Source organism: Lycium barbarum, chromosome 9, assembly GCF_019175385.1.
Source record: "Lycium barbarum isolate Lr01 chromosome 9, ASM1917538v2, whole genome shotgun sequence".
In the NCBI taxonomy this organism is placed as follows: domain Eukaryota; kingdom Viridiplantae; phylum Streptophyta; class Magnoliopsida; order Solanales; family Solanaceae; genus Lycium; species Lycium barbarum.
Genome location: NC_083345.1, coordinates 39652627 through 39724715, shown reverse-complemented (window position 1 = coordinate 39724715; position 72089 = coordinate 39652627). Strand labels below are relative to the sequence as shown.

General features: G+C 39.4%; 1 non-coding gene across 1 annotated transcript; it reads right to left on the bottom strand.

Annotated features, from left to right (window-relative positions):
- Window positions 1–26172: 26172 nt before the first annotated feature.
- LOC132612519 (5.8S ribosomal RNA) lies at window positions 26173–26327 on the bottom strand. The gene has a single exon (XR_009571863.1). It is a non-coding gene; the product is annotated as a 5.8S ribosomal RNA (ribosomal RNA).
- Window positions 26328–72089: the final 45762 nt, after the last annotated feature.

Here is a 72089-nt window from a genome sequence, read left to right as displayed (position 1 = left end):
TGAACTCATAAACTGAAATGACTGACTGCATGTACTTGTATGAATTAGTATCTGCCTAAATCTGTATAACTGACAATGCCTCTATGGGCACATAATATGCATGCTCGTGCCTATCAATGAAGGTCATACATCTATATGTGTGTGCGTATATAACGCCTGATATATGTGTGTATATAACGCCTGATGTGTGTGCGTATATAGCGCCTGTAAAGCCTCTATGGCATCTCATCATATCATACCGGCTCCTCTGGCCATAATCAATATCATCAATATCATCATCGTAGTGGTAATGCGTATATAACGCTTATATCTCTTCGTACACTTTACATATATCTATTGTTCGTGTATATAACGCCTTCTGGTCACGGGTCAATGGACATAGATATATAATGAATGTAATGCATGAATAAACTGTATGCATAGAACTGACTACATAAAACTGGACCCATGAACAGAAGGGTCATTCATAAACTAGATACAAGAACATCAAAAAAAACTGAAGGACTTCTAATGCTTCTAAGAGTAGAGTAATATGGAAGCTCACTTACTCGCTTGTTGACTCCTATCATAGGACCATGCCAAAAGAAAGAAGGGATAACCTTAACATACCTTGACGTATATCAAATCGTCCAACTTCTACCTCTCGAACTTGCAAGTCTACAATAAAGATAATGTAGGCCTTAATTAGACCATTTACTTCGCTTACTAATCTTTTAAACACGGATAGAGCTTAACATATTATGGGCAATATTTCCCTCATAAGCGTAACAACCCTTCAACTTCCCATTCACTCCAACATCAACCAGAACAAAAATAACAACACTTATATATCAAAAACATACTCAAATCTATCCCCTATCATCTCTTAAAATAGCCTTAATTATTTATCTTACCCTTTATCAACTTACCACTTCCATAAGTATCTCCTCTTCACTTAAAACCACTAAGACTCTTGATAATTAACTCAAATACAAGGATAGAAATCATTTACATATCTTGAGGGATCTAAGATTCCAAGAATCACTTCAACTCCAACTTCCCTAGCTTCACAACCTTGAAGAAACCCTAGGATCAACCTTCTTCTTTACAAGCACGGGTTCACGGGCTCAGATTTTATCAAATCTCCACTAATAATGATGGAAACTATTGGGAGAGAATAATATATGGTTTTTCTGATTTGGAAAGAAGGAAATTATGAAATAAGGTCGTGAACCACCTATTTATACTCGAAATTAAAAAGGTTACATCGGTCCGGTTCGACGAGTGGGTCGACGGCCCGTCGATGTGTCAACGATCCGTCGACTTGCTCCGTTGACCTGTGCCTGCAGAAGTAAGGCTGTGGGACTCTGTCGAAGCTGCACATCGACGGTCCGTCGACATGCGACGACCTATCGATGATGACTGGTGTTCTGTAGATTTTTCTGATTCAGTTCAGATCGCGACGATTTGATTCGTTCAACTTCTAACTCTATAAATTGCCAGGAATATCTGCTGGTACCCTCGTACACGGGGTAAGGAACTTTCTACCTCTAAAATAGGGCTCGAGTCTTTGTTCCAAGGGCATACCCGAGTAGGAAACCATAGGTTCTACCACTTCGAACACGAAGGGTGTAACAGGATCGGGGCAAAACGTGACCCGATTAAACCTTTCAGAGTGCTTCACCAGTGAGGCGTGAAGATGATTAGATAGGAGTTGTAATTTCTTCTCAAGGTAAGAAGTGGAAGGGATAAGTATATGTTTAAATACGACCCTTGAGTATGAATATGCTAATGATTTAAGAGTACAAAGGGGTAACCGAGGTAAGAGAACAATGTACGTTACTAAAAGAGCAAGATGTTGACAAAGGCCTTTTAGCACATGAAATATGTTGGTAAGGATGTGGTACGGAGATAGGTACATAAGGACTCATGAATAAAAGACAAAGGTAGAATCAAGGTAAAAGAAAGAGGAACCAGGAACCACTTCAAAAAGGATAAGGTTAGAAGATTTCAAGGAAAGCCTTACTCGAAGTTCTAAGACAAGGATGTCACGAATGGCTGAGTGATGGAGAAACGAAGCGGAATTAGGGATCGAAACAAGAAAGCTAAAGCTTATGGATAACTGTGACTGAGATGTTTTGGCCCCTACTAGGAATCTTAAATTTACGAATGGAAGACAGTCGTGTGTCGATCGATGGTTATTATTGAGAGTTTCGAAGGCTAAACTAGCATTTGCTCGGTCAGGGAAGTATGGGATCTTCCCAATCCGGAGGGAGATGCATTACAGGAATTTTATTGGGATCTGTTAGAACTTCAACTTGCTCTAGGTCATGCGATAAAGGTCACGCTGCAGGGTGGATGAAATTGTACCTGCATTAACGTATTGGATCCTATCAGGACTCCAAAGTTAAGCGTGCTGGGGTGAGAGTAATATTAGGATGGGTGACCCCCTAGGAAGTGTACTAAGAGTCCTAAAAATTCGGACATAAGAGAAGGATGAGGGACTAGAATAGCTTGAGGGAAATTAGAAGCGTGTGAAACTCACAGTTAGTAACTCCAGACAATTGTGAGAGATAAGACAGACCGGGTTAGCAAAGAGAGAGAAGACATATTACAGCTATAGAACTAGGACTAGTTTAAAATAGTATTGGGGATATTTTGTAAGTAAGGCGTTAGGAGAGGTATATATGATATTTTATGTGTGGTCAATCAGTTTGCGTGCCCCGATAATCGATGTTGCGATGTGCTAAAGGTACTGATTGAACAAGGTATTAAAGTTGGAGTGGTAAGTGTTACAGGGCGAGGAGACATTAGTCTCCATAAAATTAAAGTTGGATAATCCTGATGCAATCACATCAGGGAAAAGGGAGAAAGTGAGTATACAAGTGTAGGAAGATTAGGATGCCCTGAGAAAATGAGAGGTGTAAGCAATGGAGGTATATTGCTAATGTCACGACCCAGCTAGGGGCCGCGTCGGGTACCCGATGCTAGCCACCAAGTACCACTCACTCTACCAGTCATCTTACTCACTTAAGGCCCTTTTTATCAACTTCATACACGAATTATAGGGAAAACATATTTTAGATAGAAATATAAATGATTTATATACCTTTGCCTCTCGGCCATCAAAATAATATACACATATAATAACATCTTGTGAGACCATCTAACCCACACTGCGTATCTACGAGCCTCTATTGACAGACTGTATATATATAGACGGAACAAGACTTCGTCGTGCCCAAAATATGCATATGTACCAAAAGAATAATCATAAGCACCTCCGAACAATGGAGTGCTTTCAATCAGCTGACAGCTCCTAAGAATCGGATCGAGCTCGCCTCCCTGTCTACCTGTGGGTATGAACACAGCGTCCAAAGAAAAAGAACGTCAGTACGAATATTGTACTGAGTACGAGAGGCATAAACAATAAAGAAAGTCAACAATAATATAATGAGAACATCAATATGGAACATCTGGATCTGAATGACAATCATAAGAGAAGTAATGCATGCTATCTTACTCATACTCATCATCATATCGTACATGCATAATATGTAAACTACCCATCCATGTCGGAACGGTGTAATAATCAATAACATTAGCCCGTGTCCAGGCCTCCTGCGTCCGGGGTACCATCTCATGTCGCCCACTAGTCGTGTCTGCCCATGCCAACTGGCCATAGTGTATCGTATAGCTGCCCGCTTTCGCGGTGACTGCTCGGCCATCTAGGCCCGGTGTGATGCAATCATGACATGCTCCTCATAAAATACTTATAATAATATGCTTATGAAAATATACTTGTCATCGTACATGCATAAAGACTATAGAACAACTGCATTCTATCGAGGTGACGTAAGGTCATGAACCCTCGATTCCATTCTGAACATATATGAACATTCAACCTCACCTTGAAAGGATTTGTATATAAGGTGAGTATATACAAGGAACAACATCATTTACTTTATAAGAACATCATATCATATCTCTTGACTCATATAGCTATTCATGATCTTAGGCTCTTGGCTTTCCGGAATATAGGAGAATCATGGAAAAGGAGAAGAATCATATTATGGGATTCATGCCATATAAAGAAAAGGACTAGCCTCACATACCTTTGTCGCTTAGTTAAGCTATTGTTCACTTGATCCCCTTCAATATCACGTTGCTACCTTCACGAGAGAATGCACATTACGTTAGTTAACCGACTATAGAAACGCATCGTTATTTCTAGGAAAAATTGAGCAGCATTTCCTTTGTTTGTACTACTTTTCCCGTGTCCAATATCAATTCCCAAACTCTCACAACAACACTCACAATATTGTAATCAACAATCGTCGTATATAAACATTGAGCAAAATCCACCATTTTTCTCCAAATATTCACATTCATGGGTTCTAGCTTATTATCATGTTTTCTCATACCACACACCCATTTCATGGTCTACCCGCCATTTATAAGAGCTTTATACTCACAACACATCAACATTCATGATTCAATCCCACTACCATTCAATTATAACACTATTCACATTTTATGACCCATTTATTACACCCTCTCATAATCCAAGTGTATCATCATATAAATACTTTATTCATCATGGAAAAGTCATCAAACTTACCTTAGAGGTTGGTGAAACAAGCCTTGAGTGAAGCCTCTCCTCTTTCACCAAAACCCTACTTCACCTCCTTTGGGGTCTCTTGGTTTGGATGAACTTCACTTGAGTTTCATAGACTTTGATTCATGAATTTGATGTTGTTGATATTAATTTCCCTTGGTCCTTCTTGTAGATGAAGTGTTTGGAGAATTCTCTAGAAAGCTCTTGAGGTGTGTAGATGAGAAAATGAAATAAAATGAGGCTTAGGTCCCTTTTAATAACTCAAAGTCTGATTTTTAATGATCAACAGTCGGGGTGTACAGTGGTCGTGAACCACAGTTTACGGGCCGTATATTGGTTTACGCTCCGTCCTTCATGGCCGTATTTAAGAATATAAAAAACAGAAGGGTTGGCTGTCATCATGGTGATTTACGATCGAGGTTTACGGGCCGTATTTCGATTTACGGTCCGTATTCTGGGTTGTGTTTTACCCTTTCAACATTTAACAGAAAGTTGAATTTCTTGGAGTGTTTGAGGACGATCGCACTTTATGGTCCGTAAATCACTTTACTGGCCGTATTGTGCTTTACGACCACTGGACTGAAATGAATTTCTGCAACTTTCTTATTTCCAAAAATTCATGAATCGTCATTCCCTCCTTAGTAAACCACCGCACTCTCATACCCTTCGTTGATCTATTCATTGTAGACTCACGAAACATTTTCCGAGGTGTAACACTCTTCCCCCCTTTCGGAACATTCGTCCTTGAATGTTAAAACACTCGGGATTCTACAAAAATTTCGCCGGAGTTTCCCCTGTAATATGGCATTACCATCCAGTCACAACAACCCATAATATCATCGCCTCACAGGGCTACATCATACTATCAACATATCTATGGCCACACACGACCAAAAGCATAAAAATAAAGCATACATACCTTATCTCGTCACCGTCTCAGCTTGAATCTCCTCCGGGGGTTGGAATAAATGCGGATATTTGGCTTGCATATTCTCCTCTGCTTCCCAAGTCATTTCTTCCCGACTATTATTTCGCCATAGAACCTTGATTGAAGCAACCTCTTTGTTCCGAAGTCTTCGCACCTGTTTATCTAAAATAGAAACCGACCCTTCTTCATATGTCAATTTTTCTGTCACTTGAACGTCATCAACCGGAACTATTCTTGTTGGGTCTCCAGCACTTGCAGAGCATCGATACGTGAAAAACTGGGTGTACTGCTTCATGCTCCGAAGGCAAATCCAATTCATAGGCTACCTGACCCACCTTGCGGATGATTTTGTAGGGTCCAATGTATCTGGGACTTAGCTTCCCTTTCTTACCAAATCTCATCACTCCTTTCATAGGCGAGACTTTCAAAAATACCCAATCATTAACTTGAAATTCCAAGTCTCGTCGGTGATTGTCTGCATAGGACTTTTGACGACTTTGGGCCATTAACAATCGGTCTCGGATGATTTTAACTTTTTCGACCGCTTGTTGAATCAAATCGGGGCCTATTAATGCCGCTTCTCCAGTTTCAAACCATCCAATTGAAGATATACATTTTCTTCCATATAAAGCTTCATATGGAGCCATTTGAATACCGGAATGGTAGCTATTGTTGTAGGCAAATTCAATAAGGGGTAAATGCTCATCCCAACTACCGCCAAAATCCAACACACACGCTCGTAGCATATCCTCCAAGGTCTGAATAGTATGTTCGGCTTGCCCATCAGTCTGGGGATGAAACGCCGTACTGAGCTTGACTTGGGTACCTAGACCTTCTTGAAAAGACTTCCAAAACTTGGCTGTAAACTGTGCCCCTCTGTCTGTAATAATGGCTAATGGAATTCCACGAAGTCACACAATTTCCTTTAGATACAACCTGGCATAATCTTCCGCTGAATACGTGGTTCTAACTGGGATGAAATGGGCTGCTTTTGTGAGTTTGTCCACGATCACCCATATAGAATCATACTTCCCCCGTGAACGGGGTAATCCCACAATAAAATCCATATTAATGATTTCCCATTTCCACATAGGAATTTCCATTGCTTGCAATAAGCCCCCTGGCTTTTGATATTCAGCCTTCACTTGTTGGCAATTTGGACATTGTGCCACAAAATCTACTATATCCCTCTTCGTGCCATCCCACCAGTATATCAATTTGAGGTCATGATACATTTTAGTTGCACCGGGATGAATAGAATACCGAGAATAGTGTGCTTCCTCTAAAATCGGTTGGCGCAATTCCGCCACATCCGGTACACATAGCCTGCCTCGATATCTAAAGATCCCATCCATGGAAACTTCAAATGGAGACTTTTCCTTCTCACAAAATAGGTCTCGGTATCGGCTTAATTGAGAATATTCATATTGCCGTTCCTTCACTTCTATATTCAAGGATAAAACTGTGGGGTCATTAATGCTAATGCATGTACTACCCGAATCAATTGCACGTATTCCAAGACTTGTTAATCGATGGAGCTCCCAAACCATCTCCTTCGTTTCTGAAGGAACTTCACATAAGCTACCCATTGATCGACGGCTAAGCGCATCGGCTACTACGTTAGCTTTTCCGGGGTGGTACAAAATGTCCACATCATAGTCTTTCAACAATTCTAACCACCGCCTCTGCTGCAGGTTCAACTCCTTCTGTTTGAAGATATGCTGGAGACTCTTGTGATCTATATAGATATCGACATGCACACCATACAAATAATGCCTCCATATCTTTAAGGCACGAATAACCGCGGCCAATTCGAGATCATGAGTTGGATAATTCTTCTCATGTTTCCGTAACTGTCTCGAAGCCTATCCAATCACCTTCCTATGCTGCATCAATACACATCCTAGTCCCACACCAGAAGCATCACAATACACAACATAGCCATCTTGCCCTTCTGGAAGTGTTAGTACTGGAGCTGAGATCAACCTGTCTTTCAACTCTTGGAAACTACGCTCGCATGCATCGTTCCACTAAAATTTCGTCGACTTCTGGGTTAGCTTCGTCAATGGAGCTGAAATAGATGAAAAGCCCTCTACAAACCTTCTATAATAACCTGCCAAACCCAGAAAACTATGAATTTCCGTAGGCGTTGTAGGCCTTGGCCAAGTCTTTATAGCTTCTATTTTCTGAGTGTCAACTCGGATGCCATCATCTGAAATAACATGACCTAGGAATGCCACAGAATTTTGCCAAAACTCGCACTTTGAGAATTTTGCATATAATTCCCGAGCTCGAAGAATGCCAAGAACAATTCTTAGATGATCTGCATGTTCTGTTTCTGTGCGAGAATACACTAGAATATCATCAATAAATACTATCACAAATAAAATGTCCTGAACACATTATTCATTAAATTCATGAACACCGTCGGGGCATTTGTCAACCCAAACGACATCACTCAGAACTCATAGTGGCCATACCTCGTTCTGAAGGCTGTTTTGGGAATATCTCTCTCTCTAATTCTCACTTGATGATAACAAAATCTCAAATCTATCTTGGAGAACCACTTAGCGCCTTGTAATTGATCAAACAAATCGTCAATTCTGGGGAGGGGATTCTTGTTCTTTATTGTTACCTTGTTCAACTGTCTATAATCGATGCACATCCGTAGAGATCCGTCTTTCTTTCTCACGAACAAGACTGGTGCTCCCCACGGCGATGAACTGGGCCTTACAAACCCCTTTTCAAGCAAGTCCCTCAACTGTGCCTTCAGCTCTTTCAAGTCTGCTAGAGCCATTCGATAAGGACGAATAGAAATAGGCTCCGTGTCTAGCAATACATCAATAGTGAAGTTAATTTCCCTCTCAGGCGGAAGACCTGGTAGTTCATTCGGAAATACATTCGGAAATTCATTCACTACTAGAACAGACTGGAAAGTCGGCGGCTCTGCCTCTGTGTCATGAACCCGAACTAGATGATAAATATAACCTTTAGCTATCATCTTTCCTGCCCTAAGGTAGGAAATAAACCTGCCCTTTAGAGATGCCGTATTACCCTTCCATTCAAGTACGGGCTCTCCCGGGAATTAAAATCGAACCATTTTCGTTCGGCAATCAACATTAGCATAACATGAGGCCAACTAATCCATACCCATAATTACATCGAAATCTATCATTTCCAGCTCGATCAATTCGGCTTTGGTCGGGCGATCACATATCACAATAACACAATTTTTGTACACTTTCCTCGCTATTACCGGATCACCAACCGGAGTAAATACCTCAAAGGGTTTAATTGGCTCGGGTTTCACCCCAATACAGTCAGCAACATACGGAGTAACATAAGATAAGGTAGAACCCAGATCGATCAAAGCATATACAGCACGGGAAAATATAGTTAATGTACCTGTGACGACATATGGGGAAAACTCAAGATCTTGTCGCCCGGCTAAAGCATATACGCGGGGTTGAACGGAACCTGAAGTAGATGCTCCCTCTCTGCCTCTACCTCTACCTGCTGAAGTCTGAGGAATCTGTGCTGTCAGGCGTACCGAAGAAGAACCCACTGCTGAACCTGTGGGCTGAGTCCCGACTCTATCTCTTATCGAGGGACAATCTCTGATCATATGGCCAACTTGACCGCAGGCATAGCAGGCGTCCGAACCTCGACGACACTGTCCGGAATGTAGTCTACCGTACTGGCTGCACCGCGGTACTGGGGGTACCAACTGACTGAAATCCCCTCTGGATTGAAAATCCGAGGCCCTCGAACTCTGGCCCTGTCCTGACCAGAAAGAATGATCAAACCTCCTATTTGGAAACTTGGAAGGCGCATTAGTTGCTGACTGGCCTGAATGCCTAGAATACGTCTGTCTCGGTCCCCCTCTATACTCACTGCTGGCTCCCATAGATCTAGCCCTCTTGCCTTGTCTCCTGTCAATATCACGTTCACTCCTTTGCGGTGGCTGTCGTCCCTCTAAATTCTGAGCATGGGCTAGTATACGGGAAATGTCCATCCCATCCTACAATGAGGCTATCAAGCAATCTTTGAATAAATGTGGTCCGAGACCACTCACAAACCTGTGCACTCGATCCCCCATGTCGGCCACCATAGCCGGGGCATACCTGGCCAAAGAATTAAATTACAAGCTATATTCCTGAGCGCTCATGCTTTCTTGCTTTAGATTCAAGAATCTGTCCGCTCTAGCTCAGCGGACCTCGGGTGGCAAATAATGACGAATAAAAGCATCCACAAATTCTTGCCAAACCGGAGGAGGCGCGTTCTCTCCCTTTGATGTTACCCAGTTGTTGTACCATAATACCGCCACATCGCGGAGTCTATAAGAAGCCAACTCCACGGATTCAGTCTCGGAGGCATGAATAATCCTTAAGGTCCTCAACATTTCATCAATGAAGTTTTGTGGATCTTCATCCGGTTTCGACCCAAAGAACTCCGGAGGATTTAAAGTCATAAAATCACGAGCTCTCGTACTAGCTGAACGATCACTCGGGCCCGTATTCTGTCGTTGTGCCTGGGCAGTAACCAATTGGGTCAATAAATGTATGGCCTCAGTCACTTGTTGACCCGAAGAACCCGCTGGAGGAATCGGAGCCGAGGCTCCTCCTTGCTCTTCTACATTGGGCGAAGCCTTATTTTGTGATTCGCCCTCTTCTACATTCATCAGGGGCTCTCTTTCTGCCCGTCTTTTTGTCGTAGCTTTGCCCTTCTGGGCAGCTGTAGCTCTTCCCTTTGGCGGCATTCTGAAACCACAACACACTATTAGGAAGGATAAAATCTTACGTATGGCTCTATCGCAGGATCTAATAAAAAGAAGGATGGTCATTTTCCAAAATGCCCTATAGCCTCTTGTTTATTAGCGTGGCGCGTAACACACCATAAACAATACTCTACTAGACACGACTCGTAGACACTTCCTAGGACGAACTGCTCTGATACCACTTCTGTCACGACCCAGCTAGGGGCCGCGACGGGTACCCGGGGCTAGCCACCGAGCACCACTCACTCTACCACTCATCTTTCTCACTTAAGGCCCTTTTTATCAACTTCATACACAAATTATAGGGAAAACATATTTTAGATAGAAATATATATGCTTTATATACCTTTGCCTCTCAGCCATCAAAATAATATACACATATAATAACATCTTGTGAGACCATCTAACCCACACTGCGTATCTACGAGCCTCTACTGACAGACTGTATATATATAGACGGAACAAGACTCCGTCGTGCCCAAAATATGCATATGTACCAAAAGAATAATCATAAGAACCTCCGAACAATGGAGTGCTTTCAATCAGCTGATAACTCCTAAGAATCGAATCGAGCTCGCCTCCCTGTCTACCTGTGGGCATGAACACAACGTCCAAAGAAAATGGACATCAGTACGAATATTGTACTGAGTACGAGAGGCATAAACAATAAAGAAAGGCAACAATAATATAATGACAACATCAATATGGAACATCTGGATCTGAATGACAATCATAAGAGAAGTAATGCATGCTATCTTACCCATACTCATCATCATATCGTATATACATAATATGTAAACTGCCCGTCCATGTCGGAACTGTGTACTAATCAATAACATTAGCTCGCGTCCAGGCCTCCCGCGTCCAGGGTACCATCTCATGCCGCCCACTAGTGGTGTCTGCCCATGCCAACTAGCCATGGTGTATCGTATAGCTGCCCGCTTTCGCGGTGACTGCCCAGCCATATAGGCCCGGTGTGATGCAATCATGACATGCTCCTCATAAAATACTTATAATAATATGCTTATCAAAATATACTTGTCATCGTACATGCATAAAGACTCTAGAACAACTGCATTCTATCGAGGTGACGTAAGGTCGTGAACCCTCGATTCCATTCTGAAAATATATGAACATTCTGCCTCACCTTGAAAAGATTAGTATATAAGGTGAGTATATACAAGGAACATCATCATTTACTTTATAAGAACGTCATATCATATCTCTTGACTCATATAGCTATTCATGATCTTAGGCTCTTGGCTTTCCGGAATATAGGAGAATCATGGAAAGAGAGAAGAATCATATTATGGGATTCATGCCATAGAAAGAAAAGGACTAGCCTCACATACCTTTGTCGCTTAGTTAAGCTATCGTTCACTTGATCCCTTTCAATATCACGTTGCTACCTTCACGAGAGAATGCACATTACGTTAGTTAACCGACTACAGGAACACATCGTTATTTCTAGGAAAAATTGAGCAGCATTTCCTCTGTTTGTACTACTTTTCCCGTGTCCAATCTCAATTCCCAAATTCTCACAACAACACTCACAATATTGTAATCAACAATCGTCATATATATACATTGAGCAAAATCCACCATTTTTCTCCAAATTTTCGCATTCATGGGTTCTAGCTTATTATCATGTTTTCTCATACCACACACCTATTTCATGGTCTACCCGCCATTTATAAGATCTTTATACTCACAACACATCAACATTCATGATTCAATCCCACTACCATTCAATTATAACACTATTCACATTTTATGACCCATTTATTACACCCTCTCATAATCCAAGTGTTTCATCATATAAATACTTTATTCATCATGGAAAAGTCATCAAACTTACCTTAGAGGTTGGTGAAACAAGCCTTGAGTGAAGCCTCTCCTCTTTCACCAAAACCCTACTTCACCTCGTTTGGGTCTCTTGGTTTGGATGAACTTCACTTGAGTTTCATAGACTTTGATTCATGAATTTGATGTTGTTGATCTTAATTTCCCTTGGTCCTTCTTGTAGATGAAGTTTTTGGAGAATTCTCTAGAAAGCTCTTGAGGTGTGTAGATGAGAAAATGAAATAAAATGAGGCTAAGGTCCCTTTTAATAACTCAAAGTCTGATTTTTAATGATTAACAGTCGGGGTGTACAGTGGTCGTGAACCACAGTTTACGGGCCGTATATTGGTTTACGCTCCGTCCTTCATGGCCGTATTTAAGAATATAAAAAACAGAAGGGTTGGCTGTCATCATGGTGATTTACGATCGAGGTTTACGGTCCGTATTTCGATTTACGGTCCGTATTCTGGGTTGTGTTTTACCATTTCAACATTTAACAGAAAGTTGAATTTCTTGGAGTGTTGGAGGACGATCGCTCGCACTTTACGGTCCGTAAATCACTTTACGGGCCGTATTGTGCTTTACGACCACTGGACTGAATTGAATTTCTGCAACTTTCTTATTTCCAAAAATTCATGAATCGTCATTCCCTACTTAGTAATCCACCGCACTCTCAAACCCTTCGTTGATCTATTCATTGTAGACTCACGAAAAATTTTCCGAGGTGTAACACTCTTCCCCCCTTTTGGAACATTCGTCCTTGAATGTTAAAACACTCGGGATTCTACAAAAATTTCGCCGGAGTTTCCCCTGTAATATGGCATTACCATCCTATCACAACAACCCATAATATCATCGCCTCACAGGGATACATCATACTATCAACATATCTATGGCCACACACGACCAAAAGCATAAAAATAAAGCATACATACCTTATCTCGTCAACGTCTCAGCTTGAATCTCCTCCGGGGGTTGGAATAAATGCGGATATTTGGCTTGCATATTCTCCTCTGCTTCCCAAGTCATTTCTTCCCGACTATTGTTTCGCCATAGAACCTTGATTGAAGCAACCTCTTTGTTCCGAAGTCTTCGCACCTGTTTATCTAAAATAGCAACCGACACTTCTTCATATGTCAATTTTTCTGTCACTTGAACGTCATCAACCGGAACTATTCTTGTTGGGTCTCCAGCACTTGCGGAGCATCGATACGTGAAAACCTGGGTGTACTGCTTCATGCTCCGAAGGCAAATCCAATTCATAGGCTACCTGACCCACCTTGTGGATGATTTTGTAGGGTCCAATGTATCTGGGACTTAGCTTCCCTTTCTTACCAAATCTCATCACTCCTTTCATAGGCGAGACTTTAAAAAATACCCAATCATTAACTTGAAATTCCAAGTCTCGTCGGTGATTGTCTGCATAGGACTTTTGATGACTTTTGGCCGTTAACAATCGGTCTCGGATGATTTTAACTTTTTCGACCGCTTGTTGAATCAAATCGGGGCCTATTAATGCCGCTTCTCCAGTTTCAAACCATCCAATTGAAGATCTACATTTTCTTCCATATAAAGCTTCATATGGAGCCATTTGAATACCGGAATGGTAGCTATTGTTGTAGGCAAATTCAATAAGGGGTAAATGCTCATCCCAACTACCGCCAAAATCCAACACACACGCTCGTAGCATATCCTCCAAGGTCCGAATAGTTTGTTCGGCTTGCCCATCAGTCTGTGGATGAAACGCCGTACTGATCTTGACTTGGGTACCTAGACCTTCTTGAAAAGACTTCCAAAACTTGGCTGTAAACTGTGCCCCTCTGTCTGTAATAATGGCTAATGGAATTCCACGAAGTCGCACAATTTCCTTTAGATACAACCTGGCATAATCTTCCGCTGAATACGTGGTTCTAACTGGGATGAAATGGGCTGCTTTTGTGAGTTTGTCCACGATCACCCATATAGAATCATACTTCCCCCGTGAACGGGGTAATCCCACAATAAAATCCATATTAATGATTTCCCATTTCCACGTAGGAATTTCCATTGCTTGCAATAAGCCCCCTGGCTTTTGATATTCAGCCTTCACTTGTTGGCAATTTGGACATTGTGCCACAAAATCTACTATATCCCTCTTCATACCATCCCACCAGTATATCAATTTGAGGTCATGATACATTTTAGTTGCACCGGGATGAATAGAATACCGAGAATAGTGTGCTTCCTCTAAAATCCGTTGGCGCAATTTCGCCACATCCGGTACACATAGCCTGCCTCGATATCTAAGGATCCCATCCATGGAAACTTCAAATTGAGACTTTTCCTTTTCACGAGATAGGTCTCGGTATCGGCTTAATTGAGAATCTTCATATTGCCGTTCCTTCACTTCTATATTCAAGGATAAAACTGTGGGGTCATTAATGCTAATGCATGTACTACCCGAATCAATTGCACGTATTCCAAGACTTGTTAATCGATGGAGCTCCCGAACCATCTCCTTCTTTTCTGAAGGAACTTCACATAAGCTACCCATTGATCGACGGCTAAGCGCATCGGCTACTACGTTAGCTTTTCCGGGGTGGTACAAAATGTCCACATCATAGTCTTTCAACAATTATAACCACCGACCTCTGCTGCAGGTTCAACTCCTTCTGTTTGAAGATATGCTGGAGACTCTTGTGATCTATATAGATATCGACATGCACACCATACAAATAATGCCTCCATATCTTTAAGGCATGAATAACCGCGGCCAATTCGAGATCATGAGTTGGATAATTCTTCTCATGTTTCTGTAACTGTCTCGAAGCGTATGCAATCACCTTCCCATGCTGCATCAATACACATCCTAGTCCCACACCAGAAGCATCACAATACACAACATAGCCATCTTGCCCTTCTGGAAGTGTTAGTACTGGAGCTGAGATCAACCTGTCTTTCAACTCTTGGAAACTACGCTCGCATGCATCGTTCCACTGAAATTTCGCCGACTTCTGGGTTAGCTTCGTCAATAGAGCTGAAATAGATGAAAAGCCCTCTACAAACCTTCTATAATAACCTGCCAAACCCAGAAAACTACGAATTTCTGTAGGCGTTGTAGGCCTTGGCCAAGTCTTTATAGCTTCTATTTTCTGAGTGTCAACTCGGATGCCATCATCTGAAATAACATGACCTAGGAATGCCACAGAATTTTGCCAAAACTCGCACTTTGAGAATTTTGCATATAATTCCCGAGCTCGAAGAATGCCAAGAACAATTCTTAGATGATCTGCATGTTCTGTTTCTGTGAGAGAATACACTAGAATATCATCAATAAATACTATCACGAATAAAATGGCCTGAACACATTATTCATTAAATTTATGAACACCATCGGGGCATTTGTCAACCCAAACGACATCACTCAGAACTCATAGTGGCCATACCTCGTTCTGAAGGCTGTTTTGGGAATATCTCTCTCTCTAATTCTCACTTGATGATAACAACATCTCAAATCTATCTTGGAGAACCACTTAGCGCCTTGTAATTGATCAAACAAATCGTCAATTCTGGGGAGGGGATTCTTGTTCTTTATTGTTACCTTGTTCAACTGTCTATAATCGATGCACATCCGTAGAGATCCGTCTTTCTTTCTCATGAACAAGACTGGTGCTCCCCACGGCGATGAACTGGGCCTTATAAACCCCTTTTCAAGCAAGTCCCTCAACTGTGCCTTCAGCTCTTTCAATTCTGCTAGAGCCATTCGATAAGGACGAATAGAAATAGGCTCCGTGTCTGGCAATACATCAATAGTGAAGTCAATTTCCCTCTCAGGAGGAAGACCTGGTAGTTCATTCGGAAATACATTTGGAAATTCATTCACTACTAGAACAGACTGGAAAGTCGGCGGCTCTGCCTCTGTGTCATGAACCCGAACTAGATGATAAATATAACCTTTAGCTATCATCTTTCCTGCCCTAAGGTAGGAAATAAACCTGCCCTTTAGAGATGCCGTATTACCCTTCCATTCAAGTACGGGCTCTCCCGGGAATTAAAATCGAACCATTTTCGTTCGGCAATCAACATTAGTATAACATGAGGCCAACTAATCCATACCCATAATTACATCGAAATCTATCATTTCCAGCTCGATCAATTCGTCTTTGGTCGGGCGATCACATATCACAATAACACAATTTTTGTACACTTTCCTCGCTATTACCGGATCACCAACCGGAGTAAATACCTCAAAAGGTCTAATTGGCTCGGGTTTCACCCCAATACAGTCAGCAACATACGGAGTAACATAAGATAAGGTAGAACCCGGATCGATCAAAGCATATACAGCACGGGAAAATATAGTTAATGTACCTGTGACGACATATGGGGAAGACTCAAGATCCTGTCGCCCGGCTAAAGCATATACGCGGGGCTGAACGGAACCTGAAGTAGATGCTCCCCCTCTGCCTCTACCTCTACCTGCTGAAGTCTGAGGAATCTGTGCTGTCAGGCGTACCGAAGAAGAACCCACTGCTGAACCTGTGGGATGAGTCCCGACTCTATCTCTTATCGAGGGACAATCTCTCATCATATGACCAACTTGACCGCAGGCATAGCAGGCGTCCGAACCTCGACGATACTGTCCGGAATGTAGTCTACCGTACTGGCTGCACCGCGGTACTGGGGGTCCCATCTGACTGAAATCCCCTCTGGATTGAAAATCCGAGGCCCTCGAACTTTGGCCCTGTCCTGACCGGAAAGAATGATCAAACCTCCTATTTGGAAACTTGGAAGGCGCACTAGTTGCTGACTGGCCTGAATGCCTAGAATACGTCTGTGTCGGTCCCCCTCTATACTCACTGCTGGCTCCCATAGATCTAGCCCTCTTGCCTTGTCTCCTGTAAATATCACGTTCACTCCTTTGCGGTGGTTGTCGTCCCTCTAAATTCTGAGCATGGGCTTGTATACGGGAAATGTCCATCCCATCCTACAATGAGGCTATCAAGCAATCTTTGAATAAATGTGGTCCGAGACCACTCACAAACCTGTGCACTCGATCCCCCAGGTCGGCCACCATAGCCGGGGCATACCTGGCCAAAGAATTAAATTGCAAGCTATATTCCCGAGCGCTCATGCTTTCTTGCTTTAGATTCAAGAATCTGTCTGCTCTAGCTCGACGGACCTCGGGTGGCAAATAATGACGAATAAAAGCATCCACAAATTCTTGCCAAACAGGAGGAGGCGCGTTCTCTCCCCTTGATGCTGCCCAGTTGTTGTACCATAATACCGCCACATCGCGGAGTCTATAAGAAGCCAACTCCACGAATTCAGTCTCGGAGGCATGAATAATCCTTAAGGTCCTCAACATTTCATCAATGAAGTTTTGTGGATCTTCATCCGGTTTCGACCCAAAGAACTCCTGAGGATTTAAAGTCATAAAATCACGAGCTCTCGTACTAGCTGAACGATCACTCAGGCCCGCATTCTGTCGTTGTGCCTGGGCAGCAACCAATTGGGTCAATAAATGTATGGCCTCAGTCACTTGTTGACCCGAAGCACCCGCTGGAGGAATCGGAGCCGAGGCTCCTCCTTGCTCTTCTACATTGGGCGAAGCCTCATTTTGTGATTCGCTCTCTTCTACATTCATCAGGGGCTCTCTTTCCGCCCGTCTTTTTGTCGTAGCTTTGCCCTTCTGGGCAGCTGTAGCTCTTCCCTTTGGCGGCATTCTGAAACCACAGCACACTATTAGGAAGGATAAAATCTTACGTATGGCTCTATCGCAGGATCTAATAAAAAGAAGGATGGTCATTTTCCTAAATGCCCTGTAGCCTCTTGTTTATTAGCGTGGCGCGTAACACACCATAAACAATACTATACTAGACACGACTCGTAGACACTTCCTAGGACGAACTGCTCTGATACCACTTCTGTCATGACCCAGCTAGGGGCCGCGACGGGTACCCGGGGCTAGCCACCGAGCACCACTCACTCTACCACTCATCTTTCTCACTTAAGGCCCTTTTTATCAACATCATACACGAATTATAGGGAAAACATATTTTAGATAGAAATATAAATGCTTTATATACCTTTGCCTCTCGGCCATCAAAATAATATACACATATAATAACATCTTGTGAGACCATCTAACCCACACTACGTATCTACGAGCCTCTACTGACAGACTGTATATATATAGACGGAACAAGACTCCGCCGTGCCCAAAATATGCATATGTACCAAAAGAATAATCATAAGAACCTCCGAACAATGGAGTGCTTTCAATCAGTTGATAGCTCCTAAGAATCGAATCGAGCTCGCCTCCCTGTCTACCTGTGGGCATGAACACAACGTTCAAAGAAAATGGACGTCAGTACGAATATTGTACTGAGTATGAGAGGCATAAAGAATAAAGAAAGGCAACAATAATATAATGAGAACATCAATATGGAACATCTGGATCTGAATGACAATGATAAGAGAAGTAATGCATGCTATCTTACTCATACTCATCATCATATCGTATATGCATAATATGTAAACTGCCTGTCCATGTCGGAACGGTGTACTAATCAATAACATTAGCCCGCGTCCAGGCCTCCCGCGTCCAGGGTACCATCTCTTGCCGCCCACTAGTGGTGTCTGCCCATGCCAACTGGCCATGGTGTATCGTATAGCTGCCCGCTTTCGCGGTGACTGCCCAGCCATCTAGGCCCGGTGTGATGCAATCATGACATGCTCCTCATAAAATACTTATAATAATATGTTTGTCAAAATATACTTGTCATCGTACATGCATAAAGACTCTAGAACAACTGCATTCTATCGAGGTGACGTAAGGTCGTGAACCCTCGATTCCATTCTGAACATATATGAACATTCTGCCTCACCTTGAAAAGATTAGTATATAAGGTGAGTATATACAAGGAACAACATCATTTACTATATAAGAACGTCATATCATATCTCTTGACTCATATAGCTATTCATGATCTTAGGCTCTTGGCTTTCCGGAATATAGGAGAATCATGGAAAGGGAGAAGAATCATATTATGGGATTCATGCCATAGAAAGAAAAGGACTAGCCTCACATACCTTTGTCGCTTAGTTAAGCTATCGTTCACTTGATCCCCTTCAATATCACGTTGCTACCTTCACGAGAGAATGCACATTACGTTAGTTAACCGACTATAGGAACACATCGTTATTTCTAGGAACAATTGAGCAGCATTTCCTTTGTTTGTACTACTTTTCCCGTGTCCAATCTCAATTCCCAAATTCTCACAACAACACTCACAATATTGTAATCAACAATCGTCATATATATACATTGAGCAAAATCCACCATTTTTCTCCAAATTTTCGCATTCATGGGTTCTAGCTTATTATCATGTTTTCTCATACCACACACCCATTTCATGGTCTACCCGCCATTTATAAGATCTTTATACTCACAACACATCAACATTCATGATTCAATCCCACTACCATTCAATTATAACACTATTCACATTTTATGACCCATTTATTACACCCTCTCATAATCCAAGTGTTTCATCATATAAATACTATATTCATCATGGAAAAGTCATCAAACTTACCTTAGAGGTTAGTGAAACAAGCCTTGAGTGAAGCCTCTCCTCTTTCACCAAAACCCTACTTCACCTCCTTTGGGGTCTCTTGGTTTGGATGAACTTCACTAGAGTTTCATAGACTTTGATTCATGAATTTGATGTTGGTGATCTTAATTTCCCTTGGTCCTTCTTGTAGATGAAGTGTTTGGAGAATTGTCTAGAAAGCTCTTGAGGTGTGTAGATGAGAAAATGAAATAAAATGAGGCTTAGGTCCCTTTTAATAACTCAAAGTCTGATTTTTAATGATCAACAGTCGGGGTGTACAGTGGTCGTGAACCACAGTTTACGGGCCGTATATTGGTTTACGCTCCGTCCTTCATGGCCGTATTTAAGAATATAAAAAACAGAAGGGTTGGCTGTCATCATGGTGATTTACGATCGAGTTTTACGGTCCGTATTTCGATTTACGGTCCGTATTCTGGGTTGTGTTTTACCATTTCAACATTTAACAAAAAGTTGAATTTCTTGGAGTGTTGGAGGACGATCGCACTTTACGGTCCGTAAATCACTTTACGGGCCGTATTTTGCTTTACGACCACTGGACTGAAATGAATTTCTGCAACTTTCTTATTTCCAAAAATTCATGAATCGTCATTCCCTACTTAGTAAACCACCGCACTCTTATACCCTTCGTTGATCTATTCATTGTAGACTCACGAAAATGTTTCCGAGGTGTAACACTCTTCCCCCCTTTCGGAACATTCGTCCTTGAATGTTAAAACACTCGGGATTCTACAAAAATTTCGCCGGAGTTTCCCCTGTAATATGGCATTACCATCCTGTCACAACAACCCATAATATCATCGCCTCACAGGGCTACATCATACTATCAACATATCTATGGCCACACACGACCAAAAGCATAAAAATAAAGCATACATACCTTATCTCGTCAACGTCTCAGCTTGAATCTCCAGCACTTGCGGAGCATCGATACGTGAAAACCTGGGTGTACTGCTTCATGCTCCGAAGGCAAATCCAATTCATAGGCTACCTGACCCACCTTGCGGATGATTTTGTAGGGTCCAATGTATCTGGGACTTAGCTTCCCTTTCTTACCCAATCTCATCACTCCTTTCATAGGCATAAACAAAAAGTAAGGCAACAATAATATAATGAGAACATCAATATGGAACATCTGGATCTGAATGACAATCATAAGAGAAGTAATGCATGCTATCTTACTCATACTCATCATCATATCGTATATGCATAATATGTAAACTGCCCGTCCATGTCGGAACGGTGTACTAATCAATAACATTAGCCCACGTCCAGGCCTCCGGTGTCCGGGGTACCATCTCATGCCGCCCACTAGTGGTGTCTGCCCATGCCAACTGTCCATGGTGTATCGTATAGCTGCCCGCTTTCGCGGTGACTGCCCGGCCATCTAGGCCCGGTGTGATTCAACCATGACATGCTCCTCATAAAATACTTATAATAATATGCTTATCAAAATATACTTGTCATCGTACATGCATAAAGACTCTAGAACAACTGCATTCTATCGAGGTGACGTAAGGTCGTGAACCCTCGATTCCATTCTGAACATATATGAACATTCTGCCTCACCTTGAAAGGATTAGTATATAAGGTGAGTATACACAAGGAACAACATCATTTACTTTATAAGAACGTCATATCATATCTCTTGACTCATATAGCTATTCATGATCTTAGGCTCTTGGCTTTCCGGAATATAAGAGAATCATGGAAAGGGAGAAGAATCATATTATGGGATTCATGCCATAGAAATAAAAGGACTAGCCTCGCATACCTTTGTCGCTTAGTTAAGCTATCATTCACTTGATCCCCTTCAATATCACCTTCACGAGAGAATGCACATTACATTAGTTAACCGACTATAGGAACGCATCGTTATTTCTAGGAAAAATTGAGCAACATTTCCTTTGTTTGTACTACTTTTCCCGTGTCCAATCTCAATTCCCAAATTCTCACAACAACACTCACAATATTGTAATCAACAATCGTCATATATATACATTGAGCAAAATCCACCATTTTTCTCCAAATTTTCGCTTTCATGGGTTCTAGCGTATTATCATGTTTTCTCATACCACACACCCATTTCATGGTCTACACGCCATTTATAACATCTTTATACTCACAACACATCAACATTCATGATTCAATCCCACTACCATTCAATTATAACACTATTCACATTTTATGACCCATTTATTACACCCTCTCATAATCCAAGTGTTTCATCATATAAATACTTTAGTCATCATGGAAAAGTCATTAAACTTACCTTAGAGGTTGGTGAAACAAGCCTGGAGTGAAGCCTCTCCTCTTTCACCAAAACCCTACTTCACCTCCTTTGGGGTCTCTTGGTTTGGATGAACTTCACTTGAGTTTCATAGACTTTGATTCATGAATTTGATGTTGTTGATCTTAATTTCCCTTGGTCCTTCTTGTAGATGAAGTGTTTGGAGAATTCTCTAGAAAGCTCTTGAGGTGTGTAGATGAGAAAATTAAATAAAATGAGGCTTAGGTCCCTTGTAATAACTCAAAGTCTGATTTTTAATGATCAACAGTCGGGGTGTACAGTGGTCGTGAACCACAGTTTACGGGCCGTATACTGGTTTACGGTCCGTCCTTCATGGCCGTATTTAAGCATATCAAAAAGAGAAGGGTTGGCTGTCATCATGGTGATTTACGATCGAGGTTTACGGGCCGTATTTCGATTTACGGTCCGTATTCTGGGTTGTGTTTTACCATTTCAACTTTTAACAGAAAGTTGAATTTCTTGGAGTGTTGGAGGACGATCGCTACGGTCCGTAAATCACTTTACGGGCCGTATTGTGCTTTACGACCACTGGACTGAAATGAATTTCTGCAACTTTCTTATTTTCTAAAATTCATGAATCGTCATTCCCTACTTAGTAAAACACCGCACACTCATACCCTTCGTTGATCTATTCATTGTAGACTCACGAAAATTTTTCCGAGGTGTAACAGCTAAAAAGGGTTAACTCAAGCTTCAAGATGGGAATCTTGAAGGTAAGTATTGTGGCAAAGAACCATTCGGATGAATCTCGAAAGTAAGTATACGGAAAGAATGGAGTATGTAGTATGGAACGAAAGACAAATGTAGAGGGTTCGCTAATAGATTTAGATAAGTTGGACTAAAGAGCAGTAATAACAAACATGGATGTAATTTGGGAAAGAATAAGCAGGATTTGGCAAAAGATGCTACAGAGTTTCTGACGTTTGAGGGACATCCGAAAAAGCGAATGTATAGTCTTAATAACATGCCACACTACCTCGGAAACGGAGTAGCCCTTCCAAAAAGATAACTCAAAGATAGCACGGATGTGCACTTCTGAAAGGATATTCCACGAACTCCAGCGCTAGTGTTATTAAATGACAAGTGAAGAAGAGCATCTAGGAGTAAAGGAACTTAAAACCCCTGAGAACGGAAGAAACAAGGGTGCACTAACAGATTGATTGAAGAAAATCGGGCAATCACCAAGGATAAGGGAGAGGATAATAAGTTGATAAAGCTGAACAAGAGGCAATATATCAGTGGCATGGGATAAGAACCTCTTTAAAAATTATAAAGATTTGATCATAAAGAAGATAGATAGATACAAGGGGAATATTTATAAAAATAAACCGGCCGTAGCGGTGGAAAGAAAGAAGAAGGCTTGACCAAGAGAAAAAGGGAAAGAGTGTACCTTGTAAGGATTTTATGATAAGAACTAGAAGCGACAAGACACTGGAAGAACTATAACGCATAGTTATGATGCAAACAAGTAGTTAAGGAGATTTACGGACAAATGAGTTAAGCGGATGATGGGACGAGCCGTGGAAATGAAAGTTGTGGAATGTTAACTTTTAACGGTATAAAATAAGCGTAAATCGGAATTGGGAACCCAGGGCAAGAAGAATTTTAAGGGTGTTAAGGAGATAGTCGTGAAGAAGAAGAAGAAGAAGAAGAAGAAGAAGAAGAAGAAGAAGAAAAGAAAGGAGGCTAGGGTTAAAGAAGCGAGGTATAATCGGATATTCCATGAAGAGGTTTAATGAGTTCTGTTGTCCCCCTTAATTCATTAGCTAGGGAATTATTAGTCATGAAAGATAGAAGTGACAAGACGATAAAGGAGGCACCCATATTGGATCTGATATGTATGAGCATTTTGATCTTATACAAGGCTTTAACTAGAAGAAAGGGAAATAAGTCAAACCATATAATGAAAGTAACTCCGGCATTATAATTAAGGAACCGAGGGGTAGAAGGATCGTTAAGGTCAGCCAGGTGATTATAAAATATGATTAATATTGAAAGGTTATTGGTGTATAAGAACGCTCATCAATAGGACATCGGAGTAGAGAACTATGGACGTTACAAGTTTCGCTGACAGAGCAGAAACGCGTGCTACAGTAACTGTTACAGTACCGACCTGCCACATTATTGCTACAGTACCGACCTGCTACAGTACTTCTAAAGTGACCCCCTAAATTTGAACTTTATAAAAGGGTCAAAACCCCATATTTTTCACCAAAAAAATAAATAAATCAAATTTTAGACCAGCAACACAAAGGGCAATTATGTCATAAAAAAGTTGAGGGTTTTGAAGTGATTTTGGTTAATCGAGACTCGGGTAGCGTATAGTTGTGATTCTAGTTTTGTTTTGCGGAGGATTTTGGCTTGGATTCAAGGTGGATGTTGAAGGTATTGCTATTTGAACAAGAATAAGGTATGAATCTCTTTGTATTTACGTTATTACCGGTTTATTCTCGGAGACAAAGTCGTTACATAATTGTATAATAAGTTGGTTAGTTATGGAAGTTGGAAAACAGCGTGTGGGCTGTTTTATGGCACATGTTGGTGTTGGAAGTGATGTTGTTAATGTTGGTATTAATGTTGTTGTTGTTGGTTGCTGAATTACAATTTTGGGCTAAGCATATAAACAGAGGAGATGCTGCCGAAATTTCAGCAGATTCTAGAAAGATTTATTTGAAAGCTTAGAATAAGCATATAACAATGCACCTAATTATAGCATGAATGGTCTTATATGTAGATTGCGAGACCGAAAATAGGTGGAAGAGCCGAGACGTGAATTTTCAGGTATGTTAAGGCTAGTCCCCTTTCCTTTAAAGGCATGATTCTTATATTATTGTCTTCCTTATATTTCCACGACCTTCTTACGTCCCAAGAGTTGAAAGCTCAAGATTATTAAGAGCTCCATATGAGATAGAGATGGGATGTGTTTTATGATAATAATGATGATGATGACTCTATTTCTAAAGATTCCAAGGTTTATGAATTGACGCTTTATGAGATTTGTGATCTTATTCTATGTTTTCCCTTGCTGTTATTCATTATTGATAGTCTCACCTCATAATGCTAGTTCCTTCAAGGTGAGACATCACGATCATGATGTTCCATAATACAATCGGAGGTTACCGACCTTACGTTACTCTGTTAGAGTTACAGTTTTTACTTGAGCTCTTATGCATGCTTCATGTTCGGTATATGATGATGATTACACCGTGCCTAGATGGACGGGCAGCACCACTAAGGCGGGCAGCTTATACACCGTGTCTATATGGCACGGGCAGCACCACTAGTGGGCGGCGTGAGATGATTACCCTGAACGCGGGAGGCTCGAACGTGGGCTAATGATGTTATTTGATTGGGACAATTTATGCATGTATGTGTGGTAACTTTTAAAGGTAAATGTGAGCACGCATGATTCCGCCGCAAGAGGCAAGCAGTTACAGTTATACTTTCTTCTCATGTCTTATATATTTCCTTATTATGTTATCATATATGCCTTACATACTCAGTACTCTGTTCGTACTGACGTCCCTTCTTATTGACGCTGCGTTCATGCCCGCTGGTAGACGCGCCTGATCTCTAGGGGCTCCATCAGCGACACCTTAGAAGAGCTCCAGTTGTTCCGGAGCCATAGCTTATTGGTACTACTCTTGTGTATATATTTGGGCATGGTGAAATCCTGCCCCGTCCTCGTGGATTTATGTATCTTATTTAGAGGCTCTTAGAAAAACATATGTGGTTAGATGTTCCTTGACTTTATCAGTTATTAGTGTTGTAAAATATTTTGGTAAGACTTGTTGACATAAGCTTATGAATGTTGCCGTTTATGACTAGATTAAGTCGGATATACATACATTATTTGTGTAGCCCACCTAGTAGTGAGAATGGAAGGTTAGACCGGTGATGCTCGGTATATTAGTACTGGGTACCCGTCATGGCCTCTACTGGGGTTGTGATAGTTACAACCACCACTTGCTGTGACGTCCGTTGATGTGGACTCATATTTCAGCCAGCCGTGAGCACCAGGCCCACGGGAGGCCAATATCCACCTCGCAACACCGCCATGACCCAGGGTATTGGCGCGGTGTGCAGGGGCGACACGATACGTGATGCCTAGGCAGACGTGCCCCGGCCTAATGGCTTCGGGGGCAACTTGCGTTCAAAGACTCGATGGTTTATGGGATTCTACAATTCACACCACGTATCGCATTTCGCTACATTCTTCATCGATACGAGAGCCGAGATATCCATTATCGAGAGTCGTTTTTGTTTCAAAAGGATCACAGGTCCTTCCGCGCGCACCGCAGACGGGGTGCGAGAGGTAGGCTATCAATTTAAGTATTTCTAGGCGCTTTCTGCACTGGGGTTCTTTAGTCGCCCGAAGCACCCCGCCTGCGCGGCTCCCCAGTGTTTAAACGTGTTCGCGGGTCATTCTGCTTTGTAGGTTTCAACGATGATCCTTCCGCGGGTTCACCTACGGAAACCTTGTTACGAATCTCCTTCCACTAAATGATAAGGTTCAATGGACTTCTCGCGACGTCATGGACAGCGAACCTCCCACGTCGTCGTGGTCTGAACATTTCACTGGATCATTCAATCGGTAGGAGCGATGGGCGGTGTGTACAAAGGGCAGGGACGTAGTCAACGCGAGTTGATGACTCGCGCTTACTAGGAATTCCTCGTTGGAGAGCAACAATTGCAATGATCTATCCCTTTCATGATGAAATTTCAAATATTACCCGGCCCTGGCAGCCAAGGCTATAAACTCATTGAATACATCAGTGTAGCGCACGTGCGGCACAAAACATCTAAGGGCATCACATACCTATTATTGCCTCAAACTTTCGCGGCCTAAAAGGTCGTAGTCCCTCTAAGAAGCTGGCCGCGAAGGGATACCTCCGCATAGCTAGTAAGCAGGATGGGGTGTCGTTCATTAACGAAATTAACTAGACAAATCGCTCCACCGACTAAGAACGGCCATGCACCACCACCCGTAGAATCAAGAAAGAGTTCTCAGTCTGTCAATCCTTACTATGTCTGGACCTGCTAAGTTTCCTCGTGTTAAGTCAAATTAAGCTGCAGGCTCCACTCTTGGTGGTGTCGCTCCGTCAATTCCTTTAAGTTTCAGCCTTGCGACCATACTACCCCCGGAACCCAAAAACTTTGGTTTCTCATAAGGTGCCGGCGGAGTCCTAAAAGCAACATCCGTCGATCCCTGTTTGGTATCTTTTATGGTTGAGACTAGGACGGTATCTGATCGTCTTCGAGCCCCCAACTTTCGTTCTTGAGTAATGAAAACATACCCGGCAAATGCTTTCGCAGTTGTTCATCTTTCATAAATCCAAGAATTTCAGTTCTGACTATGAAATACGAATGCCCCCGACTGTCCCTGTTAATCATTACTCCGATCCCGAAGGCCAACGTAATAGCATCGAAATCCTATAATGTTATCCTATGCTAATGTTTGTTTCTCCTTTTTGAGGAACTTCTTGATATTTTTGGTGATCATGGTCATCTCTTCTTCATCATTATTCCTTATGATTTTGAATGCCACGGACTTTCCTATATTTACTTCCTCTTTTCTGGAATTCTCCATAACCATCTCATAGGCCTTTAAGTTCCCCACCAGTTTATCTAGAGATATGATCTTGATGTCTTCTGTTTTTCATATAGCGGTGGCTTTCCTTTTGAAGGGCTTTGGCAGGGCTCTTAAGATTTTGTCTATTGAATCTTCAGTGGTGATGGTCTTTTCAAGAGAGGTCAACTTATTTACAATAAAAGTATATCTGGGAACATCTCAGAAATCGTGTCTCCAGGCTTCATTTTGAAGTTTTCAAAGTTAGTTGTCCGCATAGCCTTTTTGAACTTTCTTACTTGATCGATTACTTCATTATCATTCTTCAGGTCATCCCAGATTTTCTTGGTAGTTGCACATTCTGAGATTCTATTATACTTATTAGGTCCAAGTCCACAAATCAAGACATTCTTGGTTTGCGTTCTTTTCAAGTATCTTGTAGTCGCTTTCAACATACTCGCTCTTCTCCTTTTTCACATCAGTCCCTTCTGTAGCCTTCTTCATGGGGTATTTTGTTCCTTCGATAACTCTATCCCAGAGCTCATAGACCTCAGCCTACAACTGATCCTCCATGCAAGCTTTCCACCATCCATAGTACTGTCCATTGACCAGTGGTGGCTTGCTAGGTGAGTATCCTTCACTTTGTCCAAGTGGTGGTATAGCATTCATCATGATCCTTTGTCAACCTTTTAAAGAAAATTGGCTCTAATACCAAATTGCTATTTTGCACGACCTAATATCTATCAAATAGTATACCAGAGTTTCACTTATATGATATAACATGTCACTCTACCTATTCCATGCTATCATTTACAGAATAAAAATAAAGAATAGGAAAGTACACAATACTTTTACGTGGAAACCACCTGGCTCACAAAAGACGAAAAAACCATGACCTGTACCTCGGTAGGAATTTCCCAAACTCCACTACAACAGTAAGCCTTAGCAAATTCAAGTCACGAACTCTATATGAAGGCCTAGTGAGTTCCTTTTTTTTCAAAGGCGGTTCTTTTCTTTCCACAGACCAATGACTCGCTTGTTTAATACTTCGAATTGTTATAGGAGGATGCCTCCCCCTTGGGACAACCAGTAGCTTTGATTGTTGAATCTCATGCAAGTTAGGTTGTGGTTGTATTAGCTGCAAACGGAACGTAGGCATATTAGGTGTGTGTTGTCCATGCACTCCCGCTTCGTGTAATGTCGTATGTATGATAGAGGTAGTATGGTGATTGACCTCAATGCTAATGGTGATCCCCAAGGTTCAACGAATGAATGAAGAGATGATAGTACCCGGATAGAGATGATGGTCTTACTCTGATTTCTCCAAGACGGTCGTAATAGAATAGATAGGCGAAGTAGTCAATAGCAGTTTGTTCTCGCCTATCGATAGATAGCAGGTTACTTCCAAGCTCAAACCATTTGAAAGGGAATTGCTACTTTTTTCTTGTTATTGATAGAGTGGTATTCTCCGCCCCTATCAAATAAAGTTGAGGGGGAGAACTGGAAGATAGAAGGAAAAAGAGCAAATGATTGACAAGTCTAATGGGGGAATAATGGCTGACATGTTGATTGCCTTCGATAGACGAAAAAAAACCCAAACGGCCTAACGTAAACCCCAGGGCGGACCCTAACTGAAAGGCGCTAGACGGACTAAGGGAAAGCGAGATAAAGAAAGAAGCTGGCCCTATATGTAAAACCTTGCCGCAGGAGAGTCTTTCTCCAATGAGAATAAAGAAAGTTTTTGGGCAAGATAAGAAAGGAACTCGCCCTTTGACACCAAGGGATAAAAGTTAATTGTAGCGATGACTTAGTGAAGGAATATATGAGAGAAGGTTCTCAAACAGGGTATCGACCAAATAAAGCGTGGAACCAACGAGTTCGAATCCCTTTCAACTACTATATATCCTATCCAAAATTGTCATCCTCCTACAAGGCCTTTATATCCACTTGTAATTCGGTATCCATAGTAAAGACTAGAAGGGAAGCCTTATGTGCCCCTTACTGGAAGAGGGCGATGATGGAGGAGATGACTGCACTTGAGAAGTATGAGACATGGGAGATTGTTGATTTACCACTGATGTGCCATGAAATTATGGCACATCTAATGCTTTTAACTCTAAGTTTTACTTGTTTTCGAGCGAGTTTGTGTTAGTTTGATGTGTTTTGTGTGTTGTGCAGGTATTTCGAAGTTAGAATGCTTGGCAAGAGAAAAACAAGGAAATCAAGTGTCTGTACTGATATGCACTAAGTACGGACCGTCGACATGCTCGATGGCCCGTTGAGTTACCTCGTCGATAGACTTCCTGTAGAGTGAAAAGTGCATCAGACCGTCGACTTGCACCGTCGACATGATCGACCGTCATCGAAGTGCTTAGATGACTGAAGCCCTACGAGTTAAAAATCTATCATCAGATCATCATCATGCACGTCGACATGTCGACGACATTCGAAGCATAACGACGACCCGTCAAAGTGCAAGCCGACCTGGAACAAGACTGGGATTGATTATTGTGAGTTTAACTTGTATAAATACCTATTTAGGTTTTACATTTCAGACATCTGGAGTTTTAGACTTGTAGTAATTACTTTTGAGTTTTTATTACGATTGAAGATTTTCTAGACAATTAACATTCGTTTACATTCAATTTTTATTCGTAAGTTCAATACAAAAATTCAATTATGCAATCATCAATCTTTTATTATTTTCTTGTTACCATGAGTAACTAAACACCGTTATTAAGGTTGTGAACCCAAGGATTGGTGTTGTGTGATTGGGAATTGTGAATGATATATGCATAATAGATTGTTAGGGTTTATTTTTTCTTCACTTTCATCATATAGTTAGTGGTTGCAAACATTAGCTAATGCCATAAACTTTAGTTTATTTGGGACAATAACTAGGCTTCGGTAAGAACAAATAACAAGAACTCGGGGCTTTAAACCTCGTTTAATAAATTCACTTAGTAATAAGAGGAATTTACTTGGCATAATTAACCATTCTTCATGCATACTTTCTTACCTTTTGAAAAAGCATAGAAAGAAATAATCCATTCATATTAGAAAATAGTCTAGATTCACGTAGATGTTAAGTGTATCAATACAAACGATCCATTAGAAGTATATCAAGATCAATACCCATGATCATACACTTTATCTGACGGGGCCACAACCTTGGTTCTTTTTACCCATATATTTACAACTTTAAATTTCTAGTCACTATAAATTAGTCCACAAACCAAAACAACTATAAAACCCTTTTCTAGAATACACCAGGACTGCAAGATTAGTATAATACTTATTTAATAAACTTTTCACACTATATTCTTTGTGGGATTCGACCCCAACCTTGTTGGGTTACTATATTTGACATTGTCCGCTTTAAGCTATTACAAGTGTAAATTTGAGCGAATCAAATTTTGGCGCCGTTGCCGGGGAATGCGGTTTTGAAATTACTAAATAGTGTTTGCTCTTCTTAAAGTCTTTGTTATATTCCAACACACCTTGTTTGCTACCTTGTAAACCAGGTGATCATGGCTAACAACGAGCTTCCAGTCGAGAATGTTTTTGCCGATGAGTCAGAAGCAGATGAAGACTTTGCATCTGCGATTATTCATCTGAGGGTGACTGCTTCTACTATTAAGTTTGATAATTCCCTCTATCATATGCTCAAACAAGAGGGATACTATCGGAATGCAGTCGATGATGACCCTCACCATCATAAACAAACTTTCTGGATGTATGCTCTCAGCATATCCAACAGGGTGTGACTCAAGAAGCGGTTCGGCTGACACTCTTCAAATATTCGTTAGCCGGAGAAGTGAGAAAATGGTTTACAAAGCTGCCCCAAAACTCTATTGCTACATGGGAAGAGATGGTCAAAGTGTTTCTCAGGAAGTTGTATCCCCCGAGTAAAAGAGCTGAAATTCGTGATCAGATTTACGAGTTCAAACAACGTAATGGGGAACAAATTTTTGAACCTTGGGAGAGGTACAAAGAATATTTGGATAGGAGTCCAAACCATGGTTTTCCAGATCAGATTTTGAAGGAGAAATTTTACAGAGGGTTGGATCCTATGACCCAAGCAATAACCAATAATGCTGCTAACGGGTGTTTCATGAATAAGTCCTATGCTAATATTAATGATATACTTGATCGATTGACTACACAAAGTCAAGCATGGCATCCGAGTAATTCTGATAGGCTATCACTTGGGACACCATTGATTCAAAATATTGTGAAAGATAGCCAGAAAACGCAGCAGACATTGGCATAATTGGCCACTAGTCTCTTTTTACTGACAAAGAGGCTTGATGAGAGGGAATCAAATAAGGTAACCATTTGTGAAGATATCTCTGGCGTTCCACTTGGAATATACCTAGTCCCAGAGGGTCCATATCAAGAAGGTCCCTCTTCGCCAGTTGAGAATGTTCAATATGCAGATTACATAGCGAAAGGGGATATTCCTGGGCATATTCAGAGATATTGGAGACCTCAACAAGGGCAGGGCACATACAAAAACTACAACAACAACCAAGGAAACTAAAATAAAAACTATGGTGGACCGAACCAAGATAGATACAACAACAACAATGGTAACTTCGGAAACAGAAGTTCCAATCCTTACATTCCACCAAAAGGGCAGTCTAATGATCAAGGTAGCTCAAGGTTGGAGTCAATGCTTGAAAAATTATTGGCAAGTCAGAAAAACACTAAAAATACATTATCTGGGCTGTCATAGATAGTTGTTTCTCATTCAGTAGCTATTCAGAATCTAGAACAGTAGATGCGTGATCTTTCTAGAGAACAGCATCCTGCTAGAAAAGGTGGGCTTCCTAGTGATACTATTCCAAACCCGAAGAATGGTGGTGGCATGGAATGTACTTTTGCTATTAGCAAGAGGAGTGGTAAAATACTTCAAGGCACTGGCAAGAAGGTGGTAGATCTAGATCCAATTATTGAGGAAGAAGAAGTGCATTCTGATGTGCCTATCGTTGATGATGGAGTCCATGGTGAAGAAAAAGTTGTTGATATTCCCAAAGTTGCTGCTGATATAAGGAACACACGATAAAAGAGGCTCTTCGTCGTTTGACTTAGATGTACAAAGAAAAGCCTCCCTTTCCTCAGAGGTTGGCAAAGAAGAATGATGATGCTAAGTGTCAGAAGTTCTATGATCAGTTGAAGCATTTAACAGTGAATTTTTCATTCTTAGATGTTGTCAAAGAGATGCCCGGATATGCTAAGTTTGTGAAAGACCTGCTTACTAAGAAAAGGTCTGTTCAACATGAAACAGTGAATTTAACTCATCATGTGAGTTCGATTATTGCTTCAACCACAGTTCAGAAGAAGGGAGATCTAGGGGCGTTTACCATTCCGTGTAATATAGCGCGTCATGCATTCACCCATGCTCTGTGTGATAATGGGGCGAGTATCAACTTGATGCCCCTTGCTATTTTCAAACAGTTTGGATTGGGAATTCCTAGACTAACTTCTATGCGATTACAAATAGCGGACAGATCCATCAAGAATCCAGTTGGGGTTATAGATGATGTGTTGGTGCAAGTGGGTAAGTTCATGTTGCCGGCAGATTTCGTTATTCTGGATTATGCTGTTGATAGAATTCCCATCATCTTGGGAAGACCCTTCATTGCTACGGGTAGAGCGCTTATGACTCTGAAAAAAAGGAAATCAAGTTTCGAGTGAATGATAAAGAAGTGACTTTCCAAGCAAGTAAGGGGATGAAGTTGCCAAGTGCTTATGAGAGTATTTCGGTTATTGATTCGTTTGATGGGATTGATGATGCTGTCGAACATAAAATGGAAGAAGAAAGTCTGGGTGAAGCTCTTATTGCAGTTCTGATGAACTTTGATGCTGATGATATGGAGGGCTACGTGGAAACGATAAATGCGCTTGAAGGTTTAGTTCTTACACTTACCACCTAAGAAAGCTTGATCTTGACCTTGCAAATAGAACTACTCCACTAGCTAAGCCTTCTATTGTTGGGCCACCAAAGCTTAACCTTAAGCAGCTCTCATCACACTTGAGGTATGAGTTCCTTTGTACAAACATGACATTGCCAGTGATCGTTTCAGCATTACTGACTGTGGAACAAATTTAGTGTTTAGTGGAGATTTTGCGCGAGTACAGACGTGTTATTGGTTGGACCATAGCAGATATTCAGGGAGTTCCTTCTGGTATGTGTGAGCATAAAATTCAACTAGAGGAGGACAGCAAGCCGAGTGTTGAACATTAGCGAAGACTGAATCAGAACATGCAAGAGGTCGTGAAAAAAGAGATCATAAAATGGTTAGATGCTGGGGTAGTGTATCCGATTGCCGACAGCAAGTGGGTGAGTCCTGTTCAATGTGTTCCTAAGAAAGGAGGTATCACTATGGTGCCTAATACAAAGAATGAGTTGATTCCCACTCGTACAGTTACTGGATGGCGTGTTTGTATGGATTATAGGAAGCTGAATACTGCCACTAGTAAAGACCATTTTCCCACGTCGTTCATAGATCAGATGCTAGATAGGATGGCTGGGAGGTCTTACTATTGCTTCTTAGATGGATACTCTAGCTACAATCAAATCAACATTTCCTTAGATGATCAAGAGAAGATGACTTTTACTTGTCCTTATGGGACGTTTACGTTCAGTCGAATGCCCTTTGGGTTGTGTAATGCACCAACCACATTTCAGAGGTGCATGATGTCGATCTTTTCTAACATAATAGAAGACTTTTTGGAAGTGTTCATGGATGATTTCTTTGTTGTGGGCGATTCGTTTGATGATTGTCTTGGCCATCTGGGTCAAGTGCTGAAAAGATATAAAGAGACAAATCTCATGCTAAATTGGGAGACGTTTCACTTTATGGTGAAGGAAGGGATCGTCCTCAGTCACAAAATCTATGAAAAGGGAATTGAGGTCGATCAAGCAAAAATTGATGTGATTACAAAACGTCCTCCACCCATCTCAGTCAAAGGCGTCCGGAGTTCATTGGGACATGTTGGGTTCTACAGGCTCTTCATCAAAGATTTCTCCAAGACTGCTAACCCGATGTGTAAGCTTCTTGAAAAAGAGGCTAAGTTTGTGTTTGATGACAAGTGCCAAAAGGCATTTGATGAATTGAAGGAGCACCTCACTACATCTCTTGTTATTGTTACTCCTGATTGGTCCTTGCCATTTGAGTTGATGTGTGATGCAAGTGGTTTCGCGATTGGTGTTATGCTTAGCCAGAGCCACAATAAAATTATGCACCCGACCTCCTATGCTAGTAGGACTCTCAATGCGGCACACATGAACTACGCGGTGATTGAGCAAGAGCTGCTTGCTATAGTATATGCTTTTGAGAAGTTTCGGTCCTATTTGTTGGGGTCTAAAGTTGTGGAGTACACTGACCATGCTGCGTTGAGGTATCTTATGGAAAAGAAGAAAGCTAAGCCGCGACTAATTTGTTGTGTCCTTTTGTTACAAGAGTTTGATTTCGAGGTGAAAGATTGAAAAGGGTTCGAAAATCAGGTTGTTGACCATCTCTCTAGGCTTGAGGAGACTGGGGTGCCAGCAGAAGAACTTGATTGAAGATGCGTTTCCAGATGAGCAAGTTTTGGCGGTGTTTATGAAAGTGGCACCTTGGTATGCAGATTTCGCTAATTACTTGGTGACTGGTATCATTCCTGACGAGATCAAATCTTATCAGAAAATGACGTTTTTGCGCGATTCTCGTCAATACTATTGCAATGAGACATACTTATTCAGAACTTACACTGAGAACATTATTCGGTGTTGCATTTCAAGGAGTGAGGTATTAGAGATCTTGAAGGCTTTCCATGACTCTCCAGTTGAGGGAAATCATAGTGGTACGAGGACTGCTGCAAAGGTTCTCGAATGTGGTTACTATTGGCCAGCTCTTTTTCATGATGCTAATTTGATGGTGCGTTCTTGTGATTAGTGCCAACGGCAGGGGAATATTGGTAGGAGGCAAAATATGCCTATGAACTTTGTAATGGAAGTTGAGGTATTCAATGTTTGGGGGATTGATTTTATGGGACCCTTTGTAAGCTCTGGTGGCATGAAGTACATCTTGGTGGTTGTTGACTATGTTTCTAAATGGGTAGACGCAGTGGCTTTACCTAATAACGAAGCCAAGAGTGTCATGGGATTCTTGAAAAAGAACATATTTAGTTGTTTTGGTACCCCAAGGGCGCTAATCAGTGATGGTAGTTCACACTTTTGCAATGGAGCCTTTGCGGTTGATGGAGAAGTATGGAGTCAAGCATATGGTGGCAACCCTTTATCATCGTCAAACAAGTGGGCAAGTTGAAGTCTCAAATCGGGACATAAAGAGTATTTTAGGAAAAATGGCGAATGCTAACAGAACTTATTGGGCCCGCAAGGTGGATGGTGCTCTATGGGCTTACCGAATTGCCTTCAAGACTCCAATTAAGACTTCACCTTTCAAGCTAGTTTTTGGTAAAGCATGTCACCTACCAGTTGAACTTGAACATAAGGCCATGTGGGCCTTGAAGAAATTAAACATGAATTGGGAAGAGGCAACCAAACTCAGGTTGTTTTAGCTCAACGAGATTGATGAGTTCCGCTATCACGCCTATGAAAGTGCGGCATTATACAAAGAGCGAATGAAGCAGTATCATGCCAAGAAAATCCTAAAGCGGGAATTCTGCAAGGGTGATCCTGTCCTGCTATTTAATTCTAGATTAAAGCTGCTACTGAGCAAATTGAAATCACAGTTGTCAGGTCCCTTTGAAGTTATCACCCGATGGATCAATTGACTTGATGTCCGAATATAGAACTCGGATGTTTAAGGTGAACAGGCAGAGGGTGAAGCACTACCATGGTATGATTTTGGGGGACAGAATTGTTGACCGATATCGGTTGAAGCACCTTGGAAAGAATGGTGACTCGGCGAGTCCTGACCAAGAGTAAATCAGTAACACCATCGTGCTGCGACATTAAATCAAGCGCTTCTTGGGAGGTAACCCAAGTTTAAAATTCTGAAATTTTGTTTTTGTAGGTTTTAGTTTTTTAAATTGTTTAACGGGTGTTGAGTGTGCAGGCACTGATACTAGGAAAACCAGCAAAGTGACACCAGAGCACAAAGATGGGTCGTCGACATGTCGATGGACCGTCAATGTACAATGGCGGTATGCAGAGTTGGTAATTTGAGAGTTAGCAACTGCTACTCTACAGGTAAGCAACTCGACGAGTAGGCCGACGGACCGTCGATACGTCGACGACGCCGTCAATATGCAAAGAATTTAGTTCTTTTTTTTATCGTAAATATGCAGTGACGAGTAACGGGCAGAGGCCTATTCCTCTTCATTTAAAAAAAAAAGAAAAAATAAGAACTAAACAGTCGCGATTTTTTTAAACATAAGTAACGGGCAGAGGCCTATTCCTCTTCAAACACCCATAACCCGCCTTTTAATATCCCTCAACATATACACTACTCCTTAATTCTCTGCATAACTCCCCAGTAATTCCTCCACATTCCTTCACCCATTAAAACTCTCAAAACCCTGCATTCTCACAAAAACTAAAAACCCAAGGTCTCTGCCCTACTATCATGAAAATTCCTCTATTTTTCGTTGATTTTCACTAAAAAAATTTTTGCAAAACTCGTGTGGATCAAGGATGTAGGGATAAATTCGGCCCTTTCTTGTTGTTTTTGCTGTTGTTCGAAAATAGCTAATAAGCATGCCTAGGGTTCCTAACTTAATGTATATAGACAATGGGAACTAGGTTTGTGTTTATACCATGATTAAATTTGTCGGGATTGTGTTAAATGGGTTGGGGAAGTAATATATGTGATGTTGAATGCTAAGGGTAGAGATCATGACCTAGGTTTTGTACTTGTTGAATGAAATTCATGCTTAACTTTGTAATATTGTGAAATTATTAGTTTGGGAAGGGAATTTGGTATGATTGCTATTAGTAGGACTCCTGGGGACGAGAATATAGTAACCCCATTTAGTCGGCGGGCATTTTGATCAACTTATTGATTCATTATGCTCGCCAATGGTCCATAAAAGAGGAATTCTGTTAAACATGCAATTTTAGGAGTGAAGTCTTAGTAACTCCAACGGGTTGGAGGTTATTTCGATTAAAAATATTGGTTTGATGTCGTTATACCCGCCAAACAAAACTCGAGATACCAAAGGTTAAAAAGGTCAAAGATGAGGGAGAAGTCTGGGTAACCCGAAGCCCCAAAACCCTAAATGTGTAGATTAATTGAATGAATGTTCTCTGATTGATTGGCTTTAAAAACCCGAACCCGAACCTAGAAACTTACAGTTGATGCTGCCAGGGCCGTAAACATGTTGACGGCACCGTCGACAGGTCGACGGACCTTCTTTGTACAAAGACGGTATCGTCAAGCTGTTCGACAGTCCGTCCTTGAAGCACAACGACAGTCTGCAGGTTCCAATAACAGAGAACTGAGTATATTTTTCTGAAAAATCACTGTGTTTGATTTCACTTGTACAGATTAACTAGATTTTTATTTTTGATGATTATCGTTATGGCGCCACCCAAGTTGACAACTACCCGAGGGGGTGGCTCGAGGAAAACTCAAAGAACAACGGGACGAAAGAGGCTGAGTGGCGAACCCACACTTAGAGATGAAGGCTCAGATGAGGAGCTTGAGGTTATGCTCGAGAGGAAGAATAGCGCTGCCATTACCGTTTGGAACAGGCAGGTCACTGTACCAGCTCCTACACTACCCAGTTTTTCCTAGTCTGACAAGGAGGGATCATCTTCATCTGGGTCTGGTGATGGATTCGAGAAGAAGGGTTCGGAGGTTGCCTCTGGAGAGGCCTCACAGGCTTCACAGTCTCACAAGGATGTTGCTCAGTCCTCCCAAGCACCTTCTAGATCCCAGACCCGTTAGAGCACACAACCTAGTGATGATGATGATAATGCTGATGATGATGCGACTACGGCTCGAGAAATCAAAAGCAAGAGGCTTGAGGACCATTTTACTGTTGAGCGTGCCAGAGAGTTGTATGAGTATGGCATTGAATTAAAAAATGACGGTAGCCAGCATGAAAACAGCACCATAAATGAAGAGCGAAGGATCAGTTTTGAGGGGCTTGGGATATTACCCAGGTCCAGAGAGCTCATTCGCCATTATCAGCTGGAGTTTATGCAGGATCTGCCTGGGGATTATTGTCCGATTTTGGTACGTGAGGTATATGCTGCATATGGGGCCTCAATAAAGAAAGTCAGAAAGAGGCGCCAGAAACTGCGGGAGTTAGAGCCGCTGAGTGAGGTTCAGATCAGAGGGGTGAGTGTTGATATATGTGCCCAGGCCATCAACAAAGTATACTTCGGCGATAATTACACTGCCCCGAGGGAGACAATTGAGTTGGAAGACAAGTTTCTAAGACGCAAGGAACAGTCCGTCAGGAACTAGGTAGCTACAGTAGTAGGTTGTTCGAGCAAATTCAGGTGGAGCGAAGAGATGTCTGACATTGGAGGGCAAATTCAGGTGGAGCGTGGTGTAGTTGCGGTTTCTCCCGACTCAGGTCCATAATGCAATTATGGCTGACAGACAGGTTGTTATTGCTGCATTGATGTCTAGATATCTGATTGATTTTGGAGCATTGGCGAGTACCGAGATTCAGTTGAGGGCGTCCCAGCCCGATACTTCACTAATATATCCATGCCTGATTAACAGAGCTAATTCGGAGGTCATGTGTGCACTTTATTCCTGACATCGACCATCAAATTACAGCTTCGTTGACTTATTCAGTTGAGAAGAGCAAGAAAGAGGTCGTCGATGATGGCTAGGGATAAGAGGATGGGTTCCCAGTGGCACTTAGAGGGGTGCCCATACCTCAGGGGCTGATTCATCTAAGGGTCGCAGGTGTCTCCACATAGGAGTTACCCGCCACTACTGCCACTATTACTGAGACTGTCCAGCTGGCAGATACTGAGTTTCCAGCTACTGATACTGTTGATGCTTCCTTTGAGACTCAGACTGCTGTTCCTGAGCCATAAAATTTTTCTTCTCAGCCCCCGAGACTAGTTCCACAGCCAGCGGGTCTCACTGCACAGCCCCAGGGTACAACCAGAGTTGACCCCTATGTCTTCTCGATGGAAAACTTCAGAAGATTTACAAAACAGGTGGCTACAGCGGATCAGCAGTCGAAGGTCATAATGGCCCAGCTCGATTATTTTGTGAGGCACCGAGTGGGTGAGATTGTAGAGCCTGTGAGGTCGACACTGACAGCTCGGCTGGATGGTTTTGAGATTAGATTGACAGCATTGGAGATGGCCCGCCCGACCACTTCCACTGATGCTTTGAGGGTAGAGTTAGAGCAGCTTAAGGCTGATGTTTTGTTGTTAAAGGCTCGTGACTCGAACCTAGTAGCAACCCCACTATCGGTTCCAGCAGAGATTGAGGAGGAGCTTCCAGTGGTGGAGTTAGTTGCGCCTACCGCAACAGGTGGTCGGGCAAAGACAAAGAGAGTAGTCATTGGTGAGGAGGAGGATCTAAAGGAGGTGAGAGAGGGTACTCGCCCGAGGGGTGCAAGTCTAGAGGAGCAACACATGACAGAGGCCATTTAGAGATCCCTTGTGGAGAATCTCCCATTTGGGACCACGGGAGCCACTTCGAGCAGTGCTCAAGTGGGGGTACCATTGCCACTGCCCCTTCCTACTCCAGTGCCAGTAGCTACGAGTACTACTATTGATGCTACTATAGATGCTGCTGCTGATGCAACCACTGGTACTACTGCTGGTGCAGTTGCACCACCTGATGCCGCGTAGACTGATGAGTCGCGAGATGAGCAGCATGCCTAGTGAGCCACAAGTATTCCTACTCCCTTGTTTTAGTTTTACTGCTTTGGGGACATTGCAGAATTTTTCAGTTGGGGGTGGGAGCATTTGATTTGTTTATATTGTATATATGTGTTTAGGCCCCCTCGACATTTCTTTGCCATGGTTCTTTTCCTGAGGGGTTTATTTTTTGTTGAACCTGGAATGGTTAGGTCATGTCTACATAAAATAAATTAATTTTGATTTATGTGGTGGTGGTTTGATTAACTTAAGACTGTCTTGTTCTGATTTGAGAAAAAGTACTCCCCTTCGAAAATTTTAAAAACTTGGACTTGGTTGTTTCATTGACATGCTTGCTACTTTGTATGACAATTAGATTATTGAGTTACCTTATGTGCGGAATCATAGTGGGGAGACTAGTGTGTTGACAATTCTGATGCCATGTGTTGAGAGGTTTTGTAGATATATTCTCTAGTTGTGTATGTAATCTAGAACTTGCCTATTTAGTCATGCCTATATTCTGAGGATAAGTGAAGCCGTGAAATGATCTTAGGCCTTGTTAGTGTTAGGAACCCATTTTAGCCTAAATTTAAGGCTACCTATAGATACATATCCCTTGTTAGCCATTTTTGAGCCTTAAAACTGTTCTTTGACTAGCCGTAATAAGCCAATACCCGTTCTGAATATCCCTTTGTTTGCACCCGATCCCTCATTGGCACTAAAATGATAAAAATGAGGCTAAAAGCCTAAGTTGGGGGTGATAGGTGGAATAAGGGGAATATGAGGCGTAAGCCTAAAGTGGGGTAGAAGTGAGTTGCCTATTTAAAAGACATCGGTGTGATAAGTGTAGAAAAAATAAAATACATATATATATATATATATATATATATATATATATATAGAAGTAGAATAGCAATAAAACCACACCGAGGCAATAAAACAGAAAAAGGGGAAGAAAACAAAAGGAGAAAAGGGTAAAAGAAAAGAATAAGGTGTAGTGTTCAAGGAGGGTGAGTCACAGTTATCCAAATATAGATCCTACCTGTCCCCGAGTCTACATTACAACTCTGAAAAAGTCCTAGTGTGATCACAGCCGAAATGTCCAAAGTCGAGGGTACTGAAAATAAGGGCAAGCCTATGGTATTTGCATGCTTATCTAGAGAATTTCTTTGTGAGTGTGAGTGTTTATCTTCTCCTTTATCTTTTGTCCCATTATTTGTGTACATATCTTTTGGGACATTCTTTGGTCTTGGTGAGGGCATGAGTATTTGTTAAGTGACTAGTTTCCCGTAAGTCTTGATTCGTGTGTGCTATGGTTTCTGTGATAACTAGATGTCAAAAATTGAAGCCTCATTGTTAGTTGCAACGAGTCCTTGATTGGTTTTGTCTTTATTGGGGGGAGAGTCTTTGTGATACATATGATATGCCGGAAGTTAACTACCACAACCACAGTTACAATTTTACTTTGTAATATCGAGACATTTGTAGATTGAGTCTGTTAGTTGACTTGCTTGAGGACAAGCAAAGACTTTAAGTTGGGGGTGTTGATGTGCCGTGAAATTATGGCACATTTTTTACTTGTTTTCGAGCGAGTTTGTGTTAGTTTGATGTGTTTTGTGTGTTGTGCAGGTATTTCGAAGTTAGAATGCTCAGCAAGGGAAAAAACAAGGAAATCAAGTGTCTATACTGATATGCACTAAGTACGGACCATCGACATGCTCGACGGCCCATCGAGTTACCTCGGTGATATACTTCCTGCAGAGTGAAAAGTGCATCAAACCGTCAACTTGCACCGACGACATGATCAACGGTCGTCGAGGTGCTTAGACGACTGGAGTCCTGCGAGTAGAAAATCTATCATCAGATCGTCGTCATGCACGTCGACATGTCGACGACCGTCGAAGCGCAACAGCGACCTGTCAAAATGCAAGTCGACCAGGAACAGGACTGGGATTGATTATTCCGAGTTTAACTTGTATAAATACCTGTTTAGATTTTATTTTTCCGACATCTGGATTTTTAGACTTGTAGTAATTACTTTTGAGTTTTTATTACTATTGAAGATTTTCCAGACAATTAACATTCATTTACATTCAAGTTTTATTCGTAAGTTCAATACAAAAATTCAATTATGCATTCTTCAATCTTTTATTGTTTTCTTGTTGCCATGAGTAGATAAACACCTTTACTAAGGTTGTGAACCCAAGGATGGGTGTTGTCTGATTGGGAATTGTGAATGATATACGCATAATGGATTTTTAGGGTTTATTTGTTCTTCATTTTAATCATATAGTTAGTGGTTGCAAACATTAGCTAACGCCATAAACTTTAGTTTATTAGGGAAAATAACTAGGTTTTGGTAAGAACAAATAACAAGAACTCGGGGCTTTACACCTTGTTTAATAAATTCACTTAGGAACAAAAGGAATTTACTTGGCATAAGTAACCGTTCTTCATGCATACTTTCTTATCTTTTGAAAAAGCATAGAAAGAAATAATCTTTTCATATTGGGAAATAGTCAAGATTCACGTAGATGTTAAATGCATCGATACAAACGATCCATTAGAAGTATATCAAGATCGATACCTATGATCATACACTTCATTTGAAGAGGACACAACCTCGGTTCTTTTTACCCATATATTTACAAGTTTAAATTTCTAGTCACTTTAAATTAGTCCACAAACCAGAACAACTATAAAACCCTTTTTTGGAATACAACGGTACTGCAAGATTAGTATAATACTCGTTTATTAAACTTTTCACACCATATTCTCTGTGGGATTCGACCCCAACCTCGTTGGGTTACTATATTTGACATTGTCCGCTTTAAGCTATTACAAGTGTAAATTTGAGCATATCAACCACCTGAGGAACTAAATTCTAATTCCTATCTCACTAATCCCTCCAGACTAATGCGCTCACTCCAAGTTATCCCAACATGAAGTTGAATTTGACTAACATTTAGACCTAGAGTAATTGCTTCTATAAAAGCTGATAAAGGTACAGCTTCATAAACAAAACGAATACACGAAGCTACACTCAAGAACTGTAAAACATAAACTCTATTAAACAAGTCCTTCAATCTTCTTCATTGTATTAGGGCGCACTTCAATAATCATAACTCTCAATATCTTGCATGGGCAATGTTCGCTCAAGCTTTGATTTTCTCTCTATTTAAGTGTGTGAACTTCTTCATGACAGGACTTGAATATACATAGCACTAGGTTTGCATCAAGTCAGCTGAACTCAATATTTACATGGCAAGGCCCATTATGAGAGTTATTGACTTTGGATTCTTGCATTCATGCGGCTTCAGTGTCCTTGTAGAAGTATGAAGTATCTTGATAATTATGGCAAGAAATCCTGCAAACTTGTCCGCCATGTCTTTATCATAAAACAAAAATCCTACTCACAGTATGAACTCTGAGCTGGAACATGTTCTTGGACCTGGTTCAAGAACTTGGTTTTTCAACTCTAAATCTTCTCAGTGTCTGAGATGGAACATGTCCATAGACCTATTTCATTCACCTTTGTCTTGCATCTGTCTGCGTTTTCTTTATTCACCATATATCAACCATCTATCTTAAACTGGATTATTTACCTTGTTCATTTTCTTTGTCAATCATCAAAACTTACACATGCTTATGCTAACAAATTTCCACAATAAAATACATGTGTTGATTTTATCATTCTGCACTTTACCTTCTTGCATAGTTTCTAAAAGAATCTGATTCTCTGAGTACTTAGGTCATAGCCCGAAATAACACTTTATGACTCAGTTAGCATCATGGACATCCTGGGCATGATGTGTCACTTGGCCAACTAGGAACTTTATTATTTAGCCAATACCGAGTAAGATGGGTGGTTGATGCACCGACCAAGTAGGTTATGAAAATGACAAATGCTCCGAAGATAGGTAAGACATGTGAGTGAGCAGACCTAATGTGCCATAATAGTGATCAGCTATTTTAACAGCTTATAGGAGTTGTCGGCAGTTTAAGAAGCTTTCAGCAGTTCATCAACATTTGTAGAATCATGCTTACTCTGTGTATCTGTATTTAAATTTTATTTCAATTGCATATATGTATAATGATTGTATACATGTTATGTCTTATTTATCATTATGCACTACCAGTGCCTTCTAAAGTCTTCTCCCAAGGATAAGATGAGAGGGCAAGTCAGTGATCTTGATGGGTTTTCTGGACTCACCCTTATTGCGTTGTGCATGTCCAATTGAGGATGACCTACCTGCCGAACAATGATTCTAGCTAGTACTAGTCCTGTCCGATGAGGTGAATCACCACTTGTTCATGGAGACGATTACAACCCTTCTATTACTTTCATTTAGTGTTGTCTTTGATTTCGAGTTGCATTTCATGTTTTTGTACTCATACATTAGTACGTAGCTCCATGACTTATACAGTCTATAGTTTTGGTTTATGAAATATTTGACCATTGAGTTGTGTCTTCATTTTTACTGTCTTTATTCCACACAGATTTAGTATTATTTCTGTCTTGTTTATCTCATCACTGATATATAAAATGCTAGATTACTAGGTTCTCTTAACAGGTTAGTGGCTCGTTGGATGCTCTGTCACGTTCGAGATACTAAATGCTCGTCACAGACAATTGTGGATAGTATTGGTCTTTCTGTCATTTCATATTGGGATCTCGCATAGCTAGTGTGAAAGAAACTTATTTTTCATTCTGATATTAGATGAATTCAGTCAGGCATGGGGTATATCTTTTTAAGAAAAAATTTATTTCATATAGGCAGGAGAAGGGGAATGAGGGAGGTGATTACAAGGTAGGGAATCGAACCTGATATTACCTATATTTATAAGTCTGACTGTCCTGTTTTATCCATGTTTCTACCTTGTTTTGAGGACTAAAAGCATTAAATACACCTAACTAATGTTGACTTTGCAACATTGAATTAATACATGTGTTACTATTGAATTTAGGTACTTTACATGGAAAATGTGTCGTTTCGAAGAAGAAGAGCAAAAGAATGCTAAGTGTTAGATGACTAAGGGAGCTCGCCGAGCGAGGCCCAAGGAAAGAGCAGCCTTCGTCCTGAGGCTCGCCCAGCGAGCAAAAGATGAAGCAGGAAAGAGAGTGGGAAATTTCACAAAGTTTGGGAAGCACCAAGGCCTCGCTCAGCGAGGGCCAATTTCATCCTTAGTTGTTTCTTCCCCGTCCCAAAATTAGTGTCATCTTAGCAAAAATCACGCCTATTAAAAAATCACTAAATATAATGTGGACTTTACTAAACTACCCTATTTGTTAGATGTTATTTGAGAATTGAGCACTAATAAAGAAGACTACTTCAATGATAAGGGCATGGTTAAAAACACTTATCTTGAATTCCTAACGTGACAATTATTTTGGGACAAATATATATACATAAGAATATGGTATATTTTCAAATATGACAATACTTCTTAGTTTACAAAACATAGCAATAGATTCCCTACAAAATATATACGAAAAGTTTTGCTCAAGGCTTAAAAAAAATTCTAAAACTTTTGTGTATGAAAACTGTACAAAATGTGTATATCTAGTTCAAAGCTTAAAAATTTTGCTCAATATTTTTGTATGAAATATGTATAGCTCAATCAAGTCTAAGAATTCTCACATATTTCATATATGAAAACTATGTAAATTTTGTATGAAATGTGTATATAACTGTATAAAAGTTTTATAAAGTTATGTTAGGTTAATTTAATACAACTACAAAAATATTGTATGCAACTTTCATACAATATTCATACAAATTTAATACAATTTTGAGTCTCGCTTTGATATTCAGAGTTGTATTAAATTTCCAAAAACCAATATGAACTTTAAACAAATTTGATACAACTATATACATATTTTATACATAATTTACACATAGTTTATACACGAATCTGTTTACAAATTTTGTATGAAATATTTATATGGTTGTATAAAATTTGTATAACTTTCATGTTAATTTCTGAGAATTTAATACAACTCCGAATTTTGAATCGAAAGCCATTGATTTGTATAAAGAGGTGCTAGTTGATTCGATTCAAAGAGTTCCACTCGTAAGCCATTGATTCGTATATAGAGGTGCTAGTTGATTTTAGAGACAAATGAAAGAAACAAGAGAAGAAGAAGAGATATAGAATCTCATGTAAACATAAACAAATTCAACATATAAATAATTAGTTTATGCATATCTCCTCTTACGCCCAAATTGGTCTTTGGCCTTTTCCTCCCAAATTTGCTTTTTCGCTCAAATTTGATTTGTCAGCTGTGGGTTCGCCGATGAAGGAAACGAAGAATTAGTTGCTGAAGCATGGCCAGAAAGGTTAGGGCAATGGAGTTCTAGGAGGAAACAGAGCATGGGGAGAAGGGGAAGGGAAGGTTGGGCAACTGTTCCGGATGAAACAGACAAAAGGGAAAAAGGGGAAAGCAAGGGTGGGCTTTTAACTTTTCCAGATCTGGTATGTTTTGTAATTAAATTGACATATTTTTTAAATAAATAAAAGTATTCTTATGTTTTGTAATATAGTATCTTAAGTAGTTGTGTTAGGTAGATTTTCAAATAGTTATTGCTAAGGGAGTAACATATCCTTTTAAGAAAGTGGATATTTTAGCATTAACCAAAAATTAGCTACTAAGTAGGAGACATATTAACCACCTTAATCCACGTAGTTAGTTAAAATAGTAGGAGTAAGAGGATCCCCGCCTCTTGAGGAATGACTTCGAATCACCAAAAATATTTTTAAATATTAAAAAGAAGAAATATTCGATTAAATAGAAATTTCATTATTTTCTAAAATTATTTGTTCAAAGATTATACATCCATCTACTTTATCTAGCACAAATATTCCCAGAATTAATACACAGCTATTCGTTTTCTCTTTCTGCGAATTGAACAGAGATTAGAAGATTTTATCTGAAGAAAGAAATAAAGAAAGAAAGAAATAAAGAAAATGGATTTCTTGAGACAGAATAATACAAAAGTGGAATGTAGGAATCAGATTACGATAAGAATTGCATCAATGTCTGTTTACCTCTTAGGTTTCTTCTTTGCCATGTTCTTGTGCAACTGTGTCCACCTTCTTCTATGCCCTATTTCACAACCTCATATCAATGCAGAAGCCATTGTAAGAAATCCCTTTTCAAATCCTATGTCTAATTGTGGACTACAGTAAGACCTCTATATAACATCCATCCTTGGTAACAACATTTCACTATAACAATCAAATTTTTTCTGGAACTGATTCTCATGTTGTTCAATATTATATGTTTTGTATAACAAAATTTCGTTATAGTTGCAAAAAAAAAAAAAACAGAACAAACGACGTCGTTATAAAGAGGTTTGACTGTAGTTCCAATAGATTTGAGCTGATATGAACTGTTACACCTTGGAAAATTCCCCATTAACGTACAGTGAATAGGCTAGTGAAGGGCACGACGTATATGATTTTGTGATAATAAAGAAATAGCATTTGATGATCCTAATCGAGATTCAAAAGCAATTGACATAAGGGAAGAAGGTTGTCAAGGAAAGCAAGGGATATGTTGCGTGTCGGGTAAGGATTATGAGCGACAAGTTAATGATGGCATAACGATGTCTTGGACAAGGTTCCATAAGGATTGGAGATCAAACGAGTCGACGAGAACAAGTTTCGGAGAACTAGGCATTATACGGCCAGATATACTGGCCGTATAAAACATACGGACTGTATGTCCAGCCGTATGTCTTGCCCAGAATAAGGGTCCTCACTGGACCAAACATACGGCCAGACATACGGCCCGTATAAAATGTACAGACCGTGTGTTGGTCCGTATGTTTCGGTCGGGACAAATTTTTAATGTTGATATAAGGACCCCTCTCTCTCATTAATTCATTTCATTTCCACTTTCCACCCTTCAAAAAACCTCTAGAATTCTCTCCACTCTCCATCCAAAAGAAACCAAGGGAAAACCATGATCAACCATATCAAACCCACAAAATCAAGTGTAGAAAACATATCAAAGTTCATCTAAGCCAAGAAATCCCAAAGGAAGTGAGCTAGGGTTTTTGTGCAAGAAGAGAATTCCCACCCAAGGCTTATTCTTCCATGATCTAAGGTGAGTTTTATGATCATTCCTTGTTGTTTAAGGTGTTGGAAGTTAAAAACACTTGGATTGTAGAAAGATATAGGAAATGGGTCATGAATGTGGGAATAGTGACATTGTTGGGTAAAGGTTTGGATTGAGTCATGATTATCGATATGTTGTGATTGTAAATATGTTATGAATGACATTTAGAACATGGAATAAGTATTATATGTGAGAAAATGCAATAATGAACTATGGCCATGATTACGGAGAAATTGGAGTGAAATGGTGAAATGTGGGTAATGTAGATGAATGATGATTTTTGTTTGCGATATTGTGAATGTTGTTATGAATGTTTGGGAGTTGATATAGAATATGAGGAAAGTTGTATAAACAAAGGAAATGCTGCCCAATTTTCCCTAGAAATAGTAACACGTTCTCGTAATCGATTAGCTAACGTTAATGCATTCTCTTGAAGGTAAAAACGTGGGCATTGAAGGAGAACAAGCAAGCGATATATTAGTTAAACGAAAAAGATATGTGAGGCTAGCCCTTTCTTTCTAAGACATGAATCCGATGGCATGATTTTTCCTTCTTCTCCACGAATCCTCTATATCCCAGAAAGCTAAGAGTCTATGTTCATGAATAGCTACATGAGATAAGAGATACATTATGAGCCCAATAATGACGATGATGAGCTTAAGTCTAAAGATTGTAGAGTTCATGATACGATGTTCTTATATAGTTAATGATGTCGTTTATTGTATACACTCGCCTTATATACTATTTCCTTCAAGGTGAGGTAGAATACTTATAAATGCTCCATAATGGAATCGGGGGTTCACGACCTTATGTCACCCTCACATAGCCATAGTTGCCTTCAATTTCTAATGTCTTTTTTTAATGATAAATGTATAATGATGCTAAGTTAGGATTTGTCTATGAGATGATCAATAATGTAAGTTTATAATATGCCTATGCCATGTATGAAAATGTTGAGTTATGAAGGGTATATGACGACACGATTCCACCATGCCCAAGAGGTCAGATATGTCACCGCTATGGCAGGCTGCTTATGATTCCACCGTGCCTAAATGGACGGACATGTCACCGCTAAGGCGGGCTGCTTATGATTCCACCACTCCTAGAAAGCCGAACATGATCACCACTAGTGGGCGGCATGTGACGGTTACCCGGACGCGGGTTAACGATGAGGATTATGATGCGATGATATATGCGCTATGATGACACATGTACTATGATTATATAAATATACGATATATGTATGAAATGAATAAACTCATGCAGGTTATATCTTCCTCCTATGGCTTATGATTCTTCTATTATGTTCATTTCATTCTTGCCTTACATACTCAGTACAATGTTCGGACTGACGTCCGTTTTCTTTGGACGTTGTGTTCATGCCCACAGGTAGACAGGGAGGTGAGTTTGATCTAGATTAGTAGGAGCTGTTAGCTGACTTGAGAGTATTCCATTGTTCCGGAGGTGCCTTTGATTATTCTTTTGTGTACATATGTATATTTTGGGTACGACGGGGTCCTGTCCGTCCCTATGTCTAGCACTCTAGTAGAGGCTCGTAGATACGCAGGTGTGGGTTATACGGTCTCACGATGTTACTATTGTATATATATATATATATATATATATATATATTATCATTTTGATAGCCGAAAGGCTTATGTATATAAATGTACTTATGTTCTCAAATGAAAAATGATTTTCTTACGATTTGAGTATGAAATTGATAAAAGAACGCTTAATGAGTATAATGAGTAGTAGAATGAGTGGTGCTCGGTGGTTAGCCCCGGGTACCCGTCACGGCCCTAGTCGGGTCGTGACATGAACGGTGTTACGGGTTGCATTCTTATGTTTGCGATTATGTTACTCACACTTTTGTAACGGGGTTAAAATGGTGATATCTAGTTGGCAAGGATAACGTTAGACATTCAGTGGCATACCCACATGCAGTGAATTGTGGTCAGTTGAACATCCTTCGCCGGAAAAGTATATTGTGCATATAGAAAATTATGTACACAATAGCATTTGAAATACTGTCTCATAGGAAGAATTATGATCTGTTCATTGTTTTTCAAAATGCTTATTAAATTTTCTAATAATAGACATGACTATGATTTAATTTAATTTTCTATTCGTGATTGATCACAAAGTAATGAGAGTAAACATTTGTTTAATCCAGGTGGGATTGCTACTTAGCAATCTTGAATTCGTTCGTTCAAGGTTCTTAAACGACACCAAAGTTCAACAAACATTGAATTACATTGTGGACCCAATTATGTTGTGTCATATGTTTGTCGTGGGATTAGAGATAGATCCGAATATATTCCTCCAATTGACTTTAAAGATGCATATTCAGGGGTACTCACTACATTTGTCTTAGCATTCCTCGTCACTCTACTTCTCAGCATCTCTAAACAATCAAATTTTGTATTCAGTTCATGCCTCGCAATCGTTCTTGCTGGAACAGATTCTCCTTTATTAACTCGATTAATTACCGATCTCAATATTGGAAAATCGAATATTGGTCGATTTATTGTTGAGGCCAGAATACATTCTGATGTAGTTTCGGCTCTGCTAATCACCATTGGATTTATCATTTTCGATCCGGATAAGAATTTTCAGAATCAGAACGTGATAATGATGTTAAAGATGATGGCAATATTGGTGTTTCAAACACTGTTAGCATCAAAGGTTGTTCCATCAGTTATGAAATGGGTGAATAATGAAAATCCTGAAGGGAAACCCATGAAAGTGTCACATTTAGTTGTAGCACTGGCAATTATTATCTTAATAATTAGCATGTCTTGCATTGTTAATTTCAACACGGTTCTGAGTGCATTTTTGGTTGGGCTATTTATGCCAAGATAAGGGAGAATATCAAAGATGATGATTGGGAAAGTGAACTATATTTTTAGGACAATTTTCTATCCTTTGTTTTTCTTTTGTGTAGGGACAGAGGCTAAACTTTCAGAATTTGAGGCTGGGAGATTAATTACATGGGCACAAATAATAGTTCCATTCATAATTGCCACAGGTGGTAAAGTTCTTGGTTGTGTGGTTTCTGGATTGATTCTTGGATTTCATTGGCCTGAATCAATAGCCAGTGGATTGCTACTCAATATCAAGGGCCATTTTCAAGTCTATTTAGCTATTAATGCATTCCGTGTATGTTCTTACCGTATTTTATCACTTCTTTATGGGATAATAACTGCACTTTTTGGTATTTTGATCCTTGTGATATTTGACTAAGCATATTTAACCTTCAAATAAGTGAAATTCATGTGTTAATTTGGTCTTTTTACTTAGGGAATATGTTTTATTTAAATGATCTATAGAACCATATTATGTTCAAATAAGAAGTACTCCCTAATAGTTAGCATAACACATGGATAATTAAATGGTCTAAAAGTTAATAATTCGTAAAATTTGTGAAGATTCAAAGAGGGATCCAAGTGCATATTAAAAGTTGAATTTGCTCAACTAGATATCACAAGGATCAAAATCATGTTTCCTAATGTTGTATGTGAAAATTACATCATCTCTGTCTTGGTGAATAAGTATGTCATCGCCATGATGATAGTGATTCTTGTTTGTTATAAGTTTGCTTCTTATTGCATTTGGATGCAGATGAATATCATCAGTATGTCAACAAGTATCACCTTGGTGTTTGTAACTTTCCTTACCATTATATATACCCCAGTGGTCTTCGCAACAATTATTGAACGTGCGAGGAGACGTTCACCAACACAAAAAATGGCCCTCCAATGGCTTAATCCGACCAATGAGCTCCGAATATTGCTTTGCATTCAAAGTCCTCAGAATATTTTCTCAGCAATAAACTTCATGGAAATCTCTCGAGGGCTAACAAATCCAGGGGTCATGGTTTACCTAACTGATATAATTGAGTTAACTGATAAAATAGCAGTAACATTAACTCAAGGTTGTGGAGTTGATGTTGTGACAGTGACTGATCCTACTATGGTTGAAATGAGGGAAAAAATTACCAAAGATGTTCAGGGTTATTTAAGTGAGGATTGTGAAGGGGTTAACTTAAGAAGAATGATGGAACTTTCAACGATCAATAACATGCACCAAGATATAAGCATCCTAGCTGAGGACCTATTGGTACATCTTGTAATACTTCCTTTTCATAAGAATCAAGAGGAAGATGGACGACTTCAAGTGGGCCATTCAGGGTTTCGTCATATCAACCGTAAGGTATGTCTAACAAATTCCTCATTCCCCTTGGCTAAATTCGTGGTTGATGGACCATTTACATATGAAAAGAGGGTCAAATTTGAACCTGTGCTACTCAAAATTAGTCCTGAATATAACTCTCTGCCTTTAGGACAAAAAGTCTTGTTTTTTCTCTTAACCCCTAATAGAGCTCAAATGCGAGAGTATGTCATTTAAAACCATGTTCGAAAGCTGAGGGGTAAATCTGAACCTTTTACCTTGAAGAATTTAAACACGTGAAGTCCACCTATTTCATGCTTAAGATTCATTGATGGCAAATACGAGACGATTTGCTAACAACAAGATTTTGAATGGACAAAATATGTAGCATTTAAAAAATTGAGCAATTCGGATAATATTACATGGAAAAATTGTACCTATTTGTCTCGTTCTTTCTTTGTTTCTTCTGTTGTTTCTGTATTTCTAAGAAACATCAAACTATTTAGAGTTTGTACAAGAAGCTAATCTTGAGTGTTCGGTATAAACATAGGAAACAAATGAAACACCCTTAATTTCTACGTCTAACAAAATTACCTGAGAAAAAAAACTTATAACTAGGACAATATATGCTGCATCTCTTTTAATTTGTGAGCTTACAATTGAGGATATGGTTTACTATGTCCACGCTATTAGATTGATAGCGGCATAAATATGATCAGGAAAACACTAAGATAATAATTTCTTAACTCAATGAGCAAATTAATAAGATTTTTCAGTTCAGATAAACAAAGATAAATCATCACATCGTCAGTATAGTTGACTAATGAAAAACATAGTGTTCTTTATCCTCTAAAATGTCTATGATGATTAATTTGAAATGCTTCTCCTACACCATCAGCAAGATCTTTATCTCTACCGCTAGTGGAGCAAATGAAAGGTATATATCTACGTTAGTTTTGTGGGGAAAAACCATTTATGTCTAACTATTAAATTGTGAGATCATGATGTTTTAAGGAACTAAGGAATTTTTTTTAACATGTTCACATGCTCATGGTTCCCTCTTCTAGGTTCTTCGAAACGCACCTTGCTCTGTGGGGATCCTAGTTGACAGGGGTCTCGGGAAAACCGTGATTGAAAGATCATCCATTTCCCTAAACGCAACCGTAATCTTTATTGGTGGCAAAGATGATAGGGAAACACTTGTTTATGCTGGACGTGTAGCGCGACACCTTGGAGTAAAGCTCACGGTAATTAGGTTTCTAGTAGAGGCCGCTAGAGATAGCGTATCGTCAAGAATCGGTAGAGCAATACAACTTAGCATTTAGAAGAGATGAAGATTGATGATGAGTGTTTTGCTGAATTTTATGACAAGCATGTTGCTGGTGGACGTGTTGCTTATGTGGAGAAATACCTTGTCAATTCTGGATAAACATTTTCTACACTAGGGTCATTAGAAGGGCAATATGGTTTGTTTATTGTGGGACGAGGTGGGAGGGTTAATTCTGTGTTGACAGTAGGGATGAGTGATTGGGAAGAGTGTCCTGAGTTAGGTCCTATTGGAGATATTCTTTCTGCTTCTGATTTCTCAGTAACTGCTTCAATTTTGATCATTCAACAACATAGCCTTAAAGGAGAATTAGATGGACTTCATGATGAATTCTCAATCATGTAACATGTTGTTCATATTCAAGTTATAACATAAGTACCGGTGTTCATAAGGGTTTCTTCGATTTCATAAACATAAAATCATCCGTCCAACTCCTCCAAACTTAAGATTTTGCTCGTTCTTGAGTAAAAGAAAAGAGAAAAACAAGAGAGATACAAATACACAAGATAAAATCATGTGAATTGTGAACATGCCGATTAATTAAATTGAATTTCCGTGCACGATGATACATCACTCACAATTCAGAAGAACTTTAAAAAATATGAATACTTCTAAATTTCAAGCTGAATGTCATACTAATTACTCCTCCACCCCATATGGTTATTATATTTCAATATTGTAAATAAATAACACTAGTATCACAATTATTTGCAAGGTTAATCAGATTATGTAAACTTCAACTCTTACAAGTCATATCTGAATTTCAAAATCTTGCTCTTCATACCACTCTCCACTAATGTATATTATCATTATACCAAAGGCCAACTTAACAGGGGGATTTAACACAAGGTTTCAAAATTTAAAGGAGAGAATATCAAAAACAAATAAGTAGTTGGTGCGAAAACATATATATATTTGGTATTGAAGTTATTTTTTCAAATGTTCAATGGAAGGTAACTTTTTTTATATATATATATATATACACATCAAAGTAGCGATAATACAATTTCAGTCATGTGTTAGAACAATAGCTTGTAAAAATTTAAAATCCTTTACAAATAATGGTTATCCAACATACTGAATGATGTTAATCGACTTATAAATATTGTCATTCTTCAAAACTCAAGATTCTTTTGATGATACCGTTTCTCTCATACATTCACTTCTCGACTGTTTGAAGCAATGCCCCTTCATCGGCTATCATCCATGTTAGCAGAAACATAAAAGAAAGAACATAAGATTTAATTTGCTTCAGATCAAAGTGACCCTATGTCCATCAGAGAACAATTGTCTTTATATCATTAATAAAGAAAGAGGTGATGTCCCAATTACACCTAAAAGAATTGCTCTCTCAACTCTCTACTGTTACAATGAAGTTATGATTTTAGGATGGTTAAACAATGAAGAATGATCAACCTTTTATAGCTGACCAAACTTGGGCTCCAAGCTCAAAAATAGAAAAGAAAAAAATAAATCCATAATTTGTCCTCCACTAATTTTGCTTGCTCCCCAAGTTCATTCCTAGTCAAGTATATTGGCACATGTGACTTACTACCACATGGGTTGTACCCCACAAAAACCAACTCTTTTAATGTCCACCTTAGTTTGCGTCATAAGCATAGGTATGAACAACTCCAGCCAAAACTTCTTTACTGGGCAACCCCGGTGTAAGAAAAAAGAAGAATCAAATCACAATTGAACATACCGCCTCCACCTAACAATTGTTCTTTTCAGATTTACATCAGTTGATGCATATCTCGCCAAGTCCTTGCAGTGTACAAACTTAGGGAGCGGGACTATCTTGGTCAACATGTCTGCAGTGTTATCGTCTATGATAACCTTCACGACCTCGATACTTCCCCCTTCAACATCCTAAATAAAACGAAATCTGACATCTATGTGTTTAGTGGGCTCATGAAATCTCTAATTTTTAATCAGATGAGTAGAATTCTAACTATCACATCTAAGAGTTGATTCCTGCTAAATCAAACTCAATTCTATCATCAAACCTTTCAACTAGATAGTTTCTTTCACCGCCTGCACTGCTGCCATGTATTGTGCTTCTGTTGTAGACAAAGGGACAATCAACTGTTGAGTTAATTTCCAACTAACGGAACTGCCAACAAGAGTTAAGATGTATCCAAATATGGACCTCCTTTTGTTAAGATCCCCTTCATAGTCAGAATCCACAAAACTGAGAATTGAAATACCTCCACGACCTTTTCGAAAGGTCACACCAACATCAGAAGCTTCCTTGAGATATCTCAATATTCACTTGACCACTTCATAAGGCCTCCTTCTTAGGTTTGACATGTATCTACTTACCATACTTAAAAATTGAGCAATATCTGGACGTGAACACACCATAGCATACATAATGTTACCATCTACGCAGGCATAAGGAATCTTTTACATATGCTCCACCTCATCCTCGAACCGAGGCATTTGTAACTCTGGATGTCTAAAATGAGGAGCTAATAGTGTACTTACAGGCTTGAACTTATGCCTACTGAATCTCCCAAGAACCCTTTCAATGTACCTCTTCTAAGAAAGATGTACAACAATGTCTTCTCTTGAAATCCCCATACCAAGGATTTTCTTTGCAGCTCCAAAATCTTTAACATATTGTTGGCATAAGCACATATGAATTTTGATGATTGACAAATAAATCAGTTTTAGAGACAGAAGGTTGAAATAATGCGAATGAACTAAACACAAAAAGATGATGGACGAAGTGCCTGAACAAGGTAGGTGAACCAGGTCCACAAGCATGTTCTATTGCAGAGACAACTCCAATGAATATATCAGAGACTTTGTAGGAAAAGAGTGATTGAAACAGGTCTATGGACATGTTCCATCTCAAACAGTGAGAAGATTCAGAGAAGAAAGAACCAGGTGCTTGAACCAGGTCCAAGAACATGTTCCAACTCAGTGACCTACTGTAAGTAGGATTTATGTTTTATGGTAAAGACTTGGTGGAGAAGTTTGGATGATTTCTTGCCATAATTATCGAGGTACTTCAGACTCCTACAAGGACACTGAAGAAGCGTGAATGCAAGAATCCCAAGTCAGCTCAAACCCTAACTCTCATAATGGGCCTTACCTTGTAGGGATTGAGTTTAGCTGACTTGACGCAAACCTAGCAGTATAAATATTCAAGTCATGCCATGAAGAAGTTTTGCACTACTCACCAAGAGAGAAAATCAACCAAATTGAGAGAGTTCTGATTACAGAAGTGCGACCCTGATACAACAAAGAAGATTGAAGAAATTGTTTCATAGAGTTTATGTGTTACAGTTCTTGAGTCTACATTTGTGTATTAGGTTGGTTTATCGAGTTGTACCTTTATTTGTTTTTTCTAGAAGCATATAATGTAGGTATAAACAATTAGTCAAATTCAACTATAAGTTGGATAACTTGAAGTGTGCTCATTAGTCTAGTGAGATTAGTGAGATAAGAATTAGAGTTTAGTTCCTAGGTTATAGAGTTTGTAACCTCAATTTACATAGGCTCACAAGGAGTTTGAGAAAAATCCTACAGAGATGTAGGTCATGTTTTTTTAACCCATGTGAGCCGGGTTATTTCCACGTAAAAATTGTTGTGTCCTTACTTAACTGTTCTTTACTATTCTGTAAATGCTAGCTTGGAACAGGTAAGGTAACATGTTCTATCCTATAGGAAAAAATCTAGTACATAATAGGATAGATAACTGGGTGTGCGAAATATCACATATGAGGAGAGTCTCAAAAGTGTCTTTTAATACACTACATTTGACAACATTTAATGTAATTGAGGCTGGAAATGCAAAAGGCTCAAGGCATTACTAAAGTAACACTTTTTTTGTAATAAAACATTTTTAGGTCTTTGGATATTGAAGTTGAAGGGATAATAACGTTTAAGAGCACAAAAGTCAATCAATGTTTAAAGGTCATTTTCGTCTTTCAACTTTTCACTTTGGGGCTTTTCACTTATAATAGAGTATGATAATGTCCCTAATGAAATATTTAATAGTTGTTTACAACATGTTGTGTTGGAAATAGAATTTTTAGTCATGGCTAAGAATCTATCAAGTATATGATCCATGGCACATTGCTATCATTATGGAGGATATCAAACATCTGTTGCACCACTGTATAGTACACCTTCAACATATTTTCAGAGAGGGGAATAATTTGGCTAATTATCTAGCTAATCTAGCATTTGAGAATCATGGAAGAATAAGTTTTAGCGCATTCACATACCTATCAACAACACCTAGAAAATTACCGAACAGTGACAAGTATAGCTGTCCTACTGTGAGAATATGATCAAAAAAGATCCAGCATACATGATAGGCTTGATGAAAAGAAGAAACTGGAAATTCATGAGCATTATTATCAGAACATGGCCGAGCATTACAACACTCTTAAGTAGCCAGAATATGCAGCCCAGATATGCAGACAAGGGGACAGAGGTAGAAGGAGATAAACTTACAATTTTGTGCTTATAGCTTATGTCATAACTCTTGAGTTGTTATTTCTCATTCTAGCTAGTTCATATTTCATGCATGATGTAATTACATTTTGGATTCTAATTCTTAATAAAAATCACCACCAGGTAGTTGTCTAGTGGACTATTTGTTTAAAAAAATAGATAATTGGTTTGCTAGAAAAAAAAAATGATATAGCAGTTGGTGGCCATTATGGTATAGATTAAACATGTCATTATATCCTCTAATTAATAATTATAATCTTGAGGGCGGAAATGTCACAATTTGTATAGATTATTTCAAAATATGTTCAACTCTCCGGCCAAACATAAAAAAAAAAATGCCGAAGGTATTTTTCAGCAAGTAAACCATTTTTCAAAATACATTTGTCGAAAAAGGACTTCCAGCAAGGATGTGGCCTAGTCATCAGTGATATTGGACGAGAACAATGAGATCTCATGGTCAAGTTTCAACAAGGCAAAAAATATTAGTTGAATATTTTTCATCTATCTAAGCTTTGGTGAGCAAAGTTACTCGATATTTATGCTAGTGGAAGGTAGCAGGCACCAGGTAAAATAGGGAAGTGTGCACAATTGATCTGGGCACCACCTATATAAAAAAATGACTTCTGTCATACCAAACACACTTAAATTGAAAAACGGTAAGAGAATGTTGGTGTTGGCTATGTACTTGGTATTTTGGAATGAGGTGGACGGAAGTGCAAGTTATACGTATGAGGACTTATGCCTACTAAAGGATAAAGAGTAACATAATGGTGAGAAGTCGGACAAATTGTGAGAAAGTAAAAAAGGGGTGGAGTTGAAAGAAAACTAAAATAGCTTAAGTTAAGAAAACTCTGTAATTTTGATAGTGAACTGGGTTCTTACTTTATTCACATTAAAATTACCGTTAAAGGAACCCTCGAGTAATTTTCCTGAGGAAATATTTCAAAGACTTACCTGTTATAAAATAAAGACTATAAAGTAAATATACCAAACAAGTATATAGAGAGAGACTAATATATTATTCGACTTTGAACTGATGTATAAATGAACTGAATTAGCTTCGTATTTATAGAGGAAAAGAAGCTGCTGCGAGGCTTTTCAGGAAGCTACTGCGAGGCTTTTCAGAAGTTGCTGGCGAGGTGCCTGCTTGACCTACTTGAAAGCTGCCTGCTTGATTGCAAGCCTAAGGAAGCTGCTGCAAGGCTTTTCAGGATGTTGCTGACAAGCTGCCTACTTGAGCTACTTGCAAGCTACCTGCTTGATTGCAAGTTTATCCAATTGCAAGTTTATCTAATAGCAAGCTTATTCAGTTGACTGTGTATTTGAATAGACATCCACAATACAGTGTATTTATAATACTCCCTCTGGGACGTTCATTAATAGATTTGTGCCTCGTTAAAACCTTACTAGGAAAAACTCAGTGGTAAAAATCCAAGTGAAGGAAAAAGAGTACACATCTAGTAATACGCATTATGTTACACCACGTACTTTCTTTAAGTTTCTTCATGAGTTGGTTTCTATACATTCAGAAAAGCGGAGTTATTTTCGAGGATATATGAGACTAGACATGTTCCTCTTGAGTATATGTTACAACCCAAACCGATGAGACATGACGAGTGTCTGACCTCTATTGACCAAACACCTCTATACTCATATTTGAACCATACTGAACATCAAGGGCTCATAAGTGACAAAAACTGATCTCATACTACCTCATGGAGGGGTGAAATCATGAACTTTGTACATTTACATACATACAAGCTCAAAGAATAGTGCAAGCCAACTAGGCCGCTATATGTACTGTACACAAAAGAATAGGAGCCGACAAGGCTACATCATCTGACATACACGCACATCTGTCTACGAACCTCTAGTGGAATAGGAAATTGTACAAAGGATGGGACAGGGCCCCGTCATACCCATATGCATTTACATCTCCAAAAGAATAGCATACCAAAATAGACTATAGCTCCGGATCAAATGGATCGCACCAACTACTGCTGAATAAAGGTCCTACTGAGTGGGACCTCCTGTCTGTCTACCTTTACCTGCGGGCATGAACGCAGTCCCCCAAGTAATAGGGGAGTCAGTATGGACAATGTATTGAGTATGTAAGGCATAAGAGTAACATAAGTATAAGCATAAGAATCATGAACGGACTCTGGAACTCAAAGCTAAACTGACTGTCTGCATAGATGTCACGAGCCGACTAGGGGGCCATGACGGGTACCCAGAGATGACCAGCGAGCACCACTCATTATGCTAGTCATCATAATCATTCTGAAAACATATAAACTCCAAGGCATCACATAAATATACTTAAGCCCTCATGGCTACAAAAATAATATACAGGAATATACACTAATGAATCCATGAGACGACTACTACCTACGCATTAGCATCTACGAGCCTCTACTAGAGTACTGTGACATAAGGACGGGACAGGACCTCGTCGTGCCCATATGTATATACACAAAATAATGCATAAAAAATGGCACCTCCGGAATAATGGAGTGCTCCTATAAATCTGCTTATGAACTCCTATGAATCTGGGCCACCTCTCTGTCTACCTGTGGGCATGAACACAGCATCCAAAAGAAAGGACGTCAGTACAAACATTGTACTGAGTATGTAAGGCATGAATAGTAATAACATATCAAAGAAATAAGGGAACGTCACGTTAGGAAACAACCTGTAACTGAAGGTCACTTAAGATAGAACAATGCATGCTAACTTATATCATAAATATCATCATATCATGTATGCATATATATGAGCTGCCCGACCATAGAGGTACGGTGTGATTATCATTAGCCTGCGTCCAGGCCTCCCGCGCCCGGGGTAAGCATCTCATGCCGCCCACTAGTGGTGTCTGCCCATGCCCTCTAGACATGGTGTATATGCCGCCCGCCTTAGCGGTGTTTGCCCGGCCATATAGGCACGGTGTGATCTCATCATCATATACATCTCATAAAGCATGCATTAGAGCTCAAAGACAAACTATGACTCTATCGAGGTGATGTAAGGTCGAGAACCCCCGATTCCGTTATGGAGTAACCATGATCATCATGCCTCACCTTGAAAGAACTAGCACTATAAGGTGAGTGTAACAACAATGAATAACATCACAAAATATTTAACTTTATAGAATACCATATCATGAGCTTTAGAATCTCTAGACTTGGACCCATCATCATCATTATCATATTCATAACATATCTCTTAGCTTTATCTCATGAGAAGCTCTTTATAACATAGACTCATAGTTTTCGGAACCTAAGAACGTCATGGAGAGTTAAAAGAATTCATGTCATAAGAATCATGCCTTAGGAAAATAAGGGACTAGCCTTACATACCTTTTCGACTTTCTAACTTGTCGACTAAATGCTTCCTTTCATGTTCGTAATTCTACATTCAAAGGAATTCACACTAATATTAGATAATCGGAAACATACTTAAGCTTAAGCTAACGAAAATTGGGCAGCATCTCCTTTGTTTCTACAACTTTCTCCATATCGTATAACAACTCCCAAACGTCAACAACAACACCCACAATATCACAATCAACAATCTTCCTCAAACTATACATTTTTCAATTCTCCAAATTCCATTTCAAATCATTCATAACCAAAATTAGCACACTACGTCGTATTCATCAACACACAATGCTTCTTCAACACTCTTAATATCATTTATAGCAAGATTATATTCATAACATGTCAAGAACTATAGCCCAAATCAAGTCACTATTTAAGAATATTACTATTTTCATATTTACACTCCCCATCCTCCTCCCTTCCATAATCCAAGTCTTTTAACCTCTCAATACTCTAAATAACATGAAATAATCATATAACTTACTTTTCATTATGTATAAATGAGTTTTAGATGGAAATGGTTCACTTGAAGAATACCCTAGCTTCAATTCCAAAGAGATTCCTTGCTTCCATCAACCCTAGCTAGCATTCTTGCACTTGATTCTAATACTTTTAGTGTTTGATCTTCGATTTATCTTGGACTCTTGTAAATAAAGGGTGTGGAAAGTTCTAGAGGTGTGGAGGGTGTTGGAGAGAAAATGGGAAATGAAAGAAATGAACTTGAGCCTTCTTATATAAAATTTTAAAATCTGTCCCGACGGTCCATATAACTTATACGGACACACATACGGTCCGTATAACTTATACGGTCCGTATGTGTGACCGTATAATGCTTCTAGTGGAGGAACCTTCTCAGGATAGGTTATACGGTCCCTTATAGGGGCCGTATAAGTTGGCCGTATAACTCCCAATTTTCCGAAGTCGCTCTCGTCGTTTCGTTTGATCTCCGATTCTTATGGAACCTTCTTAGCACTTATTTAACAATTCATTAACAATCTAAGGAGCATTATAAATCTTTTTTAAGACAACATTAAGTCAACATTAACTCGATACGTAGCAAAACCTTTTCGAAGCACAATGTATACTTCGCCTTTCTCAACAACCTTCTTCTCTTGCCTTGAACGTCTTTGGAATCTTAATTAGAACCATTAAGTAACCTTTATTACTTTCAGAAACACCGTATACTTCTCACCCTGCGTTAGTCTGTCTATCATACGACGAAATGAAATTTTTTCGAGGTATAACAATAGATTTGTATGAACAAGTATCTGTATAACTGACAATGCCTCAGTGGGCGTATAATCTGCATGTTCTTAATGATAATCATGCTTATGTATATAAATATAGGTCATAGTGCTGAGGAACGTTCAGCCCGATCCATATCCCATATAATAGTGCCGAGGAACGTACGGCTCGATCCATATATTATATAATAATGTCGAGGAACGTACGGCCCGATCCATATATTATATAATAATGCCGAGAAACGTACGGCCCGATCCATATATTATCATCATGGTGCACCAGCTAATCTGGTGGTAATGCGTATATAACACCTATCCATTTTCCCATACCCCATGTACACATAATATACGCATATATAACGCCTCCTAGTCATGGGTCAATATGCATATGTAGATGAATGCAATGCATAACTGAAATGTATACATAGAATTCTCGGAGTGACATAAGGTCATATTACCTCCGATGGACAACTTTTGAGCTAACATCATTAACATAAGTAATCTCAAGACTAATGAATAGAAGGAACAATCATACGGGGTATAGGGACATCAAAGACTGAAATACTCCTAGTGCTTCTAAGAGTAGAGTAATATGGAAGCTCATTTAATCGCTTGTTGTCTCATAACATAGGATCGTGCCAAAATGAAGAAGGAATAGCCTTAACACTCCTTAAAGTCTCCTTAATGTTCTTCTTCCACGTTCATAAGATCTAAATTTAAAAGGATCATACTAAGGTTAAGTCTTAAAGACACTCTTAAGTTCAAACTAGAATAATTCATGAGCTAGCGAATATTGGGTAGCATTTCCCCTGTTTTATCGACTTTCATAATATCATAAAACAGCTCCCAATCAACAATGACATTATCATCAATTTCATAATTAAGAGACTTTATTACATGCCCAAAACTCCTTTTCATAACCAACACACAAAAATAATTTCAATACAACTCTATATATACTCGTATACCACATTTCCTCATCATCATTACTACTATTCATAGCAAGATTATACTCAAAGTACTCCAACAATTACAACTCAAGTCAATTTATTACCCATAACAGCATCAACCCACCTTTGAACTTCCTTTTTTGCTTTCTTTCCCTCAGTCAAGTTATTCAACAACTAGACATTCTTAATAACATGGAAACAAGTATAAAAACTAACCTTAATCACACAAGAGCAAGCTTTGAATCAAATCATCCACTTGAGTGAAACCCCAACTTCATCACCAAAGAAAATCTTGAGTTCTACAAACCCGAGTGAGCCTTCCAACACTTGGATCTCTTGATTCTTGCTATTTGATCTATGATCTCTCTTGGGTTTGTGTGGATATGCTTGGAGGAAGGTTCTGGAGCTTTCAATACTTTGGGAAATGTTTGAAATGAAATAAATGAGCAAGGGTCATCCATATATTGAAAAAATAAAAACTTGCTAGACCCGATTAGACGACCATTTATACGGTCCGTATAAATGGACCGTATAATCCCACCATGGTTGCATCCTTCTCTGGAATGGGTATACAGACCATTATATGGGCCATATAACTTGTACGGTCCATATAAGTGGTCGTACAACCCAACATTTTCTGAAACTTTCTCGCGTCGATTCGTTCAACTCCCAATCCTTATGGAACCTTATTGACACTTATATAACACTTCACTAATCATCTAAGAGGCCATGTAGCTCCTCCTCAAGACATTACTAAATAAATATTAGCTCAATTATTGCAAAATCCTTTCCAAAAATGACTTGCATTTCACTTCCTTTGACGAACTTAGTTTCACCGGTTCATATGACTTCAAAATCTTGTGGTACGTACTTAAAGCTATCAAGTACTCTCCTTAATCTCATAAGAAATTCATGATCACCTAAAGCTCGAGTTGGTCTACTCACAATGCAACAGTCCGAACCTCCGAGATGTAACAGTATATGAGGGTTTAAGTTCATGTTTGGCAAGTGTTGGAAGGATTAGAGGATGAACGAATCGAAGAGAATACGTTTTTTCGAATGTTTATTTTAGCAAGCAAAATATGGACCGTATATGGGAAATATAGTCCGCACTTCCTTAGACAGAGTAGATGATTTTCATGTTGAAAATTAAAGGCAAGAAATACGGACAATATTTAAAAATACGGTTTGTATTTTTATGTCGACTGCAGTTTATAATTTTTATATATTTCGTGTATCCCTCATTTTATTTCATTTTCTCCACTTCCCCTGATCTCTAACCCTCTAGAAAGTTCTCTCCTTCATATCTAATCAACTCCTAAAAAAAATCAAGGATCAAAAGAGAAGAGTAAGTGTCTAAAGTTTCTAAAGTGATCATGAAAGCTTATTTCTCCTCTTGGTAGTGGTTTGGAGGGATACTTCAAGGGAAGCACTCTTGAAATTTATGCGTTATTGAGTTTTGAGGTAAGAATCTATCTTAACTCCATCTTTACGGGTTTATGCTACGTTTGGAGGGAAAGGAGTTGGAAGAAAGCTTCAAACTTGAATTTTAGTATATGATGAGATGTAATTTAACTTGAGTCATGATGTAAATGTGTTCTTAAGCTAAAATCTTGTTATAAGGATAGTTGTTAGATTTGAGATTGTATTGAGGATATTATACTTGGTATAATTGGAAGAAGAAAGTGTATAGGTGTTGTATACTAAGCGTATATTGGGCTGTTTTGATGTAAATCTTGGGGTGAGTATTGATGTGGAATTAAAGAGAGTTATATGAATTTGTTGTTGTGTTGTTGGCTGCAAGGTGTACTGTGGTGACTAAGGAGATTGAAATACTGGCCCGATAATTTCATTGTGGGATTTGTTGCAGACTTGAGGTATGTTAAGGCTAACTTTCCTTCTTTTGGCATGATCCTTATGATGAACGAACGTAAACGTAACGCTACTCTATAATGATTCTATTCCTAGTAGCTAGGGATTCTTTATATTCAGTATGATTCATAAAGTCACTTGTTGATGGAAATGCTATCTCATAATGATGTTCAGAGGTGTAACGACCGTACGTCGCTCCGACAAATTCAAGATGTACTCTTATCATATTCATGCATTGCATTATATATATATATATATATATATATATAGACCTATGACCCCTCAGGCGTTATATACGCGTATATTATGTATTATATATATTTGGGGTATGGGGAGTGATGACGTTATATACGTACTACCACCAGATCAGCTGGTCACGTGATGATGATGATGATGCCCGCAGAGTCCGATATGATACGATAGGATGCCCACAGAGGCTTGACAGGCGTTATACACTCATATATATGTATGACCCAGCATTTTATACGCATATATGCATACATGCAAAGTATTTATGCAAACCATTAGCCCTCTGAGGCAGTTCAAACTTACAGGTTGCATTTATTTCATCCTATGTACTTTTATGTTTCTTTCATGTTACTTTCTTACCTTATTCAGTACTTTATCCGTACTGACTTCCCTTTTCTGTCGGCGCTATATTTCATGCCCGCAAGTTCAGGTAGAAAGGTTGATGAGCCACCCCTGTAGGTTGTTGTTCAGCTGATATTGGAGTACTTCTCTTGTTCCGAAGTTGCTCTTGTGTTTTTGGGCGTTATACTTTTGTGTACATATGGGTATGGCGGAGCCCTATCCCAACCTTGTTATGTTATATACTCCAGTAGAGGCTTTTAGACAGTCATGGGTTAGTTAGACGAAGTATGGCCCCCTCGGCCTATATTTTTTTGTTGTATAGTATTCCATGATGGCCTTGTCAACTTACACAGTTTTGTCCAGCATAGTCATATAGTATGTCTGTTATATCCCGCATTTTCGCGTATTTGGATAATTTAAGATAATGGCGGAAGGTTAAGAGCAACACTATAATTTTGATCTTGATTGGCATACAAGTTGTTTATGAAAATTTTGAAGTGGGAATATTAAGAAAGGCTAGGGGCAAAAAGGTAAATTGGCAACATGACTCGTGGAAATTTGGAGGAAGGCGAAGGGAAAATTTGGAATGTGGAAAAATAATAATAATTTTTCATGAAGTGCACAAAAAATATGGGCTTGGAAGAAAAGGGGCCATTTGGGCCACCTATAGTAAATGGGCTAAAGCCCATATGAGCACAAAATTTATAAGACCATAAGATGACTTAATTAGTCATCTTATTCATTAAATCCTCTAGAAATTTCAAGAAGATAAGAAACAAGACAAGAAGGAGAAAAACTCCAAGCCATTCGGCCATGGAGAAAGACCAACAAAATCTTGGATAAATTTTCTTAAAAATTATTTTCTTCTACCTAAGAAATCCATTGGAGGGTGATTAGCAAGGTGAAGTGGTTTTGGAGCAAGAAAAACTTATATTCTTTCAAGCTACCAACATATAGCCAAGTGAAGAATTGAAGAAAAAGGTAAGGTTTAAATCTTTCTTGTATGTTATGGAAGATTTCGCATGTTGTAGTGTACAAAAATAAGTGAAATTGGGAAGAATATGGAAGTGGGTGTGTGTGGCCGTGTGATATATGTGTGTGTGTAGAAATTATGTTGTAATTATTTTGTTTAGTATTTGGTTGTTATTGTTGTGAATGTTATGTGGATAATGGAAGTTGGATGATTTTGGAAAGGTTGTAGTTGTGTATGTAGGATGGTGGTCGTGTAGTGTATATTATATGTATAGCCGTATATATATGTGTTAAATGGTGAAAGAAGATGAGCCAATTTTATTTAGTGTTTTGGTTGTTGTTGCGTTGTGGATACTATGTTGTTAATGAATGCATAATAATCTTGTGAAGTTGTAGAAGTTGGAGACTTGCGGTTGAAGTATTTAAATTGAATACTATGTTCTTGCATGTATGGAAGATAAGGTTGTTAGTATGGTGTTGTTGGCATATGAATTATAATGTTGTTAATGTTCTTATTGGAGATTGGAAGGTTTTGAAGGAAGTAGTATATTGATTGAGTTGTTATAATGTAACTTGGATTGAATATGGAAATTGTTAGTATGGTTGTTGATATTATGTTGTTAGTTTGGCCGGGTTGAATTCCCGGATTGTTGTTGATTGAAATTGGCCAAGTTGAACTTCGGTAGCCAAGTGTTACTTTAAGAATCCAACTCTAAGTATCCTAATAAGAGTTTTGGTAAATATGACCAATTTGCAGATTTTGACGAAATTGCAACGTGAATTCGGAGTAGCAAAAGGAGCGGAAATAGGTATGTAAGGCTTCACCTTTCTTTCTGTGGCATGTCTTAGACGTAATAAGTTGGGTACGAGCCTCGAGCACAACTCTATTCACCGGAATCCGCACCTAAAGTTTCTCCTTTTTCCTTCAGTAGAATTGAACTATAAAGTGTGCGAAATGTTGAAAAGACCTCCTAAACCCCTAGAACTTGCATAGATGGAACCCGACTACCCTAAAACCCTCACAAGTAACGCCATGACATGTAACATATGCAAATCGTATATACTACCTCATTCGGGCCGAGGTGGGCCCGTTGCTCTCGGATTTTCCTTATAGTTCTGTTTGACTTACTTGAGGTTGAATCCAAAGGGGGCCTTTGATCCCGATTTCGTTACTAAATGATAAGTACTATAACTAATCTAACGAGAATACTTCTATGATGATAATGATAACTACGATGTTAGACAAGAGAATATGCCTATGATAAGTACGACCGGAACGATGCTACGGCTAAGATTTCTAAGCTAAGGATTCAATGTGAGTATGGAAGTAATAAACTAGTTCTTGAACCTTATTTCCACCTCCTAGCTATGACACTATTTCTTAAGGAATCCAAAGCCTATGAGTTGACGTCTATGATGCTATGATTCCATCCTATGTTTACTGTTGATACTATTCTCCGTTGGTAGTCTCGCCTTAAAATACTTGTTCCTTCAAGGAGAGACAAAGCGACCACGATTGTTCCATAATGTAATCGGAGGTCACCGACCTTACGTCACTCCGATGGCTACATGATTTTTCTTGGGCTCTCTTGCGTGCTTATATGACATATGTATATAAGATATGTAAATGTATATAAGACACGTATATGTATATGATAAAAGATCCAAAGCGCTATAGACGCTGATATATGCACATGACACACGTATATGTATATGATAAAAGAACCAGAGCGCTACAGACGCTGATGTATGTACATGACACACGTATATGCATGTGATGAAAGAGCCAGAGTGCTATAGACGCTGATATATGTACATGATATATGCATATGTATACGGGGAAGATGGAGATAAGGGCAGAGCGTTATATACGCATATCCACCTGATCAGTTGGCATTACATGACATGATATCATCCCGGACGCGGGATGTGTATATTTATGGTTAAATGGATCGGCTGCCGACGCCTCGGAAATATGACATGTTCTACTTTTATAGATATATATGAACAAGAAAATATTTTCAAAGGAAAGCTAAGCATGCATGGCATCTGCCCAAGGGCACTTATATGTACAGGTTATGTTTCTACCTCAGGACATGTGTTATAACTCCTTTATGTCATTATCCCTGTTTTATATTTTTCGTATATTACTATTCATGCCTTACATACTCGGTACACTATTCGTACTGACGTCCCTTCTTGTGGAAGCTGCGTTTCATGCCGCGCAGGTTAGCAGACAGGCGGATTTGGTTCTTAGAAGCCCTACCAGCAGTACTCGACAGTGCTCCAGTTGTTCCGGAGCCTCAGTTCCTTGGTACTAATTTGTGTATATATATTCGGGCACGACAGTACTCGGCCCTTCTTATGTATATGTGTACTATGTCTAGAGGCTCGTAGATAGATATGTACAGTTAGATATGTTGTATTTTGGTATCTTAGCTGTTACACCCCGTAAGAGTCTGTGCTATTTTAATTAAGACAAGAAAAAAATGAGTTAAGAAAGTTCAAGGAAAGTTAATCGAGTTAGTAAGAATATCGTTATATATGTATGGTTGCCTTAAGTATCCCGAGGTGACATCGTAACCTAAAGGATTTGAAATCGCGTTATGAGCGTATATGAGGTAATGTGAGTGCCCTTTTAAAGTATTTGAGATTATTAGTAATGTTATAGAAGATGGATAAAAGATATGAATATATTTTTGCGATTGGAGTTTCGTCGAAGCTTCGTAAGTTCTCCAGTTACGTTTAAGGTTATTGTGATTCTCCGGACCCTTCGAGATGTGTATGGATTGTTATGTATGTATATGACTGTGTATATTCATGTATAAGAGGTTACACGAGGGTCGGAAGAGGATTAGAAGTTAAACGAATCTGAACGAAATGAATCCGAACAACTTCAGAAAAATCTCGGACCAGATTTTTAGCCCATATTGTTGGAGGCATATCTCCTAGTATATGAGGCGTTTTAAGGTTTTTCAAAAGCCTAAAATTAAGTTCATCGAGTCTAGTTTCCAACGCAACAAACCTCTCGTCAAAATGATATTTGGATAAGGAAATATGGACGATGCAATTTGGGCTGGCAGGGCAGCAAGTTTGGACCCGACCCAAACACTAATGTTTCGGCCCATGAGGCCCATTAACGTTAATATATATGGCAAATTCACTTTAGGGCTGATCATTTTCAGATAAGATCTTCCAAGAACATTAGAGAGAGAGAGAGAGAGAAAACTTCAAGGCTAAGGAAGCCATTTTGATCAAAATCCGAGCTCCGAATCCCGAAGCTCATGAAGAGAAAAACGTTGTACGTTGCGTTGCCTTCAATTTGAGATAAATATTGGTCTTGGGGGATGAAATTTTCGTGGTGGAGCTTATGATAAGGTATTTATAAAATTCCTTTTATGTTATTAAAGTGTTTATTTAGAGTTTTAACGAATTAGAACGGAGAAAACAGCATTATAAACTCGTTTGTTGTTTTGTTGAAATTTATGGGTGAGGGGCTGTTTTAATTGAAATTGATGGACTGATTTGAATTAATATTTTGGTTGTTTTAATCATGGATTATGTGAGGAGAGTGAAGGAACTTAATGGTTATTAAGTTGTTGTAGGAAAACATACAACTTTGTTATGGTTTATGTAAAAATGGAAATGAAAGTATCAAGAGGCAAATTATGATTATTGTGGATGAACTTGGAAGATGGAAATGTATAATGAACTTGTATATTGAAGGTTAGGAAAAATTGGAAAAGTAGTGGCTTAATGGAAAGTTTGAATGTTTGCATACCTTATGAATATTGTGTGAAAATGGTATGGATGCTTCCGACGTATGTTGTAATGATTTTGATGGATGATGAATATGAGAATAATAAGTTTGGGTTGGAAATGTAAGGTTGAAACGCAAAATGTTTCGTTATGTCGAAAGGATGGCTAGTGATGCCATATCGTATGTTTAATGCATATTGTTGTTATTGATGCTATTTCTAGGTTGTTGTGATGATGAATTGAGCCGAGCTAAGTCTCGGGGATGTCTTATATACAGAGGAAATGCTGCCGAAATTTCGGTAGGCAAGTCAGTGTTAAGTTGGATTATTGAAAAGTTTGAAACTAACAAATGGTAAACTTGACCATTTCTAGATTTTGGACGAAATTGAAGTCGACGCCAAGCGAGCGTAAGGCGCTATCGAGGTATGTGAAGCACTTCCCTTTGTTCCTAGGCATGTTCTGGATGTGATAGGCTCGGCCGCGAGCCTTAAGTACGACTCCGTTCCCCGGAATTCGAGACGGAAAACCGCTCCAATTCCTTCAATTCAACTGAAGCTATTTTCTTACAAATTGCCTTTAAAGTGAATTTTTGTACAAAACTTCCCTATACGGAGTCGGAACACTTCCAAACGATTATGGATGACCTCATAAGGTCTATTAGCGATAATTTACATATGTTGCCTCGAGTTGGTCCGAGGCGGGCCCGCAAGGCCCGATATCTTCTGTAATACTTGAAATACTTCCGTTTTGTCCGATTTTCTCAGAAACCATCTGAACTATTATTTTGATCATG